Source organism: Diuraphis noxia, unplaced genomic scaffold (assembly GCF_037042655.1).
Source record: "Diuraphis noxia isolate RWA-SAM2 unplaced genomic scaffold, SU_Dnox_SAM2 contig0001, whole genome shotgun sequence".
Classification (NCBI taxonomy): domain Eukaryota; kingdom Metazoa; phylum Arthropoda; class Insecta; order Hemiptera; family Aphididae; genus Diuraphis; species Diuraphis noxia.
The window spans coordinates 14,909,732-14,976,851 of record NW_028301711.1 but is presented as its reverse complement, the minus strand read 5'-3'; the positions used below and the strand labels follow the sequence as shown (position 1 = coordinate 14,976,851).

Sequence of the window (67,120 nt, the reverse complement as noted above, 5' to 3'; positions counted from 1 at the left end):
TTTTATAGTTGATCGGATTTAAAAGATTACTGAAAACAAGATTTTAGGATTTTCCTTCTAAATATATAAAACCCATTGTACCTTGTATCATGATACATAATAATTTTAAAGTATCAATTATTATATATATGATCATTTTATGCTAGAATCATGTATTTTATTTTGCCAAAAGATACAAGATATTGGATAATACCAAGATATTTGATTTAAATTTGTTGGCCACTTAAATATTAAAGTAAATGTAACAATGTTATAACTTGTAAGATAATTTGAAAATTAAAACTTTCAATCAAAGTGCTCGTATGAACTATGGTGGTCACCTATCTACAATTAAGAACTAAACTAAACTTTCCGTTCTCATAAAATATCAATACGCGACCTAAATATGAGTAGGTAAAAGTCTTTCCACATAAAATTGAAATGAAAAGTTGAGTCATAAATGAAGAGTTGAGTTTATGATTTGAATTATGTAATTTATAAATACTAGTGTATTTAGTTATATTATTATAATGTGTATTAACTGATTGTGTTATTTATTAATATCTATGACTACAGTTGCGTAGCCAGGGGGGGGGCTAAGAGGACTATAGACCCCCCCCCCATTGACTGTGTTTATTTTAGCTATTGTAGGCTATAGCCAAGAAGGATGCAGTTAAAAGATTGGAGCCTGTAGGCATAATAAATAAATAAAAATGTTTATACATGTATATAATTTAAAAAAAAAAAAAACATAAATAAAAGAAATATGTTATTTGTACTTTTTGAATTTTTTTGTGAGACTTAGCTCCCCCCCTCCCCATACAAAATTCCTGGCTACGCCACTGTATGACTATAAGTATTTATGTAGAGACAGCATAATTTTATTTAATTAATAAATTGGAAATATAAAATATGTATCATGTATGTATCTAAATATACTTTTTTTGAGAATCATGCCCAACCTTAATAATTATACCTTTGGTTTAATATTATACACATTAACAATATGAAAATATACATAGATCACAATCTTAAATGGAAAGAACTAGAGCACTATAGATAATAGGTATGCTAACCCGCCATTTTACAACCCATTTATCACTTATAATTTACTGTGCGTATTTAATCTTACATTGAGTTACGTACCTATTGTTTTTAGTGAAGTACTGAAGTTTTGTGTTTAAATATTTTATAGTTTATATTTCTAATGTTCTAAACTTGAACTAGATAGTTAATGAAACATTAAATATTATTCTCACGAAAACTATAATGCAAGTAGTAATTTAACAAACAATGAGAAATGATATTCCTGTGATTTCAAGTATTATGTAAGTAGATATACAATTACATTATGATTATTGTAATTTATATATTATAACTAAAAATGTATTTAATTTAAAATCTATTTTTTAAAACATTGGGGAATACTCTCATTACCTAACTAAAATATACATTTAATTTGTATTTACAGCTTGTTGACTTACATAGTTAAATTCACTAATTCTCAAACTGAAAACAGAATATAATGAACAAAGTATGTTACAAAATGTTGCATTAAAAATAAAATAATATGCCATTTATGTATTAACGCATATGTTTCAGATGAATAATATTCAAACTGATGATGCAGATGGAACATTTCTCTACTATAATGACTTAAATATGGAGAGAAAAAAAGAGTTTCTACTTACTCTAAGAAAAGAAAATAAACAAGTCAAAAAAAGTTAAATATATTAAATGAAGCAATTGATGTTCTTAAAGACAATAATAGTGAAGATAAAATTACTTATTATGATGAGGTGGATTTTAATAAGTAATTAGCACTTAACAGTGTTGTAAAATATTTGAGTAAAAGTATTGAATTACTTTTTTTTTATATTAAATACTACTTTTAAATTGTTTTAATGGTATGTATTTAAATTCAAGTAAGTATAGAGATATATACTAAATTCAGTCTTATAAAAAATATTTTTCAAAATCATTCAAATATAGGTATAGATATTTATTTTTAAAAGTATTTGAATAATTTTACTCAAGTACTTTACAAGGTTGATACTGATACATAGGGTATATTATAATTTATTAGGTGTAGTTTTTTTTGTGATACAAAATGGCTTTAAATTTTAACTTATCCTTCATAATTTCATTATATATATATATATATATTAGAACTTTTACAATTATTATGATTGCATCGATTAAAGCATTATATTTACAACACTATTTTTAAATATAGTTTAAAATTTTTATATTAGCTGTTTTTGGTTATCTTTAAGTGAGGTGTAAAGAAAGTTGATCCACTTTTAGTTATAAAATGAATTATATTTATAATAATCATATTATCATTTAACCCACATTTTTATTTTATGATTTTTTAATATTTTAACCTATTTGTATTTGCTTTTGGGGTAGAGTCTTCTTATTTTTATATACTTTTCAATATCTGGTCCACAGATGGTACTTTAGGAGTACAAAAATAAAATGTCATCATTATTATTATTTTTTGTATTATATTTATTGTTATTCAGAAATGTGTCAATTATATTACAGTGAAAAAAAAATTTGTATTATGTAGAACTTCTTTAAATAGAATTGAATAAATTAGGTTTGGTTCTCAAAAATATTTACGAATATTTTGTAAAAGTTCCACTGTATGTTTGTGAAGTCAATAAGTAGCATTTTAAAAATGCTGAACAATTTTATGTAAAATATAAAATTATGATCTACAGTGTAATTCTTTATTTATATTTATATATTATAAGTATATATATAAACATTAATAATTATAAAAACATTTAGTTATGCTCATAATCGTACTAGTGAGAACTGAAAGCAATAAATGATTATTGTTGCTCTCAAATTAATATACTATCCTATTTTCCCCAATGACCTACCTAACAATAACAAAGTTGTAACAAAATGTTATACGGATGGTACTTTAGGAGGTCAAAATATACATTAGGGGCTAGGGCTACTTATTCACAACATGTTTTTGACATGTTATTATGTTAATGACTATTGTAGATACATAAATATATATATAAATTAAATTAAATAATCAGTCTTTAATTATTATTATAAATTTATAAACAAGCAGATGAATTTATTGATATATGTATAACATGGAATATAAAGTATAAACAAATAATATTGAATATTTATGCTACATTTTTTTTTTGGCAGACGCTGTACCGTACATATTTTTCCTTTTTTTACAGTCAACTGAAAAACTAACTGCAGTATATGAATGTATACAAAAAAAATGACATATAATTAACAAGCACAAAATTATAGACATTTACATAAAATCATAATTCTAGGAATTCAGAGCAATATTGAATTGTATTTATAATAAAGTAGTACCTAGCAATTGATTTAAACAAGATACTAATCCAATGAATTACATTTAGAAATCATCAAAGTAAGTATTTATTTTATTACTATTATTATTAAATAATTTATACTCATTTAGATAACTTATAGTTAATATACTCTGGTTTCCATAACTGGTTGGAAAAGAAGTTATGTACTACATTAATATTATTATTTATAACGATCAACAATAGATCATATACTTTCTTTCTATCTTCATTGTTAAAAATTCCTATGAACGGCAAACAACTTTGTGCAAGATGTTTAGCTAATGATACTTCTATTTGGGTTTCTTCTTTTAATATCATACGTTTCAGGTGCTTTTTACGAGCTTTAATTATCAACAACTCTCTTACAGTTTTTAAACGTTTATCTGATATACCAAACAGATTGATAAATGCTTTTTGACAAACATCTACACAGTTGTAACAATTGAAGAACTTTCCTGATGTATCTGTTAAATTATTTTCTAAGAACTTGTTATTTTCTTCTTTGGAATTCAAAGACGTGACTGAAGGTGTTTCATCAAAGTCTGATTCTTCATCTTTGTCGGAGTCACCATTTAAATCTGTGAAATATATTTAAATACTTTGTATTAGTTTTTCAAATTAAACTAGAATATATCAAGTTAGAGTTGCGATTTGATGTTGGATAAAAAAAACAGAAAATGTAAATTATAATATAATTATATGTAAAAATAATTTAGTTATAGACAAGAGTAAGGGATCAAATAAGCATGACGTATCAATTGTAAATGGTTTAATAATCAATCAAGAAAGTTTAAAATGTATAGATTTTATGGGATTGTTTCATTATATCGTATCATCTATTGAATAATCAATTAAGTTTATACACAAAAAATAAATAATATTTTTTAGTACATTTATAGAAAAGATCATAATATATTTTTGATTATTATTTATTTCATAGAAATCGTTTTAGTTGATATAAATTCAATTTGTTAGAACAAGATATCTAGGTTAAATAACCAAATCACTCAATATCTTTAAGTTACCTGTTTATTAAAATATCCCAAAATTATTCAAAAATTATTAATTTTTTTATGAGAAACTGTTGTACAACTCACATGAAATAAAATTCTCTGATAGGAAATTAGGTATTCTGTACTTGCAATAAATCCTTCTTAATAGTTTACCATTAGCCATTTCATTACTAAATAATCGATTCGCAACAGGTCGAGCCTTTATAATCTTCAATAAAAATGTATTTTGTACATCTTCATTGTCCATTTCTATAAACATTTTTAGCAGCTCATCCTTGGATCGCTGCGGTACACGCTCTGAACATTTTTGGGGGCATTGGCACAGCTTGTCTAAAAATATAAATGTTCAATTATTCGATTAAATCAATTCAATAATTTAACTAACTAAATTTAGAGAGTGGTTATTATGTTGATTATTGCTACACATTCATTGATTATTTACCTGGTTGTATTTTGCTCTCTTTAAGCTTTTTTAAGCCGTTAATCGGTTCTGGAATCATGTCTGATGACATCTTCCTCTTACCACAAGGTGTTTTTACTGTGTCATCTTCAATGTTTTTTGGGTCAATCGGATCTGCCATAGTGCGTGATCTCAAATATTTTATATACGTTTATTAAACACCTATAAATAAATATTAATTGTATTAATATAATTGTTACTACTCTATTTAAGTGTTAGCTTGCATGTATACAGTAAGAGCATAGACTATAACATCTAATCAAAATTTTGATTAGCCACATCTGTACATTTTAAGAATATATTATGTTGTGTACCTGAAGCATATAATAGACTGCCTCCCAACCATATAAATTCATCAGGCATATGATTAGGATTTTTGTTTCAATCTCATGAAGTCGATGCCCGTTTTGTAGGTAGTCACACAGTGTCCTTGAGTATGCTTTTACGTTAATCCCAAAAATGTTGAAATCGGCAGCGACAGCGATGAAGGCTGTGGAAACCATAAGAAATTATTGAAAACGGTGTGAAGAGAAAAAACGGAATAACTTCCTATGTGAACATCCACAAAATCAGTGTTATTGTTTTCGACAGTAGAAAAGTCAAAGGTGAGAAGAAACACGTTAACCAACCTCTTTGCATTGAGCGTTTTGAGTTAATCCAGTATCAATATTTATTTCAATTTCAAGAATAGAATAGAGATACTGTTTCATATTAAAGTTATTTTTTTAAGATTAGTTCAATCTGTATATTCTGATTGTATGCACAATCAGGAGATTTATTTTTAAAAGGAATTTAAAAGGAATTTAAATTGAATTATTATTTATTTATTTTGATTCAATTGTATAAACATATTTGATTCCATTAATAAATCATGAGCAAAGCAATAAATATAAGATAATTAGGTATTAATATAAATTTACCACATGTTAATAAAGAATTTGGTAAAATTGTACTTCTTTAAATATTATTATTGGTTACTACAAAAGTTTTGAGTTGTTTAAATTGAATATGAAACTCTTCTAATATTTAAATTTTAGTTATTTATATGGATATTTTGATTGTTGTAAATTAATATAAGATTTTTCTCTAAATATTATTAAATGATTATATAAATTAATTTTTTTGTTTAATTTATCTTCTCTTATATATCCAGAAAATTGATAAGAATGGCTTCCCCAGTACAAGCTAAATTTTTAGGAATGATGCAATATTGTTAATGAAACTAATTAAATATACCCTAAAATATTATTATTACTATTATCATTTTTAGGACTTTTGTCCATTGAATTTATACAACTTTTACTATGGATGATATGTTAAATTTTAATTGTTGAGATAGTATAATCAGAATGATAATTATTATACACTATGTTCATTGGTTATTTTGTTTTATATTATAATTAAATATTTAAATAATATTAGTTATAACTAAGTATACGTGCATAACCAACCATTTTTTTTTTATATGTTATTATAAATATATTTCAGTTACGAACATAGTTACATAATAAATATATTACTATAATATAGTAATACTATATACATAATATAATAATATATACATAGGATGAACATTAATGAGTAATAAAGATAAAGTGAAATCAAGAAGTTAGTTTAATTTTAATTTCTTAACTACCTGGTTAGTTTTCACTTTTGAGTTTCAGCCCCATGGCTAATTGTTGTCCATCAATAACAAACAATTTATATCGAAATTATTATTATTACCATGTGACTCTCCATAGTCATATTTATCATACCCGGCAGTACTTATACACAGTACACATACTGCCGTTTATGTGTGTGTTATAATTGTGTAGAATTTATGCATGTTGTTTAAAAGGAAAAATAAATTCATTAATTGTTTAAATAATATTTTAGATGTTAAAAATCTAATAGTACATACTTATACACTTAAATATGTTGAATTTATATTAAATTTACAAGTATTAAAATTGAATGAAAACAAAAATTTTAAATAAAAAAAGGAAAATAAGACAATGACACTTGGACCGTAACATAAATAGTTTGTTTCACTCAAATGATAACACAAAATATTTCTGTTCAGTTACGTTGGACTGAAATGGGGTTTTCAAGGGGCTATATGGAATGCTGAAATACACATTTTACAATAATTTTAAAACTTTTAAATCTGCACAATATGCAAAATACAATTTTAATTTTTTCAAATAGCAACAGGTATTTTTAACACCAGATTTGGATAGATCTATTTTTCTTAAGCAACTTTTATGCTTTCATTTTTATCCTATCTCAAAAATTGACTGATTTACAACGATTGTAAGTTGAAACAAAAAAGATTTTTGTTGAAATTTTCAAATATTTAAAAATGTCTGTATTTTGTCACTATACATTTATACATTTTAATGGAATACAGGGTAAATGAACTTCAATTTATTCGTTATCTTGAATTTCTGGTTGCTGAATTGGATGACTATGGCCTCTAATTCCCAATGAACCATAAGTTCGGATTTGATTTTCAAGGTGCAGAAAATGATTATGTGCTGGTTGATATCTTAATATTTATCGGATTACTTTTCAGCGTATAACTGTGCAGCATGGTGGGAATTTCGGTGATACTCATTAAAAATTAATACCATATTCAATCTTTCAGTGTGACTAGCCATTTTGTATATGAAAAAAAGTACACAAGTAGTAAAATATTAATACGAAAATGAATGGATTATAATTGAATAATCACGTATGAGCATATAACTTGTCAAAACTTTTATATTTTAATAACCGTATTTAGTCAAATGCTATAATTTAAAACAATTATATTAATAAGCTTAACTGAAAAAATTTTATTAATTGTATGATTTATATTATGAATACACAGGTAATAAACACTATTCTTAGCACATGACAAGTAACATACTATAGTTTATTTGACAAAATAAAATAAAATAGTTTTAGAGATTAGAATTAATCTAGTGATTATTTTTGTGATTTATTTTTATTTTATCAATGTTAATTGGTAATATTTACTAAATAATAGTTAATTATATTTAACTTTGATTGAATTTAAATAGACTTAATATTACTCTCTTTCATGTACCCTATATTCAATCATAAATAATTTTATAATGACAAAATACAGATAGTTTTAAATTTTTGAAAATTGAACAAAAATCTTTTTTTATTTCAAATTCCATTCGCTGTAAATTAGTCAATTTTTGAGATAGGAGAAAAATGTAAGTATAAAGTTGCTTAAAAAAAATTGGTCCACTTATCATAACTAAATGAGCTTTAACATATACATATGTAGACATATATATTTAAAAACAAGTGTATCAAATTATTCTTACTAATGCATATCAGAGGCGGTTTGAATGTATTATACTTAGTGGTGCAAGACAATATATAGACACCCCCCCCCCACCATCATAATAGAAATTACAAATAAATATTTTTTAATAAGTTTATAGTTATAATTATAAGGCCCTTATATTCTTAACTTGACGCTTTCAATAGTTTCAGCCACGATCATCATATGTCATTGATTAGGTACTTTATTACTTTTTTCATTTATTGAACATTAAAATTAAACATTGCGGTCAGCACATGCTCAACCAAGACCACCCACCCCCCTAACATTGGCGGTGCAGTGCACCAAAAACAGTATACTCAAACCGCCTCTGATGCATATTATAAACTAAACTAATTATACAATACTAAAATTGTCTCAAAAAACACTGAGAGTATTTGAGTGAAAAAGGTCACCTACCTATTTGGGATTACCTATATTTGGGAGAGAATCCAAAAGAGCCATCAGTAAATTATAATAGCAATAATTATAAAAATAAATACTAATTAAACATAATAATACAGATAAGTGTATTAAATTATCCAATATAATATGCGAAGAGTTCTACTTAATGTAATCTCATTTTAAACAAGTAATTTAATGACATTAACTAGCTGATTCCATAAAACTTTTTTTATAGTTCTATATTTCAATTTATTTAACTAAAAATTTTTAAAAATTACATTTAAAATAAAAATAAAAAATTCAATATTATTTTTAATTTGATTTTAATAATAACCTGAAACTAATTCATATACTATGTAATTTTCTGTATCTGTTTTTTGGGGGGGAAAGCAAATTGTTTTCTCAAATTACACTATTACAGCAATTTGCATACATTTTTTAAAAATTTGTTGTATATAAACTGAAGTTTCCAAAATGAAGCAATTTCTCTTTGCAAAAATTTTTCCAAATTATCAGAATAGTGTAAACCTTTTTTTCTTTTATAGATAAATCGGTATAAATCTTTCCTTTTTCTTGTTGTGACATAAGAGACAATATTTTAAACAGGAACTATAAAAATTACACAAAAGACGATAAGTTTAAAAATACAATTTTATTTTGACTAATAAAGTAATCAGTTTAAACGCCATAAAATTATGTGATAAAAATGTTTATAAAAGTAATTCAATTATACGGTACATAGCGATCTTAATACAATTTTAATTTGATATTCGTAACAGACAAATAGGATTGGGTTTATCTTATTTGATTCCAATAAAAATTTGATTCTAGTAACCAATGATCACATTAAGCGGAACTCGATATATTTTTATTAATAAATAATGCCTAATTTATAAAATAAATAATAATATAATGCGAATAAAAATTAATTATACCTACTTGATTACCGTTCTCTGGTGGCAACTTGAAAACTGACAACTATGACACACTTCTCACCGACACCGAGTAGTATGATCTAATAACAGCTATTATACATTTAATATACTACTGTTGCGATTGATAGTGATAATGATGGTATCAACAGTATCAACAAGTCAAAACAAAATAATAACAATAACAATAATATTATCAAATAAATGAATAATAATATGCTATCATGTAAAATATGAAAACAAATCATGAAGAAGATAATAAGCTGAATAGAAGTGACTATAATTCAGTAAGTCAGAGTATTCCAATTCGATGGTTCTACGTAATTTCGATTAAACGATCACATGGCAACATATATTTGGTAATTGGATTATAGTCTTATAGGTTAGAGCACGCTCTTAGAAGATAAGGTCCGACAACTTCCCACCCTCCCGCCAATTGCGCTGCCGGTTAGACTTAATTTGAGGTTAGGAAATGAAGGAACCGTTGTTTACTGAACGGCCCGCCAAAAATTAATTCAAACATCTAATTATTGAGATTGGTTTATACTTTATTCAAACATCTAATAATTGAGATTGGTTTATACTTTATTATATTATATATATATAATAGTATTATTTTATTTGCGTTATATCGATTTATATTAATAATCGATAATCCTAACATAGTTTGATACAGACAATACAAACTGCATAATGTACTAATGCTGTCTATTGTCTAGTGGCAACTATAAACCTAGATGTTCGATTTACGTTTTTTTATTTGTATTTAGCATAATAGAAGTTAATAGTTAGTATTGTAATTTGAAAATGCCGAATAACGTTTGTTACTTTCATTGTAACATCTCGGAGAAACTGTCAGTTTTTACTATCCCTAAAGATAAACAATTAAAGCAGAAATCGCTACAGTCTTTAGGGATAGATTATTTTAGCCCTAATGAGGTGATATGTGAAAAACATTTTCGGGATGATCTAATTATTAGAAAAAAGGATATTGTTGACAAATGGGGAAACGTTATTTGTTCAGTAAGTACCTATATTTGACTTGCAGGCGTGGATAGACACTATTAGGAAGAGTGGATATTCCCTGTAAGCTCTCGTCTATGGTTATGTCCACGGTCTTGGACAATATCTTCCAATATTGTGGTTTTGTAAGTGGCATCTACCAGTCATTTTTTTTTTGTACTTGCATTATTTTTGTTACCTATATGATTAAATAAATTCACCATTTAGTTATAATTAAAAATGCAAAAGTATAAAAACAATTTGAGTACGCGAAGATCTAAATGTTTGAGGATTGATTTAATTATAAGGCGTATGCTTAGCATTTTTTTTTAAAAAGAAAGGGAACTCTAACCACAGAATAGATTTAATCTATGCTGTGGTCCAACCTAATGAGACTCCATCAATCCAACACTGAAAATATATAAATAAATATTATTAACTTGGTATGAAACTGTATATGGTATTATAATGGACCTATTCGCGATGCACCTAGCTGCATTTTGCTCTGGTTTATCAAATTAGACAGCACATAAAAAAGTAACAGTTCTGTATAGATAGTATTTTGTTTTTTTATATTACCATCCATTTTAATAATTATAGTAATACTTATTTCTTTGTATGAAATGTGAATTTTGTTAGTATTTTATAATTAATATTGCAATTATAACTGCAAGTTTTTAAAATACATTTTTAAAATACAAAACTTGTTACACTCTTTGGATGAATAGTTTGATAATTTACTTTGAAAAATATCAAAAACTATTGAATTTGAATAATTGGAAATAACATGTTAATTGTGAATATCATAGATCTAATTATGACTTATAGATACTTCCATAGACAGAATTGTTTTAGCAATTTCACTATTTAAGTATTTTACAAAAAGTATTAAGTAATAAAACCTTTAATGATTAAAGTTTAATTATTAAGTAGGTAGTAGTCAGTAAATACCACATACCTATTAATGTAAATATTACGAATTATAATATTTGTATATTGTATAGCACTTGGAGTAATTTTCATTTTTTGTAGAATAGTGGACTATCTGACTATAAAGTATAAATTATAATACAATATTTTACCACTATGACCGTCATAGTTTTTTGAACTAGTGTCTACTACATACTACAGTACTACTGTCTACTGTCTAATGAGTAATGACTAGTATAAAAAATAAAATTAATTAAAATAATAAATATAAATACTATAAATCTGTTTAAATGTATAATGCCATAACCTCAAAAAAAGTCTGCAGGGCAGCACTCAATTGTACAGTGGCCAAATTTTAAAATGGATTTGCCCGACTTTATCTTCTAAGACCGTGGGTTAGAGTAACACAATCTTCCTTATCCGAAATAATAATCATGAAAAGTAATAGCTAATAAGTAGGGCTAAGAGGTGGGATTTAAAAAATTACATTTAAATTATTATAGCATAAACATACGAAAAAAATTGTAAAATTGAAACTACGGTAGTGTATTTATTTTATTGTTTTTCTAAATGCATGTATGGTTTAAATTTTATAAAAAAACGTGAAATTTTATGATTCAATATACCTACTCGTAATCTGCTCTGTGCGGAAGTATTTTTTTAAACATTACACACCATAGGTACAACTAGGGTCAATTTTTCTTTTTTTTTTTTTTTTTTGGGGGGGGGGGCTAGAATTTTAACATAATATGTATATTTTGTGTATGGAATACGTAACATTAAGATAACTGAAATAATAATAATAATATTTGGGGGTCTAAGCCCCAACTAGCTACACCTAATTGCACCTATGTTACACATTATACTAGATTTATCAAATGTTAACAATAAAGCAAATCTTTATCCGTATCATAGTTTTTATTTTTATTGAATTTTAATACTCCATGTTTTATATTAAATAAAGTAGATAAATTATTTTGTGTTTGAGTTTTCGCTATGCTCACCTAGGGTAAAAGGTACTTTCAACTTTGTATCACCTCTACACTGGTGCTTATACACCGGTTGCATCATAAACTACACTAGCGCATTTAGCAGTTGCCAGTGGCGTGGCGATGGGGGTAATCGAGAGGCGGCCGCCTATCTGTTTTTTTTTGGTGGGTGATAGGTGACACTGGGTGGATGGGAAATAATTTAAATTCATAATAACGAATTTAGGAAAATAACACATAAAATGATATTTTAATATTGTCTAATATAGATATAAACGAAAGCTAGTATCCAGTAGGTAGTTACCATTAGGTAGTTGGTAATAGGTAATACCTACCTAATAAGTACAATTGTCTGTGAAAAGCAATCACCCCCCCCCCACACCCTATTACCAATTGAGAGACAAAATTATGGTTGATGGGTGAGTGGGTGGGTATCGCAAAATATACTTGCCTCTGAAAATATTCGAGTTCGCCACGCCACTGGCAGTTGCATTATTAAAAATATAAAATTTTTACAAAATTATGTGTTACAGGTATAGGCATTTATAGTTATATTTTTACAAGTTAAGGAAAATTTGAAATTGAAAATTTGACTAGGTGTAGAACCAGAAACCTTGGCAATTTCTTTTATTTCAGCTTTAGATTTTACGGCTTCGATATTATTTTGGTCGGCCGCATGGTTATGCGCTATCCGCTCGTGATGAATACTTAGGACTTTGCTTTTGTTTATTGTTATTTTTAATATAGCTGGACACTTAAAAGAACTACTTTTTACGCATTTCCACCGAATAAATTGTTTACAATCTTTGTGTTTTATATACATATAACCGTTTAAAGAAACTTTCAAACTGTTTTTATTAGACTTTAATATTTCCATCGCGAAGCACAAAACGAATAAAAACACGAATATTCGATCAAATACAAACTAATAACGTACAAATAGTGAGCACATCAATATTTTCAATTTTATTGATGGACAAACGTTCGTACAGGCTCGTAAAATAGATAGATAAGTACCTAAGGTGTAGGTACACTATCCACTACCCATACATATTAGATAAAGTGAAAATATTATTTATATTACGTTTATTTCGTAAATTACCCAGGTATTATTTTAATATTATATATATATATATCAATTATCAACTACTCGTTTTTGAAACTTATTCATAATACATTAATACCTATTATACCATGTAATACATTGTTGTCAAATATAATGCGTTTATTTTACAAATACAATTTATAATTATGTACAATCATGTTTTTCGTATGATTTTATTAACGGGGACTTTTTTTCTGGCATTCCGGAAAATACGTCAATACCACACACGTTTCTCAGTTGCTGTTTAATTGCCGATAAAACGTAGTGTGATCCTAGTGTAATCGTGTAGCTGGTCAATAACGTATAAATAAGGAATAAAATGTAACTGCGGAGGAAATAGTACAAGTTTTCATAAAAAACCTCTGCCAGGAGAATGCAACTACAAGACTGGTCAAAATAATGGACAGTGCTTAAATTGTATATTTTTTAATATACCTACTTAAATTGTGATTTTTTAATAAAATATTAAATATAATAAACTAAAATGTATGCATTTGGTGTTATATCTGGTGGGCCCCTCCCTTGGGAGATTTCTGGCTTCGCCACTGTGAAAAACAATTCCTATACTTAACAAATTTCTATGAAATTTTGAATTCGCTTATCGCCACAAGTTATTTGAAATTCTGTATTTATATAAATTAGTAATATAGTAATTAATAGGGACACAATCTGTATGAGTTTTCATATAATTATTACATGAATTTTGACATACAATCGATAAATACGGCCTTCAAGGATCATAAAAATATTGTCTATATGATTATAACATATGGTTGTACGATACCTATACAGTATACACAGTGCACAATAAACTATTGTTAAGGTCACGTACAGTGTAGACGCTCATTGACATTCTTATAGAATTAATGGTTTTTATAATACCGGGATTCCAAAATTCGATATTATACACAGAGACACACAATAATAATTATTTTTTCATCATCTGAAGCACAAAAAACGTCCAAAACGCTATACGTGAGACATGTAGTTTTTCGGTACTAGCGACTGGCCTTTTTCTTATTTAATATTTACTTGGGTACTGGTCCGCTGTCTGTGCAATAGGTAATAAATTATTGTACCGGATGGACATAATCTCATTTTAGTCACAGATGGAGATCACCCGCTGCGCACACACATTCACGGGGTCGAGGGATAATAATAATAATAATAATATTGGAATGTATTTTTTTCAGGAAGACTCTTAAACGGCGTGTGTGGTCACTGGTCAACACGAAGGTCAATTTAAAATAATAATAATATTCTATTGCAGATGTTACTTCTCCGAATTGCGGGCAAGAAAAGGCACCATGAGGTTCGTCTCCATATAATATTATAATATAATATAATATAATATAATATAATAATGCCGTCCGCAATTCATTCTCTCTCTACAGGGGTGGATTGGGAAAACATTTTGGTGCGGGAAAAGTGTAATATTATAATATTATATAATAATGCCGTCCACAATTCACTCTCTCGCTATTCTAAGAGTCTCAATTCAGGGGGTCTTTGTGTGTGTGGCCAAGATGAAGGTTAAAATGGTAGTTTAAAATGATGATGATATTCTGTAATAAATGTTATTTCTCCGAATTTCGGGCACGAAAAGGCATCATAAGTTCCATCTCCATATAATATAATATTATAATATAATAATATAATATTGCCGTCCACAATTCTCTCTCTCTCTCTCTCTCTCTCTCTCTCTCTTTATCCTACGAATCTCATCAGTTCAGCGGATCTTTGTATTATTAATTATTTTCTCGGAACGCTTTATATTCCTTCGGATTTGTACCAACCATATAGCGATAAGTATTATATACAGGCCCGGCTCAAGAGGTAGGCGGCAGACTTGTAAAGTACTTGAGTAAAAGTATTCAAATACTTTTTAAGTACTCAAATACGTATTCTAAATACATTTGAAAAAGTACTTGGGTATAGTATTTGAATACTTTTTTGAAGGTATCTGTATTTAAAATCAAATACTACTAGTATTTTTAAATACTTTTTTCGTCTTAATTTTTAATTATTCTAACTTAATTATTCTTATTATAATTAATTTAAGTAAAATTAGAGTTCTAAAATAAAAATAATAATTTAGTTGATTAATAAATAATAATTCAATTTATCTATAAGGTCATTAGGCCGAGGAAAATAGATAACACATATTAAAAAAAAAAAAAAAGTATTTGAAAGTATTTGAAAGTATCTGATGTAAATATCCAGTGGCTTATGTTGCCACGGATTCTCCCTAATATTTTTTTTAAAAAATTGTGTATTAATCAAACATTATTGTTTCAAATTCCGAAATACTACTCTCGTTTTTATTATTTCAAATTATTTTCAGTATAATAATATACATATACTATATATATATATATATTAATTTATTATATAAATCTAACAAGTAACAGCTAATGTAGGTATAATAAGTTTATGTTATAAGAGAAAATAGCCAAAAGGACTTGAGATGTTCTATAAAAAGACACCGCTTTATGTCGTGCATCATGATAAATAAAATTATATTTTACATATTTATTTTTTAAATGTTTTTTATATAATAATAGGTATATATATGTATGACATAAAACATAGTTTTATTTAATATAATTTATTGGAACGTATTATTGTTTTATTTGTTGATAATGTTCTAATGACATAATTGCATACGTCAGCATATTTAAATACATTAAACAAAGCACATAATTGTCGACTCTATATAATTATATTAATCAGGTACTGTAATGCATGTTAGATTTTTAACCTCATATTGAAATCATTGCCGTCGTTCCCTTTTTACTTTTGTTTTAGTTAATAATTCCATAATATTCCTTCGGAGAGTTTGGCGCGGTAACTACAGAGTGTCCCACAGAGATCTGACATTCTGACAAATGAAATAACTTTTGTTATTATAATCAATATTTTTTTTTAAATGTCTTTTAAATATAATTCATAGACACTTGCGCTACTTTTTTAGAATACATTTTTTTTTTTTTAATACTGAAAATAAAAAACTTAAAAATTTATATAATTTTTTTTCGAAACATTCAATTTAGCCAATTTGTAAATCTAATTTTTAGAAAAAATTATATGGTAAAAACACTATTATTTAAGTTGATAGGCTGATTTTTTACAATTTTTAAAAATATCTATATTTTCGTTAGGTAAATTATAGTAATTTATAGTTTATACATCACATATTATTAAAATAAATACAATAAAAAAAAATAATTAGAATTTAACATGCACTTATTTTAAAATGTTCTTATAAAATATTTTAAAAAACTTTATTATTATTTGAAATTACGATGTTTCTAGCATAAACTAGATCGTAATTTACTTAACGAAAATATTGATATTTAAAAAAATTGTAAAAAATCAGCCATTTGACTTAAAGAAGTGTTTTTACCATATAAATTTTACTAAAAATTAGATTTACAAATTGGCTATATTGAATATTTCGAAAAAAATTTTATAAATTTTTAAGTTTTTTATTTTCATTCAAAAGAAAAATATATATATATTCTAAAAATGTAGCGCAAGTGCCTATGAATTATATTTAAAAGACATTTTTTTAAAATATGGATTATAACAAAAGTTATTTCATTTGTCAGAATGTCAGATCTCTGTGGGACACCCTGTATATATTATATAGGCATCAAATAAAATCATCTCTGTTTTCGTTTTAATTCGCCAAACACCCTGTATAATTTATGATTTTTCTATTCGTATTATATTTTACATTTGTGAGGAACAATTTCGATATACACTCGTCAAAAGCGACCTTCTTCGCGAGCATAGACATAATATATTGTCTATATTATAATAAAAACTACTGCGACAACAGCGTTCGGAAAGTAGACGAAACGTTTAGTAGACTAAACGTTGTTTAGGTGTTAGGTCACGTACAGTGAAGACGTGCATTGAAATTGTTATAGAATTAATGGTTTTTAATAGCGGGCCTACAAAATTCGATATTATGCACGGAGACACACAATAATAATTATTTATACATCATCTGAAGCACAAAAAACGTCCAATACGCTAAACGTGAGAAGTGCAGTTTTTCGGTACTGTCAAACTGGCGACGGGACTTTTTCTTATTTAATATTTATTTGGGTACTGGTCCGCTGTCTGTGGAATAATAAATTATTGTACCGGATGGACATAATCTCATTTTAGTCACAGATGGAGATCACCCGCTGCGCACACACATTCACGGAGTCGAGGGATAATAATAATAATAATATTGGAATGTATTTTATATAGGTAGACGCTTAAACGGTGTGTGTGGTCAACACGAAGGTCAATTTAAAATAATAATAATATTCTATTGCAGATGTTATTTCTCCGAATTGCGGGCAAGTAAAGGCACCATAAGGTTCTTCTCCATATAATATTATAATATAATATAATATAATAATGCCGTCGCAATTCATTCTCTCTCTACAGGGGCGGATTGGGAAAACATTTTGGTGCGGGAAAAGTGTAAATAAACCAGCGCACAGTCGTTGTCAATGATGTTAAGTTACGGACAAGTTCAAGAAATTTTTAGGTTTCAACCTCCAAAATTTGTTTATTTTCATAAAATAACCAATTTACTATAATAGGTATATATAATAGGTATCGTATTATACATAAAAAAAATTGTGGCAAAATGTTTTTATATTTGACTCTCTTTCCTTTGAATTAAGTTCAGCCCCAATTATCACCCTTAGATAATTCTTGAAGTTCAGAACTCCATCTAAAATTGTTCTTATTTTATATTTTAAAATCTGAATCAGTTGTTTTTTAATTTTTACTATTTAGAACAATTTTTTTTCACAAAAAATATAATTCAAGTAGGTATGTATTAAAGTATATATTCAAGCAAGTAGTTAATACAGTTTTAGTTCAGTTTATTTTTTTTTTAAAGTTATGATTGATGAACATCTCATACTTGGTTAGTCTATTTCAAAATTACTAAAATTACTTAATAAGACACCTCTCTTAATAACAAATTGCTTTTAGTTTTCAAGCGATCGATAACTTCATCGTTGTTTATGTTGAAAAGTGTATCTTTTTCTATGGACATAATCATAAAAGCTTCAAGTTTGCTTTCATTTAAAGTACTTCGAAGTCTATTCTTTAAATACTTTAATATAGAAAAGCAACCTAAAAAGACATGCAAATAATTGTTACTAAATATTAATAACTAAGCCTCGACTAATAACATTTATTATTATTGTTAATATTATATTTTATGGTTCAAATTAATTAAGAAACAAAGAAAGAGAGACTCTCTAGTCTCTCTATCATTGAACTATATATGATAACTGGAATGCTCACCCGCCATAAGACCAAATATGTAAACATAACCGAGATAGCCTGTTAAAAAAAGACAGCAGATAAGAATGGTGTTGCTATCTCTTTTTATCACATTTTCCAATATGATTGTTTACCAATAAATAATAATAATATCGTTGTTTTGTTCTTTGTTTTAAACTTATTCATCATAATTTAATTTGTGGTGTATGGTTTTATTTTTATTACGCTTTAATGGTTGTATGAATGCTTTTAAATGTAATAAATCAACTATTATTTTTCACTATGACTTCTTATACAGTTGAAAATTTTGCTATTTTATTTTATGTAAAATATTTTTATTAATATATAGTTTTATTGTCATTACAGGAAAAATATCCAGCTGAAGTCAACTCAACAAAAGTTACCTAGTTAACTTAACATTATATTATAACTTTAAGGTTAAGACTATAGTTAAAGTATCTACAATTTCTTATAGTATCTTTAAATAATTACTTATTTTATGAAATTTTGGCTAAGAAATATAACAAAAATCTATTGAAGATTCTGTTTACTAGATCTTTCCAGTAGTAATCGTAGCTATATTATACATATACAATATTAAATTAAGTTAGGAAAGTAGTAAGAACAATAATTGAGGTAATTTGCAGGTACAGCTTCAGGTAGTGTAAGTAACTTTTCTTTCAATTATGTATAATATTATAAATAGGTACCTACTATGTTTTTATTTTAATAAAAATCAATTTTTCGTAATTTTATATGCTTATAGTTATGAATTAAAACCTTCTAACTTTAAATTCAAAACTTAATATTTTATTCCCAACATTTAACATACAATTCCTCGCAACTTCCTTAACATTTTTATGACAAATGTAGAAGTCCACAAGAAAAGCATGTTTCAATACTTGTTAAAGGTATTATAAATTATAATTATTTATATTCTATCAATTTAATCATAAATATTTTGTGGAAGTTAAAAAATAAAATATAAAGATACCAAATTTTAAGAACCAAACTAAAGTCTAAAATAATATCGCGGACCGTGGTAAATTAATTTAAGATATTAGCGCAATGTGTAAGACAAAGATAGTAACACCATTAGTATGTCCCATCTCGTTCTAACATTCCGTTTCGGGCAACACTGCTTGGTGAGCATTCCAGTTATCATATAGTTCAATGGTCTCAATTCAGGGGATCTTTGTGTGGGTGGCTAAGATGAATATATAATATATAAATGATAATACTGTATAAGGGAACTAGGGATAGAAATAATAATAATTATATTACAATGTTTTTTTTTACATGCAGACACTTAATTTAAATTGTTTAAATTACTTAGAGTTTATTAAAAATAGAAATAATTATAGAAATTTATGCAAATTTTTTTACAATTAATGAAACATAAATATTTTCATAGATAACTCTAAAACATCAAGAAAAATCATATAATGAAAACATTGAACGTTTAAAATACTTAGTAGATAAAATTAAAAATAATAATTAACACCAATGACTAAAAAAAATTTAAAAACTATTTATTTTTACAGAATATATACTCAAGACAAAAATTTGTAATTTGGAAGATGGTTCTGTTAGTATTTGTTTTTATTTTTTAGAACATATTTAATCAAACATTGGTGACTATTGAGTAGAAAAAAACTGTTGACCTTGATAAAAACCAATTTTTTATATGATAATTCTTTACTAAAAAATTACTTATTAAATCTAAAGCTATTAATAAAAAAGTCACAACTACTCCCACAACTACAGGTAAAATAAAAATGCGTTTGTGTAGAGATATTAACTTAAGTTGTTTAAAATTTGAATAAAAAATGTAGATTCAATGGGTGCAAAATTTGTTAATTTTGTTAAAGAATTATATAACTGCTTAACCTAACTTTACTGTTCTTATTAAAACTAATGAATCCGTTAGACTTAAAATACCAATAAAACAAAATTCAAAACATTGATCATTTTAAGATGAAACTCAAATATTTCTTTCAACGCATAAAGTTAAAAGTAAACGAAAAAAATTCACTCATTGCATAAGTATATGATTTGTAGGGAAATATTGATTATTGTTATTAACTCTTATACAATTAACTAAACAAATAAAATTAAGTTGATTATTTATTAACAAGATGTCTACCCCAGAATTGTATTGAATATTTTTGTTTTCCATTTTAAGATCAAAAGGAAGAAATAACGTAACTCAAGCTGAATCAACATTTTTTTCAAACTTAGAAGAATTTATTTCATAACTAGGTATACAATTAGCATAATCAACCAACATTTTAAGTATGATTTTAAATTCATATTCTGCTATGATTAAGTACTACAAACATTTTGTACCAATTTTGTACAAATTAACTAAACAGTTAAGAAAAGGCACAATATTCAACATAACAAAAACAACATAATCAATATTAATAAAAGGATTAATTTTCTTAATGAAAAGCATAGCAGAATAGTTACCAAAATTAGAAGACGTAGAATTTAATAGTTAAGAGTACACCACATGTGTTGTCTTTGTCTTACAAAATTACAAAATTTTGAACTCTGTATTGCACGGGAAATCACTCCTTCCATAATTATAATAGAATTACTAAGATTCTACAAAGCATAGGGAAGAACTTTATCTGTGTAGTACAGAATTTTTTAAATTTAAATATAAAAAGTGATTGATTAGTTATCAAAAAAATGATAGAATTTCGGTAAGTCTACAATAAATACAGAGGGGATTATGTTGTCCTGCGCAAAATATTTTTTGATATATAGTATATGGTATACGTACTTGTAAGACGGTGACAACACATTCGGGTGAGGCATACTTTTGAGAAAATTCTTTGTCGATAATATTAACAGAATCAGAAATTGTAAAATACAACAAAAATAATTTCCAATTAGTTAATAATAATAATATTCAATGAACAGTAAATATTACACAATTCAATAATACCTATTAACTTATAATATTTTTAGCAACCAAATTAAATACTATATTATAATGGAAACTTAAATAAGGTTGGACTTCCAAAATGTAAAAATTTTATGAGTAATAAAAATAATTAAATATTACAATAAATTAAAAAAAAAAAATACATTTACTTTATTTTTATTATAATTCTTTTCTATTATCTTACTTATTAATGAGTATTTTTGTTTTAACAATTGATAATGTATATAATTATTTACAAAAATGTACATGGATACATACTACATAGTTATAGAATATAATATAAAAATAATAATGTAATAACATTTAAAATTTTTTCATAATTTTTGTTAAGTGAAGAAATCATTGGACATCGAGGATTGAACTGATAAAAAGCAGGCTTTTAACTTAGTTTGAAATATTGCGCGCTCATTGCATGATTTAGTTGATGGAAAGAGTTTATGGAGAGATTTGTTTATATTTAAAATACTTATTAACACAAAATGTAGTTAAATCAAATTGAATCTAAATTCTTAATTTTAATTTATTCTCAACGATATTATGCTTCATTCATAATTTCTTGTTTTTTTTTCTAATCAGCATGATAATTACTTTTATTGCTTTAACGATCAACTATTGCTTCATCATCATCATCATCATCAAAACTTAATCTAAACCACGGTATTGAATCACTGGGGATATCTTGCCTCTGAGTCCTAAGACATAGTGTTGTCTTAATGCAATAAATAACCTAATCACGAAACAAGAAAAATTATTTAAAATTATTAAGACCTATGGTTATTTTATAAATATTCACTTTTGTGCAGGCTTTTTCAGTTGTAATAACCCAAGGAATATGATTATATGTGTTCCTGAGTGTACTAAGTTTATAATATTCTTCTTTCGGGCCTGACATCCAATCGTTTTCACAATACGACTCATCGACTACTACATAACCTAAGTTGTTTGTTTTTATTAGATAATTCAATAAATTCTGTAAAAAAAGATACAAATGCATAACAAAATATTTAAAATAAATGTTAGTTGAAACCATAGATGATTTAATATTATGTGGTATTAAATTTACTGACCAAGAAGTCAACCGTAGAGATTACATCGAGTGTCACGTATAATATACTATTTGGTAAACTCATCATACTGCATAAATGATGGATATTATTTTTTATATCAGCCCATTCTTCTGATGACGTCTCTGCATCAAGGATTTTTACGTAAACATCTTCATATTTTAAACGGCTTATCTGCATCTACAGAATCAAATTTTTTTCAAAAACACTTTAAATAAAATTTATTTTTTAAATAAAAACACACTATTACATCAATTCGTGACGATAGACCAACAAAAACTATTGAGACCTTTTTCTGACATATGAGTATAGGAAGAAGAAAGCATGTAGTTCTTCCGTGACCCTTTGGCAACGAAACAATCACGTCTGATTCTCCTTTAATAATAAAAAATAACATGAGATAGTATTAAATAAGTTATTATGGGTTTATGCATATTACAAACACACACATGATTATGTACTTGCTTATCAAAGGATACATTAACATAAAGTGGACCGAACGGTAATCGTTCAAATTGGTATATTATTATTAGGTATTAATATTCTGACCTATATAGAAATATTGATTTTTGAACATTTTTGTTTTCTTTGTGAAACATTCTGGATCTTTTTTTGCCTCTTTATACAATATACATTTCATTTGAATAATTACAAAGTTTCAAACACAATGTGAATATATCCGCTAGTAGTGGCTCATTTTTATTTATCAAAATTAATTACCAAATCGGTTGATTTCAATCTGAATATTTAGGTAAATATTACAATGAATTCTTCTTCTAAAAATTGTCTTTAAGATGTATTTCAATCCCAACATTTTCAAATAAATTTAAAATGTTTACATAGGTAAAAGATATTTTGAAATTGTTTCAAACATCATGGTACCAACCTAGTTGTTACATATTATAGAATTCAGACGATTTATCGAGGTACCCAGTGGCGTATTTATGGGGAGGGGGGGGGGTGTTCAAGTTACTAAATGTTAAATAAATATTTTATTACGGTTTTTCTAATAATTTAACGATGTAGATAGACTGTCTTATATATTATAAACATAATATAGATATTTAAAACGACTACAACTGTTGGGTTATTTTGGTGTGGAGTTATCTGTGCGTTATCTTAATTGCAATTTGTGTTGCCCGGAATCGATTGACAGATAGGACCTATACACTTGTCTCCGAACCGGACTTTCATTAAATCGGACAACCTAGAGCCCCTATTAGTCCGGTTTAATAAGGTTCTACTGTATACTATTTTATTTTAATATTTATACTGTAGTCTATATCTGGATACTTGTGTACTTAACTGTATGTTTTTATGTGTTTATTTACAAAAAAATTTATTACCATTTTAAATTATTTAAAATTGACTCCATAAGAATTATTTGACTATCTCACTATTTCAAAAAATATATTCCAAAAAAAAATTAAATATATAGTCATTTTTCAAATCTCCCTCATCTAGGTCAATTTCTACTCCCCAAGAAAATATTGAACATTCGTCAAATAATATTGATTCGTTTGTTCATGAATCTGCAGAAAATAGTACTTCTCCGGTCAATTATAGTACCCGTGATATTTTTAATTATACAAAAAAAGTTTTAACACAAAATGAAATACAAGAAGTATTGACTAAAATCTGGATGCCCGATGAAAATTTTTCTTTTCCTACAAAAGCAGTTATTGTTGGACAAGAAAAAACACCGATTTTTAAAATTTCAATTTAAATGATTTTCTAGAATTCATAATAAGAGAAATAATAGAGTTAATAGAACTAAAGCTAACAGCCTAAACTTGACTCCAGAGAAGATAAGAATAGCACAAACAGAAACAAACCACACTACACAGCAAATTGAAAAGTAACAACAAAAGCTGGAGGAAACCCTTCATTTCTTACAACAACAAACAAATAGTAGTATTGAAAACATTAATAAACTAGAATTTAAAACCAGAATATTAGAACAAGCTTTTATATTTGAAGTAATATTGGACAAGTATGCATATGAAACCCAGAACCTCGTAGCTGTTTTAAATGCAACAGTAGACGGAAAATTACACACTAGTATAATTATTTAATATATGTCATGGAAATTCCTTTAATTTCCAACGATGAGTATACTATGTATCACCCGATACCATTACCGATACAATACAATGGGAATACAATAATACTAATTGACCCAGAATTAGACTACATAGGATTTAGCCGAGACGATGAACATTTCCTAATGTTAAAATTAGAACAATGGCAAAAATGTATACAAGCAACAACCTACAAGATCTGTAAGGACATTCAACAAATCCACCACAGTGCAGCATCCGAGTTATGTGCTATCTCACTAATCACAAATCACCAACCAAACTCAAATAATTGCAAGGTCAAGTTTTTATCCCTACATTCGCCAATTTGGCATAAATTATCCCAAAATAACTCTTGGATATATTATAGCCAAACCGAGATAGGAACCATAAATTGCCAAAATTCACCACACACATCTAAAATTGAGATTTCAGGGGTAGGAAATTTGACTTTATCTCCCTTATGTAAAATCCATATGGGAAATTCTATACTTTTAACAACTAATCGACCAATTAAGAATACCCAGTATGATATTATACCAGATAATAATAAAAATAACTTAATGAAACTTTTGGAAGAATCTGTGAAGAATGTTTTACCCCAGAACGTTACGAGCAACAGCCTTATTAAAGATCTTAACCATTTAGCAAACATAGCATCTGATATTAGTAAGCTTCCACACGTTTCCTCAGAACCTCTATTAATATTAAGAATTGAATTTTATGTAATAATAATTTATGTATTTTCTATATTTTTCACCATAACAATTAGTATAATAATTTATAAACTAAGAATTAATCGTATTAAAACATACAACCATGAGATACCAGATAGTAAATCAAGTATTAGTCAGGTCGATATTGAAGTATAAAATAATTTTATTCAGTAATTTTATTTAAATTTGTGAGATACCTAAACACTCATAGTGATTTCATAAGTATGCATGATCCAGATTTCACAACTAGAATAAACGATTTATAGGTACATTTTAACGTATTAGAAAACGAAACAAAAATAATTGTCCATAAATAACATCATCCCATGGGTCTAGAGAAAATTTGATAAATATAGAATACCATACTGTTTTTAATTTCCAGTAAAAAATTGTCTAATTAGAGAAAACGAAATACTTGTCCTAAACCATTTGCAAATAGTTCTGGGAAATATTTCAGTACCTATCCCATTGGGTGCATATTCCATATATGTCACATCTCTTCTATTGTCCATATTATTGCACTACCGTCTACGGAGTTTTTCATGAGAACGAGTTATCCTAAATCTTATAGGTACGTAATCATCATTCCAAAAATTATAAAATACATTTGAAATCAAGTGCAAGAGATGATTAATATATTATATTTAATGTATATTATACTTACTCTTCAATATTTTAGCTGTCGCTTTTCTCTGGGTAGTGTTCTTGAAATGCTTGTGCTGAAAAAATTCTTCCAGCATGGCGTTGAGCAAAGAATCTTCCGGTGCAGCATTTGGGATGTTATCAAAAAATTGCAGTATACCTGCCATTTTATACCTGCGTAAATAAAATTGCATATATTAACCTTTTTTTTTTTTAAATTACAAAATATGATAACTTTATTAAAACAAATGATTCATATCATTTATCTGACAATAATTTTTAGAGTGAAGTTAAAATTAAATTAAAATCTTTATACCATTGGTGAAAAAAAATATTTATTAGATTCAAAATTGAAAATTCCAAGTAGTTTTTATAAACGGAGGACAAAAAAAAATATTAAAGATAAACATGAATTTTCACGCAACATCGGTTTTTGGCAAAATTAATTTTGATCTCTGGCATAACTAAAAAAAATAACCATAGATTTATGATATTTTCACTTGGTAATTTATATAGAAATTTGTTAAACACTTTAAAGTTTTCAAATATATAAGCACGTTTTTTTATAAGTTTAACTTTTTACAAAACTTATCTTCTTTCGAAAATATGTGAATTATTTTATATTATGATCAAAAATTAAAAAAATGTTAATATGTTTAATTGTGTACAAACCTACTATTGAATTTTAAATAATGATCATGTTATAGGTATTAAAAAAATTTACTTTTAATTTAAGTATAAATAATACTATTTAACCTAGTTATAAAGTATATACCTATAGCAAAATATAGTATGCTATACCTATATTATCATATTTTTATATTTTAATTACCTATAAAATACCTACTATAGTGAAACCTCCTTTAACGGACACCTCCAAATAACGGTCGGAATTTTGGGAACGGTGAAATGTGTACTCACTGTATTTCCCATCTTAATAGCGGACACCTCCAAATAGCGGACGACATTTAAGCGACCGAGAGTGTCCGGTATTCAAAGGTTTTACTGTATAAAATATTAATGATGACAATTATGCTATTAGATATCGTTAGCAGCGGAAAAGGGGCAAATATAGGAAATTGTATATACAGAATATTGTTTTAATATTGTTTCCTGTTTATAATAGGCGACGAAATACTTTACGCACCTTTTGGAAATTCAAATATCAGAACGACATAACGATGATAGCAGTGGATTTTCTGAATTACAATATCTACATGCGCACGATTAGCAACGTTCAGCTAATCGGTTTAGGTTTTTGATTATGACTAAGTTGAGTGCATGAGACGTATTCTATGAAATAATGTGAATGGCGACTGTTATTGTATCTACTGTTCGACGACTATCAGCTTTTGTCTCCTCTGTTCCCACTCCAATGAGCTGATGTGTAGAGTGACTGTAATAGGTACCAAAGGAGGGGTACCCGAGTAACCAGTAGTAGAGTATCATCAAAATTTAAAATTTCATATATTTGTACAAGTATTTATGTAATTATTTTATAGTTACACCAAAAACTAAAATTGATTTTGTCAAAATCTTTTTTTGCGTAAAAATTTCATTTTTTCCTTATTTATGTTTTGTTTATCCCAGCGATTTGAAAATTACTTTATTTTAAAATCTGACCTTCTAAATGCTAACATGATTCACTTTCCCACGGAAAAATATGTTATTAATATCGAATAATTATTTGGACTACTATCGTGTGCACACAATCATCGTATCACCCATAATCTAAATCATAAATTTAAATATTTCAAAATTATTGTTATTTTCCAAAACAATTCAAGCTCTAATTAATGTTACTATAAATATAATTAATTAGTATTATTATTACTGAATTCAACAATGAATATATAATTTTTAGCTAAATGCTTGTGAGTTTGAAACACTGCCAAAACAAATTAATATAAAAAGGTTCCATATAGTAAGTTCTCGAAAGTAGAATGAAAAATTACAACTGCGTTTATGTTAATTTAAACCTAACGTAATTACAAAATATTTATAAGCATGTCTACGATAAGTTGTGCATGCACGTATAAGGAATCCACACTCACATTAATACACTGCAGCCTTGAGTGGTGATGGTGACGATTACGTGGAGATTATAAATTGCCTAAATGTCACCATTAGAACAATGGCCACTAACAGACGCATAAAATGCAAGCGTTTTCTTCGTCTTACTAGCGCATAACGTAACAAATTGCACGTTCTGAATAATTAATTTAACTTCATTGTCTATGAATTTATAATGAATTGACCTAATATTATAAAATTTATAAACAAAAATTTCTGAAATACGTGGTTTTTCTATATTTCAATTTTAAAGCAAGTGATAAACATTTTAAAATGTACAAACAATTCACTATTTTAAAATACTCATAAATTGCTTTAAAATTTAAATAATAAAACGTATGCCATCGACTAAATAATATTCTTATTTATACATTTGGTAATAGGTTAATTCTTTCTAAAACCAAACATATTTAACAGAGTTAAATGAATTATTAAGAATGTACAATTTGCTATGTATGCGTTTATAGGGAGATATAATATACAGGTGTGGCGTCCTATGTATGAATAAAATAAGATTGGTACAACCATACAGATGGACCACCAGATATTAAAGTTGACGGCCTTGCCTTTGCAACAACCACTGTTATTAATGCATTATAAGTGGTCCATTATAATATGGTTTTTGATCTGATTTTATTCGTTCTATTTTCTACCCCATAAATATGAGTATGTTGCAAAACTGGCAGCAGTAGAACACGGATCTCGTCTGTAACAGATTAAAAGAAATATATATATCTACCTACCACATGACAATAAAAACATTATTTACAAATCTTTAACAAAGCCATTTTATTGTACATTCTTTGTACGGTGGTGGCGACGACCGTTATATGCGTGTGTGCAATAAGGGGTGGCGGCCGGCTTCACGTGCGTGAGACTCTACGGTCACACGGGGAGGGGGTGGCCTACAGCTCTCTATAACTCGAGACGACGCCAAACGCGACAATAACAATGTCTATTGAGCTAATATTTATTATTAAACGAGTGCCAAACATTATTGTGTAGAAATCGAAAGTTACAAAAGGGGCTCTTATTATTATTATTAATATTATTTTTTTTATAAATGGATATAGATATAATCCTTATAATAATAAAGACTATTATACACAACCAATTATATTATATAACTTATGTCTTTATATGGGTAGTTATTAATGATGTGCATAAGTGGAATTTTTAAAAACGTAGACGGTATTTACTGACAAATTTAATAATAATATAATTAAATATGAATGTATTAATTATAATCAGTTATAAAACCAAAATGTCTTAAATTTATTTTTAAAGAGTATAATAAGATACTATGAAAGTATTTGAGTCTTAAATCTTAATATTAGGTATCTAATAGGTTTCAGTATATACTTTTTGTTTCAATATAAACTTAATAAAAATGTATTAGAAAAGAATAATAAGACGTGAAATAAAAACTTTTAAATATAATTCGGTTTTGTATATTATATTTACATTTAATATTCAATATTCGTATAAAGTGTATTAAAATTTAATACCTACTACCTAGTGTTTTCAACTGATTGAAGACAAGACTATCAAGGATTTTTACAGATCTTATATAATAATATACATATAGACATTGGTGTACCAATTGCGTGTTATATAGTTATTTAACTTTAAATGCAAGTTTGCTACATCGGACATTATTTTGACCGAATATATATCAATGGTTGTATTATTAACCTACTTATTATTAGACATGCTATTCAAAATGTGTTAAAATTATTAATTTGAGAATATTCAGTTATTCACGCGTGACATTTACCAAACGCAGTACAAACGATAATGGCCAATATTAAAACGAGACGGTGATAAAAATAATGACAAATAATTACCAACGAAACAATGTGATATTGTCGGTATGTAGTAACTTAAATGCCATCAAAAGAATTATAGACAACTCTCAACGCTTTACAAATTAAACAATGTAATCATATAAAAGTAAAAAAACAATATAAAGTGCCTACTCTTGAATATTTTAAAAGTATTTTAAACAGAAATTACTAAGTCATTAAATTAATTGAGATGGTTACAACTAATTTAAAGGCTACTCAAATCTTCGTTACTAATTATTGGATTATTATAATTAATGTAATTATTGAAAATAGTATATTATTATGTATTTTCATCGAAACGTGGATGACTGCTGGAAAAAAAATGGCTGAAGGATAATGTTAAAATGGTTCGTTCCGAGTTTTTAAAAATAAATTTTACGATTAAGACAATAAATAGATATACCTACTACAGCTACTTGGGCGTAGTAGGATGTTTGTACATAAGTATTGTTACAAATCGCCTTTATATAAGCTGTTTACGAAAAAACTATTGTTAAAAAAAAAATTCAATTCAAATAAAATGTGGTTATTTAAATTTAATGAGATTTATTTAATTGGTCATTAATGACATTCTCAAATAAATAACAAAATTATAAATTAATAACCTTGTGGAAAGTTATTAAAATAATATTTATTACTGTCCAAAGTTATCTAATTATCTTAGATTAGCTAAAAAATCGTCAATTAATCATTCATAAAAATAAAATGCAATATTTTTAAATTTTAAATTTTATCTTTTTTAAAACAAAGATTTTTAATTTAATCGTATTATGTTACTGGTAAGTTATATGAGTTAATGTCACTATCCTTACTAAAGCTATTACTCATTAGTCATGAAATAATGACTGTTATATTGTTAAGACATGTGCAATGTGCTAATGGCCAGCCAACTTTTCACCTGATACAACAGAGAATCGTAAGTTTCTAACGATTATAGCAAGTAAAAAAAATTAATACGTTGTGATATCTCGACGTAATTCGTACTCGTATTTAGAATTACATATAGGTATTTAAGTGATTAAAAATTATTTGAATTTTTACAGAGTATTTTACAAGACTGCAGCTTTTGGGGATGCAAAATATTACAAACACTAAAATAGTCACAAAATACCATCTCTCAAAATTATTTTTCATCTTTGTACCCGGGTAACGCTATATAATAGGGATGTTTTTATTTCAACATCACTTGTCCGGACCTCCGACCAACCCGACCGTCCTGCTGCCACAGACGATGATGTCGATTGTGCCGATCACGTGCAAGGCGATAGTAATCGCTAATACATTGTATACGAGGGTCACCATTGTGTATCGTGTTAGAATGCCACAAAACTACACATGCGACAGAGTATAGAGTTCTTTGTGTTCAATAACACTTCGATTATAGAGAACATATCCCTTAAAATATTATATACTATAACATATGATATGCACTCGCATGTGGTGGGTTAGTATACCCATTTTGAATCATTCATCTTATTATTTTTTTTTTTTTTTTTTGTAATCCACATACAGATCAGTGGAATGAGGGTATTTGAAGCTTGATTAATGTAAAAAAATCTGTTACAATTGTAAATTATAATTTAAATAAAAAGTCTAAATTAACAACCACCGAAAAGAAATGAATTGACAATTATTAAAACTTAATTGGTAGTATAATATACTTATATTATGATATCTACAGATACCGAATAGATATTTCATGGAACGAAAGCAAATTATACTTTGTGTCAATGTTTAACAACAATAACATTATTACCTACACCTATTGTGCGTACCTATTGCAAACGTATTTTATAAAACATGCATTTTATGAAACATGAATTTATGATCCTTGACTTTCTAACACTTGACAAAATACCCATTTTAATATATTTATTATAAGCCATAGACCTTAGAAAGTGCTCATGGTGCACAGTTTGGGAACCGCTGGTTTAAATGAATCGTGGAAGTACCAAACACACAAATAGAGGGATTTATCGGACAATGAGAGGAGAAGGATATAACCCTTATCCTCTCGTCCATAGGCATATCACTGGTAGATATCAGATCTAAAATAATTCCAATTTCATGCGGTGATCGTTTAGGCGAAGGTAATAATGTTGACCAAAAAAATAGTTCATTTAGGTGACTATCATTTATTTTATGCCGTTTGAATATGTAGGTACCAATAGGAAATCGTCAAACCAAAATTGTTCGTTATATTTAATAACTGCCTTTGTAGTGGCATATCTTATCAAATTATTTTAAAAATTATTACTGAACATAATAAAAAAAAAAAAAACCATAGAAAGCTACTAAATAATTTTCCTATTAATTATTGTTGTTAATTATTGCCGATTGGCGATTGTGGATTTATTAAATGATTTATTAATACGATTTTATTAAATGTACAAAGTTATTTTCATTTGACACACAACCACGGTTTATGGTTTAAAATAAATTATATTTTGTTAATACTATACTAAGGTCTTAGTGGAGTAGTGATATTTTAAACTTGGTAAGCGTAAAAAAAACCATTATGTATATTATGTAGATTATAATTTAAAATGAATAGCTTAACTAAAAATAATTATTAAAACATGATACATTGATAAGCAGTATTGGGTAGTAACATAACGAAAATAACGCATTACTGTAAAGGCGATACTTTGTAATGCGTTACGTAATTTCATTAGAATTATTTCCATGTAATGAAAATGTAACAAAAATTACTTTTGATAAGTTACATAACACATTACAGTTTTTGGATGTTTAGTACCAATAATAAAAATATAGTGCATATTATATATTTATTTAATTTTAACTCACCATAATTTGGTTTTTAATTATTTTGATATGTGTACTTACACCGTAAATAATGAATAAATTTAATTAAATTTTTCTAAATATGACAATAGGTACACAGAAAGTTTCTCATGAATATAAATCAAGGACTGTTTGGTTTTTAATTTTTATGTTCCTATTAACTATTAATTCCTATAAACTATATGTAAATATAGGATAGAGTTGTTTATTGTTATTTCGAATTTGATATTTATCAATCAATCGACAGCCTATATTCGTAAAATGTATTTTTTGTTCAATATTTTTATGTATTGTTGTTTCTATATACATCTAATTAAAATTATTCCTTTTTACAAATAGTGTATTTCTAGTTAGGATACTTGTAGAATGACAATGAATTGCTTAGAGATCAAAAGTATAATAGATTTTTTGGGACGAAAAGGTAATTTCAAAACATCATTAGAATTTTATTTGAATAATGAGTAAAGTAATTTTATTACATTTATCACTAAGCAACGACTAAAGTAACTTAATTACTTTTTAAAAGTAATTTACCCCACACTGTTGAAAAGTACCAATTATCATTCTAACAACCAACAGGGAATATTGTTTGAAGGAGCATACACTTTTTGTCCATGTTTAAATATTATTAACATTATCATATTTTGTATTTGTACTAATAAAGTTTGATATTAGAAAATAAATTTCTAAAAAAAAAAAATATTCACTGAATGCAATCCATAATTCATTTTTTTTAGTTATTAATATCTGCTGATAATTCACACCACTAAAAATAGACTCGCACAACTCAAGATTAATTAGTTTTGAGAAAAAGTGATTGGAAATATAAAACTAAGATAATTCTTGAATTCTTAAACGATACATTTTTAATCAACCATATGAAATTTAAAATTTAAATACTTATGAACAAACATTACAATATGACTTAATTAAACATCATTAAATACTCTCTATTAAACCCAAATAGCTAGACTTATGATATTTTAAATTTAATTTTGTGATAATGCAAGACTGCCATATTTTGAAAAGTGGTACTAAAAATGTCTATTTAAAAATATTAGACTTAAGTTTTAAATGAAAAATAGTTTATGAAATGCAAAATCACCACAACACTAAATCTTACTGGTTTCTGTTCAACATATCACACAAAAATGAGTTTTTTTATTTAGTGCAAGAACGCCACATATTGTAATAAAGTAATCTTGGTAAATAGAATAAATTAAAAACATTCTGCCATATAAAGTAAAGAGCCTCTGTTGCTTTAAAAATTACATAAAAATTGAATAATTCAATACTGATATATATTTTTGGGGTCAAAATGAAAAATGCGGATGAATGTGATATTCTTGCATTCTATAGAGCTAATATTTTACTTATCAAAAGTAGTTATAACTTAAGATTAACACATTTTGTCATTTTGAATTGTGACAGTCTTTTCTAGAGATACAAATTATCTAAAAAAAACTTACATGACAACACGAAATATTGCCAATTGACATTTTAAGTTTTATTTATTTATATATTTGTCTTTTCTTTTAATGTGTAGCATTCGTTAGTTCAGGTTTTTATTTTCATAACCTCTGAAATTTTTACAATACAATGGACATGAGAAGTATTTGATAAACGCATAGGTTACGGTAGTGGTTCTTAACCTTTTTTGAGTGACGGAATACTGAACGTTTTATAACATTTTTGAGGAACACAGCCATCAACACACATCTTATACTTTTATGTTTTAGAATTCCATTTAAATCATAATGTTAAAACAATGATTTTTCGCTATATTACTTACTCCCCCACTAAAATTTGACAGTGAAAATATACCCTGGCAACCGACGGTTAAAATATCTCGGTGTAACTCTTGACAAATGACTCATGTGGGCATGTGGCAGCCCCATATTTCATCCAAAGTCCAGCAAGCATACCAGCGCATCTCAATGCTTTATCCCATCTTGAACAAAAATTCAACTATACAAAAAAAATGCTCTCTCCTAATTTATAAACAAATTATACGCCCAATTCTTACCTACGCTTGCCCAGTATGGGGTAATTGTGCATCCTCGCACATCAAAAAAATGCAAATTGTCCAATACAAAGTCCTCAGAATAATTGCAAATGCTCCATGGTTTGTCAGAAATGCAAATCTTCACAAAGACTTTCAAATCAAGATATCCAAGCTCATATTAAAACATTAACAAAAAATGTCCACTGCTCTCTTCCAAACTCATCAGGTGCATTCACTATAACCTCCTCACTCACCCAACTCATCGTCAATTAAAACAAAGTCGTCCCCACGACCTCCTACACTAAGCCACCTCTCAACATCCAAATCTTCACCCTACACATGTGCTTCTTCCAGATCACTCTTCAACTTCAGTTACTTAAAGTTATACTATTGTAAATATGCAAATATCAGAATACTATTGTAATCTTAAAATTACCAATGGTTAATATTATCCTTAGTACTTTAAAAATATTTTAATTATCATGTTATAATGTTAAAACTATTATGTAAACTGTAAAATATCCATAGATTTAGATAGCTTTAGGCTAGAAATGTCTTATGTGTAAAAAAAAACAATAATAAAAAAAAAAAAAAAAAAAAAACAATGAAACTTTATGGAATTTTTCAACTGATTTTAAAGTTTTGATGGAGCACTTATACAAAGTCCACGGAACATCGATTAAGAACCACTGGGTTATGGGCATACAATGTCTAAATGTTAGTGTAGTACATATAATAATTTGATAAATTGTTGCTTATTGTCCAATTATTTTAGATACTGGGCTGCATTTCATTACAATATGATACACAATTTCAATATTCAGGGCGGGTTGCATAAACGTCCTGTAACTACTTACAGATCTGTAAGTACGTTAACGGATCTGTAAATAAAATTAGGTGTTGCTTGAACGCTCGGTAAAGTTACCGGCTCTGTAAATTATCGGCTACCGGACCTGTAAACTGCAGATCCGATTTGGGCTCTGTAACTAATTACAGATCGGTTAAAATAATAAAATATTATTATTATGATAAGATAAACAAGTTTTACTATCAAAGATTATCAATATTCAATTTATATTATATATTTTTTAGTTTTTGCGATTATTAAAGAATAAAAAATATTTTTAAGTTGATATACCTACGCGGTTACGCACAATTTTTTGGTTTAATATGGTTTAATTTATTTGGTAACCACGGTTATTAATAATTTTATATTTTATGCAACCCGAGAATAGTTTACACAATCATTAAAAACCTTATAGAGCCGGTAAATTACAGGGCTGGTAACAAATTTACAGACTGTTCTTTATGCAACCCGCCCTCAGTGCCCTCAGTGTTTTATGTACCTATAAAATATACACATATTTATATTTTTGACTGATTATCAAAATAATAAATACACTAAACATAATATTAATAATTATCATACAAGGTATCTGTAACTTGTAGAGTCGCAACAATAGTTATCTACATGTATAATGCGGATAACTGTGATTACAATATGGCTCGTTTTCTATTTCTAAGACTGAGGAGGAAATCAACATTGAATGAAACATATCTGTACAAATACATAGTCAAATTTTTTAATTTAACAAAATGCTTAGGTGCTTATTGATGATATTTGTACCCAATAATTTTCAAAATAAAAGTAAATTGTATGATTTTAATAAACTACCTGATTTCTTGGAAAAATAACTAAGAGACTTAACTTTCAAGTTTCGGTTACAATTTTCAGAAAAATTATCTGATCCATAATTTGCATTAAAAACATAATAAAGGTCTTAAACCAAATTTGATATCCCCTCAATAATATGAATAACCTAAATAGGTATATTAAATAATCTTCTTTAATGAATTACATTCATTCGGAGGGGCAATTGCCACTGGCGGCAATATTAAAATTAGGTTTAGGGGCGGCAAAATATTGAAATGGTCAAAAATGTAAAATATATTTCTAATATGAAAATATAATATATAATTAGTTTAATAAAAAATAACTATAATAATATAATTATAATAAAATAGATTTTGAATGTAGAATGTACCTAATAAAGTTTTTATTCGTTATCAACTCGAATGTCAATAAACTGCTTTTGGGCATATTGATGTTGTAAACATATGATTCGTATTTAGTTCTACCGCTTCTACAAATTGTAGACTATGAAAAATACATACTAAAAATAGAAAATATACAGTTGTGGTATTACTGGTATTGCCATGATATAAGGAGCTACGAGTCTACGGCTGCCGATTATTGACAATTTACACTACTATTATTATTATATTATCGATAACAAAAATCAAAACACAATTTTATTATTCGTGAACAAGTGCTTTAGTGCTGTACTTTGTGTGTGACGTATCTTAGTTATGGCTCCAAGAAGAAATAGGCTTAGTGGGCTGAATACAAGAAAATAGCTAAGCTCAAAGAATTCAATTTGAATAAAGTTGTTTGAAAAACTATTAAAATCAACACAATGTTCAAAAGTAAGTATTTTATTTATGTTGACTGTAAAGTAAACTTATAATAATATGAAAATTATAGAAATACATAATAAGTTCAATTTTTTTTTTTTAAGAAATTAAATATTATTACACTAAACCAATCCTAATGATTATATTATTGCTGAAATTTAAATAGCTAAAAATAACAGTTGCTTAAAAGTTAAATATTATAATTATACTCCAAATTATATGAATTTTATTATTAGGTAGTTTTTAGTTATTTTATTACTATATAAATCAGGTATTCAGTTATATTGAATAAAAAAATGTATTGTATTTAAATTATGGTTAAACACAACTAGTATTTTTATAATTTTTGATTATACCATTATATATTTCTACTCAGTCAGGTATGGTTAATAAATCTGCTGAACAACTTCAAACTAGCCCTATAGCTATTTGTGATAATTTGGATACCGAACCTTTATATGTCAGACAAAACAATATTTCCATAGAATCAAAATCCAGTGAAATAGTCAAGTAATATTTAACAATTTAAGTGTCTACCTAGTTTTAATTTTTTAATAATTTGTTTTATATTCTAGTTCTGAAACATTTCATCCTCAAGCATTAGTTGTATACAATGAAAAATCTGTTGGTCAATCCAAAATTGACCCAACGGTTATTTGTTTTTTGAATTCTGACCCTTCATGCTCAGAACAGTCGGAGCATATAAATATTTTATTAGAACCAAATTCTACTGATATACCTGGGTAAAGTTGAAACACTAATTCAAATTATTTTTTTTAAATAAATTCTTACTTTACCTAGTTTTTGACCATTATCTTCATTAGAAATTTTTAATAAATTATATTATTAGAATTAATTTTATGCAATATACAAAACAATAATAATAGGTAAAATAAGTAAAAATGTATTAAGTTAAATATTCTAATATATATGCATTTATATGTTATTCTTATTGTAACTATTTCTAAATTAATAAGTAATTTTCATATTTGTTTTTTATTTAAGATTGGATCCAGCATTGTGGTGTATAAATGAACAAACTAGGCAATATATCTGTAAAAACGGATTTAGTCAAAATCTAGATGTTAAATTTACAGCTTCAAAAAGATTATACAGTGTTGTTCAGAAAGGGCATTTCCGCAACTATTTTAGATATCTGAATATAGATTTTTTCAAAACTGTTTTAATCAATGGCGAAACATGTCAAAGAGATTATTTATCTTATTCTGAGAGTACTGGATCAATTTATTGTGTTCCATGTCTCTTATTTAAGAATAAAACTAACTTTTCAAAAATAGGATTTTCAGATAGGAAACACCCTAAAAAAATTTCTTACCATGAAAATTCACCTGCACATAAACTATGTTCCTATAAAATGAAAGAACTTGCATCAGATTTAAGTAAAATAAATACAAAACTAATGCATCAAATAGAAAACCGAAAAAAAATATTGGATTAGTGTACTGACCAGAGTTTGTTCGGTTGTTAAAGGTTTGGCAATCCATGGATTATCATTTAGAGGTGATGTAGAAAAATTTGGATCATCTACTTCAAACACTGGCAATTTTATTATGATTATGGAATTACTTGCAGAGTACGACCCACTTTCTAACACATATCTAAGTATGGTAACCCTGACAAAGGTAATACTTCCTACTAATCATTTTCTACTTATGAACAGTTCATTAAAATCATGTCTGAAAAAGTCATAAATACCATAGTTGATGAAATTAAATCATCAAAATATTTTTCTATCAGCATAGATTCTACTCCAGACATATCACACCAACTGTCTTTCGTTATCAGGTATGTGCTATTGAACGGTGAGCCAATTGAAAGATTTATTGGTTTTTTAGAAAATGTTGGACATAAATCAGAAAATCTAGCAGAATCAGTTTTATCAGTTTAAAAAAAATATAATTTAGATGTTTGTTATTTGAGAGGTCAATCTTATGACAATGCTAAAAATATGTCTGGTATTTATTCAGGAGTTCAAGCAAGAATAAAGCAAGTTTCACCGTTAGCTGATTTTGTGCCATGTTCAGCACATTCTTTGAACTTAGTCGGATCGTGTGCTGCAAATTGCTGTAAAGAAGCAAATTATTTTTTTCTTTTTATTCAAAATATATTTGTATTTTTTTCTTCATCCACACATCGATGGCATAAATTAAGTCAATATTCTATCTCAACTGTAAAAAGTTTATCCACCACGCGATGGTCAGCAAGAGAAGACGCTTGCCACAGTTTAAAAAAAAACTGGAGTTGAAATTGATGATTATGAAAAACCATTTGTACGGTCTGAAGCCAGAGGTTTAATTAGACAAATGAATAAATTAGAAACAGCATACATGACTGTATTTTGGAGTGATATTTTACATACATCTAACAAAACTAGTCTTCTATTACAATCTGTTGATATTGATATAAGCACTGTTGTTAGTTTGTATAATTCGTTAATTGAATATGTTCAAACTTTACGATCAATGTTTAATGATTATGAAATGTTGGCAAGAGCTATGTTTGACAATGATGACTTAATTCCTGACTATGAACACAAAAATAGAAAACGTAAGAAACGTAATGATGAATCTATTGAACCAGATGCTATTTTCAACGGACGCAAAAATTTCAAAGTTAATACCATTTACATTAATTGTGATAATTTAATAGAAGAACTAAAAAAAAGAAAAATTTCTTATGATGATATAATATCTAAATACTTATTTTTCTTAAATATTAGTGAATAAAAAACCTCGGATGTTTGTGATGGTGCAAAAAAATTAAGAAAAATATACAAAAATGATTAGGATGAAACATTTGAAAATGAGTGTGTTCATTTTCAGAGCTTGCTTAAAACTATTAAAAACCCTCCAACAAATATCATTAATCTGTGTAAATTTATTAAAGAAAAAAACATAGAAGCTATTTTTCCTTATGTTTATGTTGCTCTCCGAATGTTTCTTTGTACTCCTGCTTCTAATTGTTCAACGGAAAGATCATTTTCCACTCTACGGAGAATTAAATCATATTTAAGATCAACCATGTCATCAGAAAGATTGAACAGTTTAGCCATATTAAACATAGAGTCATCTTTAACCAAAATAATTGATTACGATGATATTATTAAATCATTTGCATCAAAACAATCTCGCAGAAAATTTTAAGTAAAGTTATGAAGTTATAATTGAATATATTTATTTCTTAAGTTGTTTTATTATTTTAAAGAATGTTTTAAATAATATATTGGTTATTAGTTATTACTGAGTTGTATTTTATATTAATGTACCTATTTACTACTACAATTGTGTAATATCAATAAAGTAAAAAAAATTATTATTTTTTTTTTTGGGGGGGGAGGCGGCAAATTTTATGTTGCCCCTGGCGGCAATTTTTGTAAATACGGGTCTGTATACGTCATATACAATTAAAATATTACTACAAAATATGTAATGTTAGGTAGGTTTATTATTATATACAATTTTAAAGGTATTCAGGATTGGGAAAAATCATTTGTTTTTACACAAAAAATATCCATGTAAAATTTACATATGGAAAATCAATATCTCTTTATATGATTATCACAAAATAATAAAAAGTACACCAATAGATATTAGGGCTTCTTTACTTCTATCCAGCCATATTATATACTATGTCCCTAACTGTTATTTTGCCTTTATTGTCTTTTAGCCATAAAATTATCATATTGAACATCAATTAATAAGGAGATTACAACGGAAAGTATTTTTAAATGTTAACTTACCGCATAGTTTTGTATAAATGACTTGTAGTTGGCCTACACAGTTTCAATCGCTTCTTAGACCACCAATGTAAAAGACAATTTTATACAAACAGAATATGTGCTGTTCTGAAATAACGTATAAAGTAAATTAAAAATCAGCTTAAAAATGCTACTTTTAAATAATATTTTCATCATAAATCAAAAAACCAATCACATACAACACATAGACACTATAAATTGACTACTCTAATAGTATACAAACAATTATACATTAATAGTTGATATTAAAGTAGTAACATACCAAGTGGAAGTAGCATACCAAACAAAATCGTGGTTGATATCCAAAAGAGTATGAATTTCAAAGGTCTTGATAGCATACAATATAACAGCGTAGGTACATTACTTTTCAATTACCTTTCTCATTTCTCATCATGAATCAACAACAATATTCTACAAGATTTACAGTTAAAATAATATGATATTAAATTGTACGTCCAATGATGAAATTAAAGCAAAAAGTACCTCATGGAATTCTACGCAATTCCAATTTCCAATCGCTTTCTAGACCACGGCTGTAGAAGAAATGTTTATACAAAAAATAAACGTATGACTTTTAAATAACACGCACAATGCGAATAGACCCTGAACGGGATTAAAAACATTGGTAAAGTCCACAAAATTTTGGTGAACAGCGAAAAATGTCAACAAATTTTCAAAACTCACAATAGGTAATGTCAATCACAAAATAATTTTAACAATAATATTCTATTTCATATATATTCTATGTATCATACAAATAACTAATACAAAAATTGATAACACGTGAAATCGTGAAGAAGCCGACGTGATAATAGTACGCCGCCGTGAAAAGAATTCCTCCCATTGGCTGATTCCAGCATGCGATAAATCGATTTTCTATCGCCACCCACCAAAACCAAACCTGACAAACAACGAAGATGTTTTACCTCGTAAAATAAACCATAATATCGTTTACCAAATTGAATCAACTCATTAAATAATCGACGCCTCCGTATTCGATTAATAAAATCGATTTTTTTTTTTAAATCGATTATTTTTGCTCGTAATTTCTTGATTGTCACTTTTCACGAAGGGCAGGGACTGCAGGCACGCATTTGCCAGTCGTTATTCGGTTCGGGAGCGTCTTTCTGTGAAGTATATACCATATACTATATTTTGAATTTTCTGTTTGTCTTGTCTCCGCCTTCGTGTGTAGTCTTGATTTGCATCCGTCCATCCACGTGTTCAAAATGAACAACCATATCGACGAAACCTCAACGATTTCAGAATGGAAAGATGATTTAGAATCATGTGCTCGAGATTTCTTAAAGATTTTTACAATTAAGGAATTCGACCAACAGTTTCATTTATTTTTAGCCAGGATGAGAAAAATGTCATTGTCACATGTTAACCAAACAAATTCTGATTTGGAAAATTTAAACAAACCAACATTTTACAACACCAGCAAGGATTCATCCGGGAATTCAGCTGAATATCAAGGAAAATTCAACCATGGCGAACTCCATTCTCAAATACACAACGTTACCAGTCAGGTGGAAAACTACGAACATCCCGAGGAAGTACAATCTAAGCAGGATAATTTAGACATGTCCGTAAAATCAAATGGTAATTCATTAAATATAATATTTATTTTAGATGTTAGCATTGGCAGCGCCGTCGTTAGGTTTTGTGAGGCCCTGGCAAAATCTTTAAAACTGACCACAATCACATTTAATAAATTGTTTACTAATCAATTCAAATTAAATGTTATACTTTTATTTTTACATACAAATTAAATATTTAAGAATTCATTTCTAAAAACTATTAAATCTTTTTATTTTACCCTGTTTAGTAACTAATATTACTAATATTATTGATTTTATTACAATTAAATATCATAGGTAATATTATTAATATTATTATTATAATAAATATTGTTTAATAAATTATTATATTAGATTTTAAATATATTATAGTTTACAAAAAATATGGTTAAAAGAGTGAGGCCCCAAAAAACAAAGAAAACCGCGAGGCCCCGGCAAATGTCCGATTTTCTGGGTTCATGTGACGGACTGAGCATTGGCAAAAAATATAATAACAATAAAAATGTTTATTAATCATCATGTATCTTACACTACCTATAATTGTTAGGTTATATTATTATTATACCGATTAACACTTTGTATTTTGATGATTCTAAAATATTTCATTCTTTAGACTCGGACTTATTGCTGCCAGACTAAACTTCCGACCCCCCCCCCCTTCAAATTTTTAAAACATAATATTCATAGTTTGTTTATTATACCAATTTTATTGTATTTCTTTTATCATATTAGGTAATTTATGTGAAGTTCATCTAAATCAAGTCTTAAAAACGAATGGGAGTGAGTCGTAAATTAGTGAAGATAACCTTTATTAACTTTGTGAAAATGTATAAATATATTATATTATAGCCCAGGGGTGACCAACTGGTGGACCGCAGTCCGGATTTTACGGATTCTTATTCGCAGAGTATTTTTAAGTTTTTAAAATTTTTACAATATAAATAAATAAAAACTACCTAGGTATAAGTGTGTCATATAAAATTCATAATATAACAACATAATTATTTAAGTAATGGAAAAATAATCTTAAAATTTAGACTATATAATAAAATACATTTACAATTCATATATATATGTATATATACATATTATGGGTATTTAAAAATATCAAAAATACTTAGGTACAACTTTTTTATTAGTATTTAAAGTTTAAATTTTGACAAAACTATGAATATTAGCAAATAATTTTATTCCAAACAGTTATAAACATTATCAATTTTTATAGCTAGACATTTTAATTTAAATAGAACTAAAAATTTGTTTGTGAATGAAGAAAAAAATTTTAGCAACTATTTTAAGGTTTTGCCAACTTATTCCGCAAATTACAAACTTAGGTATATAAGTTGAATATATTAACCCTGTTATAAGGTTCTACGATAAGTCGATAAGCCAGTGTTTCATCAAAAAGATAATACAAATAATAGCCGAAATAATAATAATAAAATATATATTAAATATGTATTAGGTATATTTTTATGTACATTAATAATATATCTAATAAACTCTATGATTTTAACTATTCTAACATAACTTTATTTATTTAACTTATCGCTTAGTTAATAGTATTATTAATTACTAATCTCAATGAAAGATTAACAAAACTTTATTTTTATAGTGACTCCTCTTCCTGGGATTGGTCAACGTTCTGAGTTTCAAAATAGGATTTATAAGATGTATCCAGTTGTAGGCCCAATGAGTTATCTAAATAATTATCCTCTGTTGGGTGCAAATAACGTTTTTAAAGATGAATCGAAGATGGATCATGACATGGAGTCTCAAATTTCGATTGACCTAGATTATCAATCCAAGGTACAAAGAAGTGTTAACGCATTGAATGCATTCAGAGAATATTACAAAGTCAATGGACTTTTCAAGGCTTCAGCTGATAACTCAACAAAGGATGATGTACCTGTTATGATTGATGTTGATATTCCCGCTCATAATTCAGATGACGATTCATCTGATATTTCATCAGACCGGTCATCCGGATACTCTTCAGACCAGTTTTACCAACTTAAAAATTAAAATTTTTTTTTACGAACAATTAAAAAACCATTCATTACCATGAAATTGCACAATTATTGCCGAAAAATTATTTAACATGCATGTATGGTGCTTATAAATGTATGTGCGACAACCCATAAAAATAATAAAAAATATTTAAGAAAAATCAGTAATCTGACAAAATTTTTATAGACATTTGACATCCTTTTTAGATTTTTATTTTCTAAAAAATTTCTAAAAATAGCATAATATATATTTTTTAAGTCTAATTTTAAATATTTTATTATAATCTACAATAATTATAACTTGTGAAATCATCATTTTCAAAATGTATAAATATTATGTATTTTATTGCGTGTATTTATTATATTATTATGAATGTGAACTAAATAAAACAATTTTTTCTTTTTCGTATTTTTGTATTTTAATCCTTACTAAAGGTCTTATAATGTTGAATTAAAAATTAGTTTTTTTTTATGTTAGTAATTAAAAATTTAAAAATGCCCATTCATTATTAAAGTCTCAAGGGTACACTGGATTTTTAAGATTTTTGATTAGTTATAATAATTCTTTAATATATCTTATATATAACTATGTCGGTACAAATTGCTTTGCTTCCTACTTAGACAGGACTATTTAGAAATAGTGATTGGTAATACTGGAGCCCAGGATGGCGGTGACAGGCAGAGGCGTGCTGGCGGTAGTCCGGCCCAGTAGGAATACAGAGTTACCGGCCCAAGTATGGTGGAGGTGTAGCCTATATATATATATTTATATATATATATTATTTTGTTGTAAATCTTAAATCAATATTGTTAATATTGTTATGATATAAATATTAAATACTAAATAGGTAAAATATAAATTAGGTTATTATAGATAGGTGTATGAGATTTCATGTACGTATATTTTGTTGTGAAACATACATCATATTAAACGTTGGCTATCTACAAGACAAGTTTTTAAATCCTTATTATTTACAAAAAACTGTTGCATATTAACTTAGGTACTTAAAAATAACTTCACTTATATTTTGCATTATAAGTTGAGATTATATGTATATATTATTATTTTTAATTATAATATTTAATAAAAATCAAATAATTTTTTTTTTTTACAATGAAAACATTTTAGACATAACATTAGAACTAGCTTTTAAGTCATCAATAGTATATGAAATTTATTCAGAATACTTAACATTGTCTTTGTTCTTCTTTTTTTGTTTGTTTGTTTACGATTAGTCTGACTAATAGTCAACTATTAATGTAAAATATATATAATAACAAAATTGTATTATTGCATTCAACTGTCACAGCTGCCACCCTAGTGGCGTGGCAAACTCGAATATTTTCAGAGGCAAGTATATTTTGCAATACCCACCCACCCATCAACCATAATTTTGTCTCTCAATTGAAAATAGAGTTGGGGGTATTATTACCAACTAATGGTTAGTAACGACTGCCTACTGGATACTAGCTTTTGTTTATATCAATATTAGACAATATTAAAATATCATATCAATAACATATTTTATGTGTTATTTTCCTAAATTCGTTGTTATGAATTTAAATTATTTCCCATCCACCCAGTGTCACCCATCACCCACCAAAAAAAACTGAGAGGCAGCCACCTCTCGATTACCCCCATCGCCACGCCACTGAGCCTGCCGCGGACTGTTTCTTTCTTTAAATAAAATTTGAAATTTGTACATCATAAAGTTTTCACATGAGTTTTTCAACACTCATAATTAAAAGTGCTTCTTAATTATCTTGATTCATATTAGTCTTAACTCTTAAGTATCGTTTTAACAAACTTTAGTTTGCTAAAAGTTCTCTCACAATTAACTTCGGTGACTGATAAGGTAAGAAAAAATTCATATGAAGTACATATTTCTGTATATCGCCACTAGGACTTGTTTTCTTTAATGCATTTAAAAATTTTTGACACAATTGAGCTGTAAATTGTAATTCGAATTTTTTTTCTATCTATGTATTTACAAAAATATATTTTTTTCACCTGTACAATTCATATATTATGATAAAATTGTATGTAACAATATGTAATAAAATAAAATAAATAAATATAAATTTCAATCAAGATATAGTTTATATCACTTCTGAAATCAGTATTATTGTAAGTAATATATATTTTATCTACTTTTATTAATAATTTTTATAAAAAACATTAAAATCATTAAAAATATTTTCAAATGGAGATATTTTAAATAGTAGACATTTGTATTGTTACAAAAAAATATTAAAAACATATAAGAAAAAAATGTTCTTGTAAAATTTTAATTATTACAAATGTATTAATGAGATTTATTAATTGTAATGCATTTTGGATTCAATAAAACATCATAATGATCAAAATGGACACCTAAATAACCTTGTAGTAGGTACCAATAATAACATAAATTATTTAAACTTTTTCTGATATTAAAATTAATTTTTCCTATCGACTGTCATATTATGAAAAATAAAAATTTGTCTTTAAGAACATGATACATCAAAATTTATGAACAGAATCATTAATTGTACCTACTAATTCAATTTGTATGTTATATGTATTTTTAGTTAGTGAGTTACTATTTCTTTTGCTAGTTACTGAATAAATGTTTAATAATGTGTGTAGCTATTTATGCACATGAATCTAATAGTTCTAAATAATATTTGTATTATATTCAGGGATTTCTTAAAAAAATTAAGGCAACTGTTTTGTTTAATATACTTGTTTAAAAAAATGACTTGAGAATAAAATTACACATGTTATGTTGAATTCCTCTTATTGGTAATGTCAGTTGAATCTTAAATCTTGGCAGCTGTTGATGTGTAGTTATGGCCATAAGTATTATAATACGGACCTATTGTAAAATATGATTTATTTTAATATACAATACAGTAAAAATATATATATGTAAAAAATACCAAAATATGTAAATATATATACCCCACATATCCGAAGTCTCCGCGTTTTATTCAGATATAAATATATAATATAACAATCATTAACATATATTATATTATTTACTATTTAGTAAAACAATTTGTAACGTTCGGTTCATTTATTTTCTGAAAAACAGCACACTATTTTAATTTGTTTTAAATACTTACGCCACTGATAGGAAAATATTTGTATTAACTCACATATCCTGAATATTTCCAAATTGTCTTGGAATCTCTTTTACATTCATTATTTTTTAGTTTTTTAACTAACTTATTTTAAAACAGATTAATTATTAAATAAATAACTTTTTGAAAACTTAAGAAAAAAATTATTTGTAGCATTATGGATGTAACATTTTTTTAATAATTCAATAGGTATTTCCATCTGTATTCAGCTGTTTATTCATATATTTTCAGGTAATATTTAACATCAATAAAGTATGTTCTATCAATGTGTTAAATATTTTTAGTTTATTGTTAGATTATTAGATAAATCAATGTAGTTTTGATAAACTCTACATTTATATGAATTATACTTACATAATATAAAATACATACTCCCTACAAGGTTCTGACTCTTCATAATAAGACAGTTTCTGGAAACCATATACCTGCAATAGCTCAGTTTCAGTTAGAAATAATTAGACAAATATTAGAGAAATATCAAACAGATTGTGTAGCAAAATCAAGACCACCAACTAAAGACCAACCATCAAAACTAATTGGCAAGCATTTTCCATCAGAAGTTCCAACTTCCAACAACACAATCTGGAAACGTGTGTGAAGTTGGGGGACCAAAGCTAGGGGACTATTTTTTCGGACGACTAGTGATAAGAAACCTTGTACGCCTGGTTGCAGTTTATTATTTTCAAGGCGCTCAATGCTTAAATTACATTATAACACAAGATAGCGCCAAGTAATTCACCCAGTGAATACTGATTTTAGTATTGTATAATATACTATTTATTATAATATAAGTACTTAGATTTAAACGGTCGATCGGTACAAGCGGGCCCTTAGCGGATAGATGTCAATTTTTTAGATTCTGATTGGAGCGATGAATGTATTGATTTTACCATTTTTATCATGATGTGTGTTTTATTTTTTTTTTTTTTGTCTGTCATCACGTTTTGGGGCAGTAAAAGTGATTCGATTTTTGACTTCAGTACCTCGTTCGATCAGAAAGTGAATCTTATTGGTACTTTGGGGGGTGAAAAGTAAAAAATTCTTAATATTTTTCAATATAATCGAGAAAAACAAACTAAAAATTAAGGGAAAAATGGGAAATTTTACTCAAAATCAGTTTTCGACCAAATCGATTTTGGTTTTTGATGTAACATTAAAACAAATGACCATAGATACGTGAAATTTTCACCGAATTTTTATATAAGTATATTCTATCCACCATGCAATTTAAAAAAATTTTAGACTTAAGTTGAACTATTCATAGGTATTTGCAATTTTTGATCATTATTAGTTTTTTTAAATTAATATCGATAAAAATGTATATTATATTATTTTAACTATTGGCTAATAATTTTTTTGTAACTCTTACTAATATACAAAAATTAAGATGTTCTAACAGCTTGTATAATTTTTTTGACGATTCCTGTAACTGTGGCTTCAGCTGAAAGATCTTTCTCCAAACTTAAATTAATAAAAATTACTTAAGGATTTCTACTTCCCAAGAAAGATTAAGTATTATATCAGTATTAAGCATTGAAAGAGGTCGTACTGATGAAATAAATATCGAAAAAATTATTGTTGATTTCACAAATGCTAAAGCTCGAAAGAAAATGTTTTTACGTATGTCGTGATTCTTATCGAGACTGTCCCGTATTGTCATATAGAGTATTTGGTTATTCTTATAGTGATTAAAAAATTATAAGAATAATTATTACTAGGCATCACTTAATGATTATTAGGCATGATTTTTTTTATTAACATTTGAAGTTCAAATATTGACAAAAATTCGTCAAAATCGCCTCCGTTCAGAATCGTTTTTCGTATGCAATGATACCTATCATTATATTCAAATTTAACACTTCTTTATGATATAATAGTGATCCATACGTACGGTGACCAGACGTACTTATTTTATAAGGACAGTACTGTTTTTTGGTAACATGTCCTACTGTCCTAAATAAATGGTCGAAGTATGCTTAAATGTACTTATTTTTAATAATTTAATAATTGTAAATGGAAAAAAAATACCTAAATTCAAATTTAGAGGATTTAAAAAAATGCTGTCATCAAAAAAAAAAGTTTTAATAGGTGCCGTGATATAGTGTTAATATTGTAATCACGGCTTTAGATACTATCTAATAATAATATAAATATAATAATAATAATCTAAGTTCTAAAGTTGTCTTTTATTAAGTATTTATTATTATAAGTCTTGTTTTTCATGAAAATCACATAATGAGTAGAGTTACCTATATATAAAAACACATATTTTATTTTTCACCGTTAGTAAGATTAAAAATCTGTGATGCATATTTATGTTTAAAAATAAATAAATGAGTTTAAATTAATATTTTATTGTTATGTAATTATATTGATATATATATACACATAATGTATTAGCCTATATTATAATGTACTGTTTTTTCTCTTTTAATATCTGGTCACCATATCCATACGGCACCTAATGTACAGCAGAACGGTGCCCACACTTACCCGCTTTTTTTTTAACGAATTGCTTTCATTCTAGCTGAAATTGCTTTCGGTTTACACACATACCGCGTACTTTTGAGTAACCGTGTGCTTTTTTGAGCCTTTCATTATAAATTATTTTGAAAAAAAAATAAATCTCTTCAATAATTTAGAGAATGATATTAAATCGAATACAAAATTATCTATATTACTTTCTTCTAAAACACTGACGGTAAATTATTAAAATATTTAAAGTACGTTGGTATTGACCACACAAGTTGACTTTCGACGTCTAAATTATTAGATTATTCCAAAAGAAGGACTAAACAGCTAGTAAACACGAAGTCACGAACTAAGGGCCCCTATTACAATAGTTGAACTCAGGTGAAACCACTGAATTCGTCCGGTAAAATCAGTGGTTCAAGCGTAACCGAGGTTTAAATTATAATTATAAAACAGGCCCCAAGTAATATAACTAATTTTTGATATCGATAATGCCGCCTATAATAATGGCATGTCTTAATATCTTATTTGACTGTTTTGCCGGGCGCAGACAATAATGATTATTTAAAATTAGAAACTCAGATAACACCAAGTCTGAGTGTCGTACGCCCGCCGCCGCCCGCATTGCCGAATTCATAGAATAAGTGACGTTGGTCGTCGTCGTCCGTCGTTTATTACAATAATATCCGTTGTATTTCAGTGGCAGCACATACCACGGGCGAATCTAGCAAGTTTTCTATACTATTCATTTTGACTACTTTCCACTCTATAGCCACAATTTGAATTATAAATAATATAAATAAAATTTTATTTCACCATCTGAAGCATGAGAATTTTAACTACAGCCGAGCGTGGAGTTTTTTTCGATACTTATATTAGTATCGTCTAAAAATATGCAGTAAAAAACTAAATTTTCAAATTTTGACTTAAAAAAAAATAAATAAAAAAACAATTGAAAAACAAAAGCTCAACGCTCGGACCTAGTAAACATTTTCTTCTTTCATAATCTGTAATAATTTTGTTTCTACGATTTATACCAAGGAATCTGTACGCATAGAGCGTCAATGTATTTTATTACATTTGAAATGGGTGTGTAGCGTCTTCTTAATCATAAAATAATATATAATAGCTATTATATAATAATAGAAATGATTATTTTTATTTTTATTTTTAGTGTTACATGAAAACTAAAATTGTTATTTTTATATTTATCATAAATCATGTTTGTAGGAACAATAATCATATTATATATTTTAAATATTAACTTATATTTATACTATCACTATGTGCCTATGAAGATTATTTTACAAGTTTTTTGTATTAATAAAATCCACTTATAGGACCATAACACTCAAAAAAATAAGTCTATTTTAAAATATAGTATTAAGTGAAATAAAAACAGAGATACCATTAAAATATATTTACAACTATTATTTAGCCTGCGGCAGTCATTTGAAAAATACGTGTGACGTCATAATTTCGCCGCCGCCGATTACTCTGTATACGATTTTACGGGAGTAATACAACTTTCGCTGTTTAATCTCTTATAAGTCGGCTAATACTCAATTTATTGATGTAGACCTTTATAATAATTTAAAGTTCACAAATTTTTCTTTTATTGCATGTTTTTTACAATAATAAGTTCATCATATGATTCAATTAAAAATTAAACAAACATTTATTTATACGACTGTAGACTATTTTAGGACTGTTGTGCACCGTATTATTATTGTGTAAATGTAACTATATTAATTATTTATACATGTTTGTAGATAATATGTTGTGTTTATCCAGTGAGTAAATTGTTTATAACAGATGAATCTCCATGTTTTGTTATCCAGTATACGTAAGTTGTTACGTTTCTTTCGATTTTTAGTCTTAACGATCATTTGCTGCCGTGTAATATTTAAAATTTCTTCATCCAATATAATTTTAGAAAATGATTTATTTAATGTAATGCATTTTTTATCTAGACAAAGTTTTTGTAAATTTTCAAATTCAATACAACAAACGCACTCGCGATCAGTACTTAAATTTAAACACTTCTCACATAAACACCATTCGTTCACTGGTTTAATAGATCTGTTTTCGATACACAAATTTGTATTTAAAATTTGGTTAGCAAAATGCATCAGATTGAAATTACTGTCAATATCGTTGATTGTTGGCTCAAAACTATATGGTTGTAATGCCATGTCACAAATTAGTTTGATAGCACTAAAAAAACTTTAATATTACCTAGAGTAAAAAAATATACAGGTTGTATGCGTGTACTGTGCTTGTGCTTGTGACGACTGGCGACTGCTTGTCCTACTGATAGCTAATAATAATAATACCTACTAATGTAAATACAATACACATAAAGTAATGTTATTAACTAATCATTCGTCTAAAAATAATTTTCAAACATATTTTATTGTACATATATACACATATATACACACTAATAAACCACCACAATAATATTATTCATATATTGAATAGGAACGGCGTACGTAAGTAAAGAAATGAATAAATCTAATAAATAATAATACAAAAATATTGCTAAGAAAGTTTATCATTCGTTTATAAATAAACCGTTTAATAATTTTACAAGAAAATAATATTAAATTAAAAATTTAGTTCTAAAGCTTCAAATTATTATAAGGGTCTAAATCAATAAATTTATTATTAGCCGAGTTATACGCGTTTAAACAGCGAGACTTGTAATATTCCCGTGTACAGAGTAAACGGCGGCGGCGAAATTATGACGTCACGCGTATTTTTCAAATACCCGTAACTGGCTAAATATTGGACGCTAACAATTTTTAGTGCTGCCAATAGTCTTTTATTATTTAGTTATATTTCACAAAAATATAAAAAAAAAAAATTTTTTCAGTTGTGTAGTCCTTTAATATAAAATTGTGATCCTGTGTATACCAGTCCTATTACCAGAGGCGCCGACTATTAGATATTAGCGCGGGGGCAAACTCTTCTGAAAAAAAATTCTATAGTATGCTGTAGTTTACTTAACGGGAGGAGTAATTACCAAATTGTCTCTTAACTTTATTTTAATACTCCTCTAGGGTGCTATAAATATATTTGTTTATAATTTATAAATAATATTATTTGAATTGAAAATTTTTAGTTTATATACTGTAATGGTAATAAAATCAGTTCCGTTTCTATATTTCGGGAAAAATTGAAATGACAGATGTATTTTTAGACAAAATATAAAACCAAATAGTAGTGAGCGTCGAGCGATCTATAGTATTTATAGATCATATTTAGGTAATATACAAATATACAATCGTCGATGTTCTAATGAATATTTTCATGTTATAATCTGGTATTTTAACCAAATAAGTCGGCGCCTATGCCTATTACCAGTGGCGGACTGGACGACCGGGATACCGGGAAATTTCCCGGTGAGCCGCTGCTGGTTAAAAAATATATATTTATTAATATTAAAATGGTGAAATAATAAATTAAAATATTATCTAATAAGTAATAAGTGTGTAATATAAAATATTATTAAACATAAAAACCTAGATTTCTGATTAGGTATTATAAAATGCGGGACTGGCTTTTGTTCGGACAGACCAGGCTTTACAGTAGGCTTACAGTAGGTTACAATAGTAGGTCCCTGTATAATATGATTGTGGACGAAAAACGAGATTTTGAGACGGTATGTCTATAATATTACTATAGGTAGGCAATACGCATATTTTATAATATTATTGTGATTAAAGTAATTAGTTTTAGTATTAGGCATTAGTATCTTCTACAGTAGGTTAAATTCATTTTTCCCCCAAAAAATACAATTGAAAATGTCATTGTGTGTATAAAATACAACAATATGTCAATATTTTCTTAAAAGTTTCTTATATCCACTAATAATATTTATTTTTAAATTACAACAAAATAACCAAAATCGATATTATTGGATTTAATATGTAATTTCGTCCAAATTTTTTTTTAATAATAATAAATTTAGTTATTGCTAGTAGTTGGTAAATGTGAACAAAGTGTATGGTTAACATATGAATTTACTAGCTTTGCTCTATATACTGAGGTAATACCTCTTATCGACTTATCGTAGAGCAAGAATACTAATCTAGATGTAATTAAAAAATTTAATTTAATTTAAAATAAAGAAATAAAAATTCACAATTTGAATTTAAAATGTCTATAAGAAATTACTGTGTTTATATATTTTTTAGATTTGTTGGCCATAATAAGAACAATTTATGAGAATCTATATTTTTAATTTTTAATCCTTAGTTATAAAAACTGAACATTTCATAATTTTTTAATTACAATGATAGATAATTTTCAAGATTTTGATACATTTTGTCAAAGTTCAAACTTTAAATGATTATAAAAAAATTTGTGCCTATGAATTTTTTATATTTTTCAATTTTATAAAAAATGGTAATATAAACATTCAGTCACAATTTCATTGGTCATTTGTTTTAGAGTTACATCAAAAAATAAAAATAATTTTTCTTTTGTTTTTCATGGGACTTTTGAAAACTACTGGAAAAACTACCAACTAGATTCACTACTTTCCTATTAAAAAAGATAATGTTGAAAAAAACCTAAGTATTTTTTCTGTGCTAAATAAAGGTGATGACAGACACGAAAAAAAATTTAAAAAAACACACATCATTGTAAAAACAATACATTCATCGCCCCGCTCAGAATCTAAAATAGTTATTAGGAATACCTATAGGCCGAGCATTCATATGACGTATAAAAATATATTATATATTTAAAAGGCCGTTAGTATATTGAAGGCCTCTACAATTATGATTTTCACGGGCTGTGTTATTCTCCCAGTCCGCCACTGCCTATTACCATTGATTATCAGGGACGGATTGGAATTTTGGACCAGCCTGGGAAAATAACTTTTTAGCGGCCCCATGTTTAGATGGTTAACTAATATGTATATTTATAATTATATCAATTCGATACTACTTATTACAATATTATAAATAATCTAAATTTAAAATAAAAACATTTTTATTGTTCAGACTACAATTCCATGCCGACTTGCATTGTTAAAATTCGTCGTCGTTACCCGCCGACAGGCGACAAAACGAAGACGGAATATCAGATTATTTGTAGATTTACTGTTCACGGAGATTGTTTTATTTTTGATTAGAATTATTGCTATAACTTTAATTACGATAACATAATAATAATAACATATTATCCATGGTATAGCTTCACACTTTCACAGAGTACTTTATCTCTATGTATAGCACTATAGCTTATAGAAAACGTTAATGTATTATAATAATATATATATATATATATAAGCTTATATAATCATTTCAAATCTTTGTATTTTATCTTATATAATATAAATGTATACCAGTGTACATGTTTCTTTTGATTTACAAAATATACTATTATAACACTATATCCAAATATTTCTGATTTAATCACAGATATAAATATATATTTTTTAATATATTTTATATCTGTGGATTTAATAAAAAAAAGTACTATTCGCCATTGGCCCGCTAGCTATTGTTTAATATCTGTTGTGGGCCTGGGGCCATGCCCCCCCTTAATCCGGGCTTGATCCATACGAATTTATGTGGTTAAATGTTTGACGTTGTAACCGTTGCTGAATAGAAACAATTTTAATGCTCAAATTTTTGTAGCTGTGATCATCGCGCTAAGAAGGTTGTTTTAGGCGGGCATTCGACGTTAGGATATAAGTAAAGACCGGATTTAATTGCATTGAAAATACTCAAAAATTGCATATTAAAATTGCATATTAAAATTGTATAATTGCACCATAAAATACGTAAAACTTGCTTACTTGCATAATAAATTGCACTATAAAAATTCAAAAGTTATATAAAAAAAATTGCTAAATGTAATTTTTTTGAATTAAAATTTATAGTTAGATACATTTCCAATTTATGTACGTTAAAATTAATTCTTCTGTTGTTTAAAATATGTTTGTACAAAGAAAACTACGTTCTACGTCTACACTATAGTTATTGGTGTATATTTAAAACAATTCAAAAAAGTATAGGTGTTATATCTAAATTAACATATTTTTTACCTGACATGACTTCATAATAGGATTTAATATTTTTATACCCTTTATTTTTGTTAATTACTTACATAAATTTGTCTTTAATTTTTTTCCCATCTGGGCCAGGAATTTTTGTTAAAATATCTTCAATTTTTCTTAATATATTCTACTTTCAAATAGATTATTATTTGATGCTTCTAAGTTTGTAAGATTAATGAATATAATAATGATAAATGAATTAACTCCGATAAGTGTAATTTCATGAATACTAAATCACATTAAGTGTAGGTATTATTTTATACAAGCTGTTTCAGTTTTTCCACACTGATAAGCAACGTCTTTTAAACTGTCAATCACATTTCCAAATTTTTCAAAATTATTTGCATAGAAAAGTGCAGCATTTAACCATGTTCCTCACCTTGGAAGTTGTAATGATAGGTTTAGGAGGTAAAGGTATACCCTGCATTTCTTATCTATAATTATTTATCCTCGGTGGTGCTCTTAGTAAAGCTTTTTTTTCTAAAATAAACGAAATAAGTTACTTTGTATTTAGATTTTAAATATTAATAAATGTATTTCATTTTTAATTAATCTTGTTGACGCGTAACGATAGTTACAATAATAATAGCTGGTCACTGGCACACGCACATAATCACCGTCTTAATTACTGATTTATTTTTGTATATATTTAAATGTGTCTTTTGAATTTATTATATAATGTGCGTAGATTACGCACTGTGCGTTATCGCACGCCGCCGCACCTTCTATGGTGAATATCGTTTAACGCGGCCGCCGTGACATTTTATGCTTTTCACCGTACGTTCTTGTATGAAGACCGACGCGCGCGTGCAAAATGTTATAGGTAGTCCTATTATATTCGTTTTTTTTAGTACTTTATGATATTTAAAATTTTTTTATAACACTCGAGATTCGTGTGTGACCGAATTTGCGAATTACCACATTTGTTGCAACTTATATGTACCTATATAACTTTCTTTCGTGGGTGCACACCGCCATTGTGATAATCAAATATAATTATTATGTATTTATTTATGTTTTGTATTATAATCTATTTATTGTATAATGTATAGCTATAGGAGGACCAGCTGGCCAGTCTGCGCTCCACTACTGTGAGTAGTGAGTTATTTTATTAGTATATTTTTGTTATATTTATTTTTAAATTTTGTCGTGCTGTAAGGCCCATATAATTATTATTATATTTTCGTTATTCGGTTTTAGCCGTCATAAGGGCCTTGCATTTATATAAAATAAAGCTATACGAGTGTACAGATCAAATAGCTACACTTTATAATTATTATTATAATTTATTCTGTTGGGTGGTTGGGCCAGAAGGGCCAAATATATTATCACTTTATACCTTTCTCCGCTTGGCAATAAAGGTCGAGCATTTATATAATATATCTCTATTCTGTTGTGCCATAAGAGGCAAGGGCTATTCATTATTACAATTATATTTATATATTATTTTGTTGAGTCAGAAAGGCAGAAAGTTAATTCAAGGCTCCTAACATACTTTTAAAATAGCAGTTAAAAATTAAAAGAAATACATATAGTCATAATTAATTTTTATAAGCATTAAAAGTTTGAATTTTGACAATATAGGTATGTTTTTTTTTATTATTATTAAATTAAAGCGTTTCTGACATACAAGGTCATCGAACTTGTTGATATAATAAAGAATTTTTAACATCATTAAGTTGTTAAGCGTAAATTAATTACAATTTAAATTTAAGATTTGAAAATTTAATTCAAGATTTCTTTCAAGTTAATCAATCTTTATCACAAAAAAACGCCCTCCAGAAATTCAAATTAAATTTTTAAAAGCGTTTAAAATTAAAATTTTTACAACATTGGATTCTCACTAGATTTCTCATTTAGCGATTTTCTTATTTTGGCGTAACTATAAAAAAATGCCCGCGGATACTTGAAATTTTCACTGAATGTTTATATAGGCATTTTTTTATTTGATAAAATTTTAAAAATATTTTGATTTGTTTTGAGTTGTTTACTGACATTTTAAATTTTCAACTTTCTTAGTTTTATTTTCTATAAATATCGATAAAAATTTATTTGTTGGGTAGAGAAGCTTGAAAATTTAATTCAAGACACCTAACATGTTGTAACATAGCAGTTGAAAAATATTACAAAAATACGATTATTTTATTAATACACTAATACACGATTTTTTTTTAAAAGCATTCAAAGTTTGAATTTTGACTAAATACGTAAAAATTACGGCAATATTCAAAGATTATCTAATTTTTATAAAAATTCATAAACAATTTACTTTTTAAATCTAAGATTTAGACATTTTTTAATAATCTGTAATATATCCTAGACAGATAAACCATCTACGTTCAGAATCTTTTTCGTATACAATGATATAATATCATTGGATTCAAATTTAATTCCATCCATTACAGTAACCCACTTATAAGTTATAACCGCAGAGCGACCTCCACGACTTACTCGTTTTTTTTTTATTATTAATATTGTAAAATTTGTATTATACATATTTTCTACGTGTTCAGTTTATTATACAGCAACTGAGCAACATAACATTGATACCGGCAATTTGTGTAATTTTTATTTCTAGTTTTAAGCTCGCGCGCGCGCGCGCGCCACACACACACACACACACACACTTGTCGCACAACACGCATTACGTTATTCTACACTTCTACAGTATTTGCTCGGCGACTATGACAACTGCTGTTTATTACATAAATTCTTCGCCCTAGGTGTAAGTGGTGCCCTAAGGCTTTGGCGTCCAGGCACGTGTAATAGTATTTATGCTCCCGGTCCGTTCAAATTTATTTATCTAGTTCTCGAATTTTCTCTAGAACGACTAGAACTATAGATTGGCGATTGCGTGATCCATCATGTAATATGACATGTAATACATGTATTACCATATGCGCCCGCAGGGGAGGGCAAGCTGGAACATTTGCCCCCCCTGGCTTTTTCAAAATATTTAAGATAAATTACTACATACTATACAACAAATTTAAAGTATAAAATAAGTTGTAACATAATAAAATATAATATATTGTATAGGTACGAGTATAATAACAAAGATTATTATTTTAAAACACTTAGTAAAATTATAATATTTATCCTCAAATCTTAACATTGCTCCCCCCCCCCAGAACAATTTCTGCGGGCGCCTATGTAGTATTACATGTAATATGAATTATTTTTGGAAAAAATATTTTTAATCATTTTGCTACTTTAATCATGTATTTCACTAATAAAAAGTAATTCTTTTCGTTCTAGAAAGTGTTTTTAACGAGGAATTATAATAAACTGACAAATAGTTTCATAATTGGTAGGTACAGAATCTATACCCGCCGTAGAACTGCAGACTAATAATTACTGTCTACTACTTCACGTCTACACACACTATAGGTACATTATTGTTACGTAAGACGTAACATATTCGCGCCGGACGGACTCGATGGACGGCGACGATACGACCAAAATAGCAAAAAACCCAAAACATATATATATATAATATATTTATATAGGTAATTAAAAATGATAATTTATTTTTATAATTCTAAACGTGTATAATATTGAGGTATTTAATATTTATTTCATGGAGTGCTCGGGCACCCCAGCACCCCAATACTCTGCGCCCATTGTATAGATTCTAGTAAGTTGTTTACACGAAACCAAATATGATTTACTAGGAGTCCCATCTGATTTACCAATTAATAAATTTGCAATTACCAAACCTAAACCAAAATAGTATATTTTATTATAATATAAGAAAATAAAAATATTCTGTGCAAACCTCTTGGATCGATCGTCTCGTCAACAATTATGCAAACGTAATTATTTCCAATATCACTAATTATTTGGTCTATTAAACTTTTATAAATATTTGGTATGTCATTTTTTCTCAAAGTACTTTCGTCCGGGGTAGTATTGCCTGTATGCTTTTCCAAAAATGATTTTAACACATGGTTGTCCAATTTATGCAAAGGAATATTTGCAGAAACAAATGCATTACATAAATCTTCTAAAAATACATTTTTGGTATTCGAATTAATAAATAAAATATAAAATACTGTGAATTTTAATTTTAGCTAGCCAGACTGCGCTTCACCAAATTTGAGTTTTTACTATTATTGGTATTTATTTATATTACACACGTCACACACTCAGCTGTTGATCCAAGAAATTCATATATTAGTATTGCAAAATTGTTGGACCAAAAAGGCCATGTTTGATCTATAGTTATTATATTTTATTGTATTATATTTAAAATTCTGTGTAGCTGTGAATTTTATTTGCCATAAATATAATTGTTATTAGCAGGGGTGGACTGGCCCAGTGTTTTACTGTCCTAGAGGACAGTGGGCCGCTGTCTTTGGATGGGTTTTGGGCCGATGCCTTGTAACTTACTGTTGTAAGTACAATTATATCGGTAGATAATTAAATATTAAAATATAGTAATGCGACATAATATGATATGAGACATAGGCTACATAGCCACATATGCGTAATTTGACGTAGTGTTTAGTATATAGAATATTACATTAGTATATTATGTATAATAGTTATTATTATTTATTAGTAATAATAAGTCAGTATCGTTTCAAATCTCAAGCGTCTATCGATAAATCATTTCCTGGGAAAAATAAACATATAGTTTTGCTAAAAATAGATTAACGTGGTATTATTATACGTTCATATTATTATCTGATATACTATCTCAATTTTTCATTGGAATGGAACGAATTTAACATTGATTTGGACAAAAATGGTAAGTGCAACTTTAAATTAGTAAAATTGGTTACTAAATTAAATTTTATCCTAATCTAATTGTTTTAATATATTTTTTTTTTAACTACAGGATGTAAACAATCATCAAAATCAAATCATGACCGTTCTAAATGTTTGATCTGCGTTCAAAAACTATTATACTCACTAAATATGCATTCTACTGCTTACTCAAATTTATATGCTGCATATGAATTTGTCTTAAGTTTATCAGTCAGTCAAGTTAACTGTGAACGTACATTTAGTACTCTAAAGATAATAAAAAATAGATTACGTTCGTCATTGAACCAAGAACGATTAGAGGCTTTTATAATGATGTCAGTAGAAAAACTAGTTTTGGAAGAGGTTGATTTTCAAGATGTCTTGGAAATCATAAAAAATTCTTCATCGCTTTTATTAAAACTGTTATCATGATATTATAATATAGTTATTGAAATAAATAAATAATTTGTATTGTACTTAACTAATTACCTCAGAGTCAGAGACTCAGAGGGTAGGGCCGCTATTATATTTGGGATAGTGGGCCGGGCCCTACCAGGTCCGGCCCTGGTTATTAGTGTACAATTAACTCGGCAACATAGTACCTTTGTTACCATTAATTGTTTCCCTTATCACTAGCTTTAAATACACACCATCCTAATTTATAAGCGTACCTATATTAAGAGGACGTCTAACCCGCATATGTTGTCTCCGTCTTACACACGTACGACATAGGAAATGTTCGTTCGTTAGTTTCTATAGCGTATTGTCAGTTTTGATATTAGAATGAATTCACCTATTATCAAACTTTTAAGTAGCAAGATTAAAATAAATTATTATACATATATTAAATTAAATAAAATTACAGTGAATCGACCTATTATGAAACTTGATGGTAAGAATATTATCCGTGTTCTCTCGTTGGTTTTTTACGATATTTTAATTTTTAAGTGAGTTATGAACATTTTAAAATATTCATAATTAACATACCCATAACTCACTTAAAAATTAAAATATCGTAAAAAACCAACGAGAGAACACAGATAATGTTGCTAACTAAAAGTTTGATAATAGGTGCGGATTCACTCCAATATCAAAACTGACAATACCCTATTGAAACTATAGCGAACGAACATTTCCAATGTCGTACGTGTGTAAGATGTAGACAACACATGCGGGTGCGATGTCCTCTTAAGAACAATAAGAACACAAAATTTTATAACATAACCGCCACAAGGCCGGACAGTATTTATTTGCGCGGCGAGCTCAACACTGCTGTCCGTGTCTATAATTACACAAATATACATAACATACATACGTGCACACAGGTCAGTTCGCAGTCGATGTGTGAGTACTGCATGAGTACGCATATATAGCGCACGAAGCAAACTGTGACCGAAGGCACGGACTATTATTATTATATTGTTATTTGGCATTTGTTCTATAATTATTTTAAATAAATGTAGTAGACCCGGATAAGAAGAAGAAGAAGAAGAAGAAGAAGAGAAAGAGAGTAAAACCTGGATAACAGGTGAGTGTAGAAGAAATGTTAGGACAGAGTATATTTTATTTTATTTTTTTATTTTATTTGTAGGACCTTATATAGTTGAGGGTCGGGAAAAACAAGAAGAAATAATGTAAATTTTTTTTTTTAATAAAATGTATTGAATTTTAATTTAATTGTTTATTATATTACAGTAAAAATGCCAAGATTAAAAGTAAATTCTTAGAGGCAGTGCTTAACCTATAAACCAGGAGAGTAGAGAAAGAAGTTATGTATTATTTTGTTTTAGTCAAACTTAAATTTATTTTATGTTACAGGAAATACTTCAGGAGAAGATACAAATCCTTCCAGTTAGTGATGAACATAAAACATAATTTTGAGGAGGTTTTTGTATCATATATACCATTAGCGCATCTAGGGCGGATGATTGTGACCCCCTTACATTTTAGATTCTAATCAGAGCGATGAATGTATTGATTTTACAATGATGTGTTTTTTTGTATTTTTTTTGTGTGTCTGTCATCACGTTTTGGAGCATTTAAAGTGCTTCGATTTTCGACTTCGGTACCTCCTTCGATCAGAAAGTGAATCTAGTTAGTACTTTGGGAAATCAAAAGTAAAAAGTTCTTAATATTTTTCTAAATAATCGGGAAAAACAAACTAAAAATTAAGGAAAATACGAGAATTTTTACGCACAATCAATTTTCGACAGAATCGATTTTGGTTTTTGATGTAATTTTAAAACAAATGACCATAAATACATAAAATGTTCAACAAATGTTTATATAAGTCCACCATGTAATTTTAAAGAATTTCAACTTAAGTTGAATTATTTATAGGCATATGCAATTATTTTTGATCATTATTAGTTTTTTTTATAAATTAATATCGATAAAAATGTATTTGTTAGGTAGAAATGTTTGAAAATTTAATACAAGGCTCTTAACATATTGTTACAATAGCAGTTGAAAAATAAAATAAATTCATAGTCACAATTTTTTTTTATAAGCATTCAAAGTTTGAATTTTGACAAAATACGTAAAAATCACGAAAATTCACAAATTATTTTAAGCTAGAAATTCATAAAAAATGTTCTTTTTAAATCTAAGACTTGAAAATTTAATACAAGATTCCTTAAAAGTTTTTCAATCTTTATCACAAATAAAAAGTCCACCAGAAATTCAAATTAAATTTTTACAACATTGGATTTTCACTTTTAGCGATTTCCTTTTTTTGAGTTACACCAAAAAAAGGAAATCGCTAAAACAAATTACCGCAGATACTTGAAATAGTTGAAATTTTCACTGAATGTTTATATAGGCATTTTCTATAATTGCTAAAATTTTCAAAATATTTTGATTTGTTTTGAGCTGTTTACGGACATATTATTTTTTCAACTTTTTAGTTTAGATTCTGAACGAAGTGATGAATGTATTGATTTTACAATGATGTGTTTTTTTTTTTTTTGTGTCTGTGTACAGCATAACTAGTCGAAATAATGCTTCGATTTCAAACTTTGAGGGTGGTTTCCAATGTAAAAGTGAAGATCCTTGGTGCATTATAGAGGTCAAAAGTAAACATTTTTCAAAAAAATCGAGAAAAACAAAAAAAAAAAATGACAGAAAAAACGGGAATTTTTACGCAAAATCAGTTTTCGACCAAATCGATTTTTTTATATGGTTATAATTCAAAAACTAATCACTGTAAATACTTGAAATTTTCACCAAATGTTTATGGTAGTGCTATCTATATACAGTTTAATTTTTCGACTTTTTGAGTTATTTATAGACCACTGAAATTTTCGACTTTTTTGAGAATTTTTTTTGAAGTGTCGGTAAAAAAATGTTGGACGACCAAAATAACTTGAAAATTAATACAAGGTTCCTTATGAGTTGTTCTTATTGTAGCTAAAAAAAATTAAAAATCGTAAGTCACGATTTTTTTTAATAAGCGTTTATAGTTCAAAATTTTACGAAATCTGTCGAAAACGCGAAAATTTGCAAGTAATTTTGAAGTTGAAAAATCATAAAATTTTTTCGTTTATAACTAAGGATTAAAAATACAAAACTAAGATTTCCATAAGTTTTCCTTCAAGTAGCTATAGAGAAAACTCGAAGCATCATTATAGGAAAAAAGTGCGTTTGAATTTTGTATTTTTACGAAATAGCGTAACGATAACGATTTATCCTCAAACGATTTTAAATATTTGTTATTATTCAAAAAGTTTAAGTCCTAGATACTTGAAAATTTTACCAGTTATTAGGATTGGCATTTTCTTTACATGATTTAATTTTCAAAATATTTTGACTTTTTTTGAGATATTTATAGACGACTGTAATTTTCAATTTGTCTGAAAATTTTTTTTTTAAGTGTCGGTAAAATTTTTTTGGCCCTATCAAAATACTTGAAAATTTAATACAAAGTTCCTCATAAGTTATTCTTATAGTGATTAAAAAAATATAAGAATACTTAGACACAATTTTTTTTTATTAGTATTTGAAGTTCAAATATTGACTTAATACGTAAAAATAATTACGGCAATTTTCAAATTATCTTAGATCTAAATTCATAAAAGTTTTTCTTTTTAATTCTAAGATTTGAGAATTTAATGCAAGGCTCATAATATATTTTTACAATAGCAGTTGAAAATTAAAAAAAATGTTTAGCCACAATTTTTTTTTTAGATGTATTCAAATTTTAATTTAACAACATACGTAAAAATCACAAAAATTCCGTAAATTATTTTATCCTAGAAATTCATAAAAACTTTTCCTTTTATACCTAAGATTGAAAATTTTATACAAGGCTCCTAAAATATTTTTACATTAGCAGTTCAAAAATCAAGAAATGTATAGTCACATTTTTTTTTTATAAGCATTTAAAGTTCAAATTTTGTCTAAATACGTAAAAATTACGAAAATTCGCAAATTATTATAAGCTAGAAATTCATAAAAAATTTTCTTTTTAAATCTAAGCATTGAAAATTTAATACAAGATTCCTTACAAATTTGTCAATCTTTATCACAAAAAAAATGTCCACCGGAAATTCAAATTAAATTTTATTAGCAATTGAATTTCAAATATTGACAAAAATTCGTCAAAACCATGAATATTTGCAAATTATTTTGTAGTTCTAAATTCATAATATTGTTTGTATTTATATCTAAGGTTATAAAATTTAACACCAAGTTTTCCATAAGTTTTGCTTCAAATAGCTATAGAGAAAATTTGAAGCGTAATTATAGGAAAAATGTTTTGAGCGTTTGAGTTTTAAATTTTTATGAAATCGCGTAATGATAACGATTTATCCTCAAACCAGGTATTCGTATATCTATGATAATATAAGGTATTATGAATTATGATAACTACATGATAACTACACCTATTGATTAACCATGCCATATGCAAAATGCGTCTTAATTGAAAAATAAAATAATTGTTTCAAAATAGAATATACGACAATATTCAAATATAATGTTATATTATAATATTAGGCTATCCTAGACTGACAAATCATCTCCGTTCAGAATCGTTTTTCGTATACAATGATACCTATCATTGCATTCAAATTTAATCCCATCCATTACAGTAACCTACAGTACAGCAGAGCGACATCCACGACTTACCCGCCTTTTTTTTTTCTATTAATGTCAATAAAATTGTATTGGTTGGGTCAAAAAGCTTCAAAATTTAATATAAGGCTTCCAATATATTGTTTCAATTGCAGTTGAAAAAATATTAAAAATACTACATCATGTAGGTGCGATTTTTTTTTATAAGCATTTAAAGTCCAAATTTTGACTAAATACGTAAAAATTATGACAATGTTCAAATTATCTTTGATAAAGATTTATAAAATTTTTCTATCTAAGATAAATTCTAAATCTAAGATTTGAAAATTTAATACAAGGTAAAGTAGAGCGATATCCACTTTCCTGATTTTTTATATGAGCCTAAATTATATTTGAACATGCAACATAAATTAATGTATTATTAAATTTGTAATTTACCATGCTCCCTCCTCGCCGCCGAACGGGATTTTACCTAAAATTCCGCTAAATAAAGTACCGCGAAAAAAGTCCGCGAACCAGTTTATTTATTATATATATTAATTTATAAGTATTTATATATTTTTCAACATAAATCAATATTATAGTTACAATAATATATGGCATTATAATTTTTTGTCAATATAATATTAGGTGTTTTGTATCAGGTCCAATATGCACTGTACACCTATACGACAAAAGGAGTTGAAATATGATTTGTCAAACTTAAAATGCTTTATCATACCCTACCTATATCTTTTTTTACTTCCGGATCTTCTATTCTATACATATTACATATCATAAAAAACTA

The 67,120-nt window shown here is 27.1% G+C and overlaps 4 protein-coding genes, 1 long non-coding RNA gene and 1 pseudogene across 7 annotated transcripts; 3 read left to right on the top strand and 3 right to left on the bottom strand.

Moving 5' to 3' along the window:
• Positions 1-3,443: 3,443 nt before the first annotated feature.
• Positions 3,444-9,583, bottom strand: LOC107172194 (uncharacterized). The gene is made up of 5 exons (XM_089216706.1): positions 9,481-9,583; positions 5,129-5,304; positions 4,797-4,976; positions 4,439-4,684; positions 3,444-3,919 (listed from the first exon to the last, which is right to left on the bottom strand). Exons 3-5 carry the CDS (start codon positions 4,933-4,935, stop codon positions 3,444-3,446), a joined length of 861 nt encoding a protein of 286 aa, XP_089072832.1. The 5' UTR covers positions 4,936-4,976; positions 5,129-5,304; positions 9,481-9,583.
• A 9,327-nt stretch (positions 9,584-18,910) lies between these two features.
• On the top strand, positions 18,911-19,553 carry LOC149059904 (uncharacterized). Its single transcript, XR_016189540.1, has 2 exons — positions 18,911-19,058; positions 19,170-19,553. It is a non-coding gene; the product is annotated as an uncharacterized LOC149059904 (long non-coding RNA).
• Positions 19,554-21,967: 2,414 nt separating this feature from the next.
• On the bottom strand, positions 21,968-41,919 carry LOC107169924 (ATP-dependent DNA helicase Q5-like). 3 transcript variants are annotated; one of them, XM_089216138.1, is made up of 8 exons: positions 41,726-41,919; positions 41,505-41,653; positions 41,225-41,329; positions 26,282-26,433; positions 23,074-23,198; positions 22,827-23,003; positions 22,553-22,729; positions 21,968-22,486 (listed from the first exon to the last, which is right to left on the bottom strand). In XM_089216138.1, exons 3-8 carry the CDS (start codon positions 41,227-41,229, stop codon positions 22,358-22,360), a joined length of 765 nt encoding a protein of 254 aa, XP_089072264.1. In that variant the 5' UTR covers positions 41,230-41,329; positions 41,505-41,653; positions 41,726-41,919; the 3' UTR covers positions 21,968-22,357. The 3 variants fall into 3 exon arrangements, with proteins under 3 accessions (XP_089072264.1, XP_089072266.1, XP_015375377.2); XM_089216140.1 differs by having other exon boundaries at positions 41,523-41,653; XM_015519891.2 differs by lacking the exons at positions 41,225-41,329; positions 41,505-41,653; positions 41,726-41,919 and adding an exon at positions 28,314-28,588.
• Positions 24,434-25,773, top strand: LOC149059903 (uncharacterized; annotated as a pseudogene).
• A 436-nt stretch (positions 41,920-42,355) lies between the features above and the next one.
• Positions 42,356-45,066, top strand: LOC149059902 (uncharacterized). Its single transcript, XM_089217131.1, has 2 exons — positions 42,356-42,847; positions 44,441-45,066. The coding sequence occupies exons 1-2, from the start codon at positions 42,472-42,474 to the stop codon at positions 44,848-44,850; spliced, it is 786 nt and encodes a 261-aa protein (XP_089073257.1). The 5' UTR covers positions 42,356-42,471; the 3' UTR covers positions 44,851-45,066.
• Positions 45,067-52,180: 7,114 nt separating this feature from the next.
• On the bottom strand, positions 52,181-52,713 carry LOC149059901 (uncharacterized). Its single transcript, XM_089226798.1, has one exon. The coding sequence runs from the start codon at positions 52,625-52,627 to the stop codon at positions 52,181-52,183; it is 447 nt and encodes a 148-aa protein (XP_089082924.1). The 5' UTR covers positions 52,628-52,713.
• Between the last annotated feature and the right edge of the window lie 14,407 nt (positions 52,714-67,120).

Coding starts and splice junctions, on each gene's coding strand:
- LOC107172194 (XM_089216706.1), bottom strand. CDS start 4,935: ATGGCAGATCCGATTGACCCAAAAAACATTGAAGATGACACAGTAAAA. Junction 4,685..4,796: donor AGAGAGCAAAATACAACCAG/GTAAATAATCAA, acceptor TTATATTTTTAG/ACAAGCTGTGCCAATGCCCC. Junction 3,920..4,438: donor ATCAGAGAATTTTATTTCAT/GTGAGTTGTACA, acceptor TATATTTCACAG/ATTTAAATGGTGACTCCGAC.
- LOC107169924 (XM_089216138.1), bottom strand. Junction 23,199..26,281: donor GACAGCTAAAATATTGAAGA/GTAAGTATAATA, acceptor TTATTATTAAAG/GAGAATCAGACGTGATTGTT. Junction 23,004..23,073: donor GTCTATCGTCACGAATTGAT/GTAATAGTGTGT, acceptor TTGATTCTGTAG/ATGCAGATAAGCCGTTTAAA.
- LOC149059902 (XM_089217131.1), top strand. CDS start 42,472: ATGAACAACCATATCGACGAAACCTCAACGATTTCAGAATGGAAAGAT. Junction 42,848..44,440: donor CATGTCCGTAAAATCAAATG/GTAATTCATTAA, acceptor TTATTTTTATAG/TGACTCCTCTTCCTGGGATT.
- LOC149059901 (XM_089226798.1), bottom strand. CDS start 52,627: ATGGCATTACAACCATATAGTTTTGAGCCAACAATCAACGATATTGAC.